Genomic DNA, 60,948 nt, shown 5'->3' on the forward strand with positions numbered 1-60,948 from the left:
CAAAGTGTTTTCAGGACTATAGCTCTATAATAGAGCTTGAAGTCAGGGATAGTGATGCCTCTGGAAGTTCCTTTATTGTACAGGGTTGTTTTGTCTATTCTGGGTCTTTTGCTTTTCCATATAAAGTTGATTATTGTTCTTTCAAGGTCTGTGAATAATTGTGCTGGGATTTTGATGGGGATTGCATCGAAACTGTAGATAGCTTTTGGTAAGACTGCCATTTTTACTACGTTTAATCCTATCTATCTAAGAGCATGGGAGATCTTTCCATTTTTTTTGGTATCTTCTTTAATTTCTTTCTTTAAAGACTCCAAGTTCTTGATAAACCTGTAGTCTTATTCTCCCAGGGAAGATGGTAGTGAGATTCCCTTCAGAATCTTTTTCATGGGGCAGTGTGATGGTCAGTCTTGGTCATCTTATTCCCTGGATCTGGAATCAACTACGAGGCAAACCTCTGGGTACACTTGTGAGTGACTGTCTTAATTAGGTTAATGGAAGTGGAAAGACACCCTTTAAATGTGAGTGGCGCATTCTGGTGGCAGCTTAGATAGGAGGAGGTTAAAGGGAAAGCTTTGTTTTTTTTTTTTTTGCTTGCTTTCCTTTGTGTCTTCTTACTGGAAAGTTTAGCTATCCTATCTGTGAGTTTGTCTATCCTGTGGCTGCCTCTTCTATTGTTGCTGATGGTGCTATCCTTCACTGGAATCAGAATACAGCTTCTTCGGCCTTACATCATGATCTGAAAACCAGTGACTCACTATGAACACTCGAATCCTTAAGCACTAGATTTGGATTCTGGAGGCATTCAGCTTCATGGCCTGACCAGCTCCCTTTCTCATCTTCTGCAGTGAGAACTACCATTGCCATCGTAGGAGTACCCTGACCACATGGCATAAGCCAATCTAATAGCCCCCCTTTTAATACATATTGTTTCTAACAGTTTTATTCCTCCTGAGAACCCTGAGAAATAGTCCCTAATTCCAGCCAGAAAGTTGTCTGGACATAATTAGTTCCTTCCCAAAGGCGCTACTTCTAATACCATCACATTGGGAGTAAGGAGTTCCACATATGGATGGCAGAGCACAAACACCAATGTCTTCCAAATATTTGAACATTTCTAAAATCAAGAGGGAATGCAGAAACTTAATTTTGTTTGTTTTTAACCCTTTAAGCGTCTATGTTTATTTCAATGTTGGTGAAAAGTCGGAGGGCTGTTTTTACACATTAAAATATTGAAAATCCTGAAGACCAATTTTACATTTTGGCCAGTATTCAGATACTAAAAGATTCTGTTTTTAATTTATTTTGAAGTGATATTATCTCACTGACCCTCGATAAGTTCTGAAATTTTATTCCTGGCTGTGATTTATTTGGAAAATGTTTATTTGAAAGGGAAATGTAGCATATCTGAGGTGGTTCAGTCTCTATCTAAGATTCACATGCCATTTCTATAGCATGGGATGTTTGCTAGGAACAGCTGCCTAGCAACAGATTACGGTTGTCAATGAGCATCCCACCCCTTCCATTCAGATGACTAGTGGAACACCAGAATTACTACATGACTAAAAAAAATGGTTGTACCATCTTAATGGTCTATTTCTCTCTCTGCCTTCTAAATAGAAGAAAACACTGGGGGTGGTCTAGAGAAAGGGAGGCATTCACTGGCAGGCAAGAATATTCTGGTTTTATGGAACAAGAATTAAACTTCTGTTATCTTTGTTTTTTGTTTGTTTGTTTTTGTTTCTCTAGAGAGTGTTTGTGTGTGCAGCCCTGGTGATACTGGAACTTGCTCTGTAGACCAGGCTGACTTAGAACTCAGAGATCCACCTACCTCTGCCTCCCAAGTGCTGGGATCAAAAGTGTGCACCATCACCTGGTGAAATCTACTACTTTGCATGCTGATTTAAACAATCTAATTATAAAAATCGAAACCCTGTAGAAACAATGAGTTGATGGTGGAGGACTACTTTACTAAGCTATCAGTTTGACCCAGGCCAAGTTCCATTAAGGTTGCCTTCTAGGAAAGATCATAGGTAATCTAGTAAGGGGCTGTTTAGGAATGTTTGGTTGGAAAATATATGGTATGGACACATGTTGATAGGGGATTTAAAAATGCAACCCAAAGGTAGAAAACTCAAAGCATATGTGAAACAGGAATACTGCTCTGGGCAAATGAAACTTATGAAATAGAAGAAAGCTGCATTGCAAAACAGCTGGAAAGATTTGAATGTAGAGGTGGTGAAGGGAGGAATAGAAGCACATTCACGAGCTCCTATTCCTGCACTAGTGCTTCAGTACCTCCTCTGCACCGCCTCCCATTCCTCTGCATACTTACCTTTGAGCTGCCCAAGATCCTCACGCTCCAGTAGGTCTATCACAAACACCTGGAAGGCTTGTATCTACAAGTAGAGTGTGCATTTCACATTCTCTGAATGATGGGACACTGTCCATGGAGGAGGGGTGGAGTGAGAATGATAAGTAAGCCAGAAGCATGGGCTGGAAACTGTTTACTCTGAAGAGGGCTCATAGGCTGACTCATTGGGCTGCACAGTGCGGTTTCAGACAGCCCAGTGAGCTGGGAGGATCTTTTTAACTAGCTCTCAGGCCTAGTACCTCTGTTGCTTATTGTTCTTGCTCTTTTGGTGTCTTGCTAAAGGTGATCTATGTGTTCTACTTGTCCCCCTCATTTTTCTTCTTTTAGACCCAGCACTTGTGTGGTAAGCAAAGAACGGTGAGTATTTCCCTATTAGATCAATTTATTCTGTTAGGAAATGTACTGAGGGCAAGGGACTCAAATTGCCCAGAGAAAGGAGTTTCTCCATTAGCATAGAATAGACTCCTTTCCTTTCATCTATATGGTTTGTGGGGCATGCAAAAAAGATATGCACCTCATAGGCATTAATAAGGGCTCTTCATAATAAGAAAAAGTTGTTGGAAAGGGCATTGTATTGGTGTCTATAAGGACTTTATTTGGATTAGCACATATATGGAATTTCAGTTGCACATAACAAATTACCGTAGCTATTATAGCATCATGTACATTTAACCCAAATAGTCTGCTGCTTTCAAAGTCATTGGGGGGCTAAAAGAACGGGACTTAGGCATGGGAATGATTACTAGGACAGCTAAAAAGCTAAAAGAACTGCCACAGCAGGATAACCACTACTTCTGCCACCGTCGGGAAGCAGAATGTTACTCTCCTGACAGCTAGCTGTGTGCAGGACCAAATAATCTAAGCCTAAACCCTGAGATTAGGAGTCTTCCATGACAGCTTTTGGCTTGAGGAGGAAGCATACTGCCTCAGCTGTGATATGGAGAAGCGGGAGCTGCCATTCTATCTGCCGTTTCAGAACCATAGCAGCAAGATTGAAGGCTCTCCTTCCTCCCCACTTGACTGCATTTTGAAGGTAATTTTCACATGAGGACACCTGATTAGTGGAAGCCAAATTACATACACTCTCTTGTTTCAGAGAAGTAATAGAGCCTTTTTGGCTTTCTAGCCTCTGTCACAAGGAAGGCACATTGTAAATGATTAGGAGAGATGTTTATCAAGCCAATTACAGAGTTTGCAACCAGTCATTATTCCCTGTCCAGAAAGTGGCTGGCATCTGTGACCCTGACACACTATGACCAGTCTTTCGTGATGCAAACAGGTCCAATTAGATAAAAGCTTCAATTTTGAAGCAAAGCAACATAATATCACTGGACTGAGAGACATTATGTTTAATAAAACCTGCACTGATGGAAATGATAAAGGCACTCAAAAATATAACAAGCCTAGATCTATAGAGTGAGGGAATATTTCTGAGAAACTAAAATTTGAAAATACAAATTCTGAGAAAAAGTGCAATAACAAGTTGTGAAACCCATTGGATGTGATTTTTAAGCAGAAAAATATGCATGCCATATTGCATATGTTATGTTTATCTGTGGTGGAGACAGAGGGATGAGATTGAAAATGAATGATAACAAAGAAAACAAAATAACCGAGTGTGGTGGTGCAGTTCTGTAATCACAGTACTTTAGAAGTGGAGGCAGGAGAATTGTGGTTTGAAGCAAGCCTGGGTTATGTAGTGAGATTCCCTCTCTCCCTTCCTCCCCCCTCTCTCTCTCACACACACAAATCAAAAAAGAAAGAAAAGAAAAGAAAAATAAGATAAAATAAAGAGACTAACCTATACTGATTGATGAGAAAAGTGTGCCAAAATCTTTGCAATATGAATACCCCAAGACTTGATTTTACAACAGTCAACTGAAATATAAAAAGTTACTGAGGGTAGAGATTCTGCACAGTGAAAGAATCAGTGGACATAATGAAAAGGCAACCTGTGGAAAGGAGGAAATATTTTTGTTTGTTTGCTTTTTGAGACTGGGTTTTTCTGTGTAGCTCTTGTAGACCAGGCTGGCCTTGAACTCACAGAGATCTGCCTGCCTCTGCCTCCTGAGTGCTGGGGGGATTAAAGGTGTGTGCCACCACCGCCTGGCCTAAAGTATTTTAAACCATGTATCAGATGAAAGGTTATTATACAAAAATATAAGAAACACATACAACTCAATAGTAAAACAATAAAATGACCAGATAATTGGCTTCAAAATTAGGCAAAGAGTTTACTTTCATAGACATTTTCCAAAAGAAGACATAAATGACCAACATGTATTTGAAGGAGAAGCAAGAAAAGGAGAATCAGCAAAAGCAACATTTGAAAGTGCCATGATGAAACATAATACTGTATATTATAATTAAAAATAAATTAAGGTGGTCAATACCATTGATCATCAGGGGAATGAGAATCAAATCCACACTGAAATATCACATTGCTCCTAATAAGATGGCCATTATCAGGGATATGAAAATTGTTAAGACTCTGGTATGTTACTGGTATAAATGATATAGCATCTATGGAAAATGGCAGAGAAATTTCTCAAAAAATTAATGTATTTTTTTATTGCTCACTATTTCCTTAGCACCTCCCTCCCCTTTGTAGTCAGTCCCCTTTCTAAGTTTCATAGCCTATATACACCTAAGACCCACAACACACATATAAACATGAGTCTGGGTCACTGGATTAATATAATACTTTCCGGATCTATCCGTTTTCCTGAAAATTTCATTTTTCTTTACAGTTGAGAGGGCAGAAGAGTGCCAAAAAGGACAGGCGGGAGACAGAAGGGGTGGAAGAAAATCAACAGAATGAGTTTTGACCTAATACTTTTCATGATAAGTTAAAAAATTAATTAAAGAAGGAGCTACACCCTCTGACCTTGTAAATGTTATTAATCATCCATCATGAAGCATGTTTTCGTAGTAACTTCATGCATTTCAATACCTTCCAAAACTACTGAAGGCCTGGGAACATGCAGTAATAAAATACATGTTCACCATGCATGAGACCCTGGATTTAATCCTAAGCACCAGAGTCAGACAGACCGACAGACAGACGGACAGGCAGGCGGGCAGACAGATGGCCAGAGGGACAGACAAATGGCCAGAGAGACAGACATATGGACGTACAGGGACACACACACACACACACACACACACACACACACACACACACACACATACACACACACACACACACATACACAGAGTGGCATACAACTATAACCCTCGCATTGTGGAGGCTGGGCAGGCAGATCATGAATTGGCAATTGCATGGAAAAATACTGTGAAGTGTGATAACATGGATGAAATGAGGACATTATGGTAAGGACAGTAATCTAATTATAAGACGGATGCAACATGATTCCACTTATGTGTGGACTGTAAAATAATCAAATCAAAGTGAAGAGTAGACGGGAGTTAGCAAGGACTAGGATGGAGGCAGAAATTCAAAGTTGCTATTCAGGGTGGGTACAGGTTCACAGGGACACAGGAATATGTTTTTAGAGATCTGCTGTGTAGCTCTGTGCCTTTAATTACCAATACTATAATGTACATTTAAAAACTGTTACCACAGTAGGTCTCACATTAAATGCTCTTACCACAAAAGAAACGTAACTGCTGATGGCAGGCACTTAGCGAGAATACTTCTAAACAGAGTAGGGATAATTAACTTACTATGTAAATTAGATTTACAATAAAAAAGAACAATAACTAACTCCCTAAATTTTAAAACGAATACAATAGTTAGCACATATAAGCATAAATGGTTTACAAAGCTTAAAGCATGTCACACAAGGCTAAAAATTTGATCAAGTCTCTCCAAGTGGAAACTCTAGTAACATGGAAATACTCTAGTAACTTTCATAGCTAATTTTTTTTTCTGAGACCAGGTTTTTCAGTGTAGCCCTAGTTGTCCTGGAACTCACTTTGTAGGCTGGCCTTGAACTCACAGAGATCCTTCTGCCTCTGCCTCCGGAGTGCTGGGATCAAAGGCATGTGCCACTACTTCCTGGCTTATACCCTCAATTTCGACACAAAATCACATGGTATCAAAATTATATTAGAGACTGGAACAAGTTGTGCAGATGAAAATCTTATCAAATAGCAAAAAAATATACAATGCAAAATCATTGAAAGAGTTTTAAAATTTCACAAGCAGGGAAAGCAAACTAGTAGCAAAATTGTTAGTCAGAAGCAGAAACGGTGGCTGTAGGCATTTGTTTTCAGCCCACATACAAACTCAAGAGAGGTTGATGAAAGATGGAAAAAGCAAAGAGACAAAATAACACTACCTACCTTCAAATGAAATTGTACTAAAATACTTTTAAAAACTACAAGAAGATTTGGTTTTGGATTTTCAAGCATCACAAGGAAACAATTCTCTCAGACTCTATTTGATTAATAAAATCATTGCAAACTGGCCTCGAAGGCACTAAATATACCGAAAAAGTGTTTATTGATCAGAAACATTTCATTTTATATAATTGAAAATTTTCATACATTTCCCAATGGCTACAGCTAAAATATCTTCTTTTGCAATTGCTCTGTATCTCCTTCAATCTGAGGCTCTTACAATGAAACAGTCGCTGAGCAGGATGGCAGACATTCCTTCCTTGCTTACACATTCAAAATGTCCACACAAGATCAGGCTGACCCCGCGATTTCCGTGAAATGTTTTTACTTTGCTAAGATCAAAGTTCTCATATCTGCCCTTCCCATTGTCAAATAGCTTTTTTTTTGCCCACAACAAGGCCCAGTAGAGTTTCCAACAGTGTCTTCCACCACAGAGATGATGCTTTGAATTCACAAAGACTGTCACAGCATGTAAAAGACCTGCTCAAATTCAAGTCAGAAAAAATTCCATCACAGAGGAGGGAAAGTGGGCACAAAGTCTCACCCATAACCAAGACGCTATTTGCGATTACTACCTGCTGGGAGAGGGAAAAATCAGCTTTCTTCATGGAGTGACACTGGGTATATCAACCACACTCCAGGGAATGACTTACATTCAGTACAAGTTGACCAAGACAAAATGGACTCCATATTTTTTGTGTGCTTTTTTGTTGTTGTTGGTATGGTTTGTTGGGTTTTGTTCTGTTTTCTTTTTTGAGAGAGAGGGAAAGAACATGAATATGCATAGGTAGGGGGGTAAGGAGGATCTGGAAAGAGTTGGGGGAAAAGAGAGGATATGATCAAATATATTGTATGAAAAAATTTTAAATGTAACAAAAAATTGGACAGCTAGAAAAATGAAATGAAATGGAATTAAAATGGACAAAAAAGAGTGACGTATTATTTTAAACAGGATTTTCATCCAAGCTCTTTCTAAGTTGCCATAGAATTTTCTTGCTTGGTCTGTGGAAAGCAATCTTGTTGAAGACATAGCAACAACAAAACATAACTATATCTTCCTTGTTTTGGACCCAAGATGCACGTGGTTGTTGCTCTGCGTGAAATGTGGAATTTTTATAACTCCTCTGTGTTTTCAGTAACTATTGCTTCACAGCAAAAAAAAAAAAGAGTTACCCAGATCACTGTTTATAGTCTGAGGGTGGCCATTACTCTTTATGCTGATATGACTTGGAGACCTTTTTTTGCAACTTTTGCTTTCATTTTCACTATGAAAAAAATGATTGTAGAGACCATCAGAACAATCTACTGTGTACCAATAACTCAGTTTCGATGTTAAGAAGGCATGACCTACTTTATTTAATTTCTTTAATTACTATACCCTCCCCATCAGTTGTTTTTAGTCAATTCATAGAGATTATACATCCTATTAACAGTTGTCTTGAAAACATGCAGATTCTTTTAAAATGAAATCATCACATTATTATACCTAAAGTATTAACATGTATAAGACAATGTCTGAAGCTCGCTATTGTATAAATGTTTTCATAGGGAGTTTTTTGTAATTATGATCTGTAAAAAGCCCAAATGTGGCACAGTCATGTCTCAAATCTATCAGGAGTTTTTGCTATTCATCTTTTTTCTTCGGCATCCTTTTTTTTTTCAAGACAGGGTTTCTCTATGTAACAGTCCTGGCTGTCCTGGAATTCTCTCTGTAGACCAGGCCTCGAACTCACAGAGATCCAGCTGCTTCTGCCTCCCAAACACTGGGATTAAAGGCGTGCACCACCATTGCCGACTTTTTTGAGATTTTTGAATCGATTATTTTTGACAACTTCAAAGAAATTATTTTTATTTTATGTGTGTGTGTCCTACATATGTACATGGAGGACAGAAGAGGACATTGGGTCACCTGGAGCTAGAGTCATAAGGAGTTGTGAGCTGACTGGGGTTCTGGACAATAGAGGTGGTTCCTTTGGAAGTGCCGAAAACACTCTTAACAGTGAGCCATCTCTGCTGCAGGTATATAATGCATTCTGACTATTCTCACCCTCATACTTTTTCATCTTCCTCCTACTCCTGTCATCCCCAAGGCCCTCTCCTACATTAAATTTGCTTTGTTTTGTTTACAGATTTAACTAATCTCAGTAGGAGCTCTCTGTAAGGGAGCAATCTTCAGGCTACAAGTAAGTGGGGAGAGAGAGCTATGATGGACATTTTCTGCACAGACTCTCAACATCCTTACACAGACCAGAGGCTTTTGCGATCTCTCTGGACTTCACCCTCAGGGGAAGGTGTTGTCATTTTACCATGGGTCTGGTCTGAAGCTCTGGTCCTTGCCATTTACTGTGGACTTCACACACTCAGGACTTCTACTGTTCCCCCAAGGATCCCATGATCCCCTTCCCGATCCACAGTTGACAGACTGAGTCTTGTGAAAGTTCTGTGTATTAACTCCAGCTGCTATGAATTAGTGATTGCAATGTCTGTGTTATGAACAGATGTATTTTTACTGCCCCTTTTCTTGTCTTCTGGTTCTTACATTCTTTCCCCTCCCTTTTCTGCAATGTTCCATATATCTTAGAGGGGTTAAATGTCCTATTTAGGTATGAACACCCAACTGTCACTTATTCTTAGCACCTTAAGAGGCTATGTCTTCGTTAAGGTTTCTGTGGCTGTGAAGAGATACAATGACCATGGCAATTCCAATAAAGAAAACATTTAATTTAAGTGGTGTGCTTAGTTTCAGAGGTTCAGTCCATTATCACCATGGTGGGGCATGGTGGCATGCAGGCAGATGTGCTGGAGTAGTAGCTGAGAGTCCTACATCTTGCAGGCAACAGGGAGTAGACTGAGACACTGGACAGTATCCTGAGCATAGGAAACCTCAAAGCCCACCACATAGTGAGACACCTCCTCCAACAAGGCCATTACCACTCCAAAAAGCCATACCTCCTAATAGTGTCACAGCCTATGAGATTATGGGGCCAATTACATTCAAACTACCACAGGCTATAAGTCTGTATTCACTGACATTCACTGCAAAGAGGCGTGTCTTCTAATTAAGGCTTAGAGTAGCATTTGTCTATGGATTAAAAACATAAATGTTCAGAAGGTAGTTTGGTGCTATGTCAGTTCAGCTGGACAACAGTAGTAAGTGCCCACCCTATGATCAGGACCTATGATACTCACAGTCATGCTTGGGACACAGTTCAGTACCAGGTGTACATTCCTCCTGCTGTGTGGAGTTCAAATCCAATCCAAGAGTGGCTGGTTACCTTCACAACAGTGTTGAGAGAAGCCTTTTCCTTGCCAGCTGCTTTGGTTTTTCCCCATCAGTCACCTGGGCTCTGCCGCATTGTAGTCCCCAAATAACACACAAGACGCTGTATTAATTATGAAGCTGTTGACCATTTGTTTGTTTCTTGCTGGCTAGCTCTGACTTAAGTATTTACTCCATAATTGTTAATCTAAGTATTTCTCTTACTGGAGAAAGGGTCCGGACTTCTTACCCCTATGGCGATTACGTCTTGAATCCCTGTGTTTCTCCTTCCCAGAGTCCTCCTGGACTCCTAGTCCCAACTATCTTGCTTCCCTATTGGCCAACAGTGCTTTATTGACATATACACAGGACTTCCCCATCACAACAGTCATGGCACTGCTATACCTCTGGCACATGTTGTCTAACAGGTTGGCATTTGTGATGATTTGAATGAAAATTGTCTGTCATAGGCTTAGGTATTTGAACACTTGGTGATACTGGTTGGGGAGGTTATGGAACTTTTAGCAGGTAGAGAGAGCCTTGCTGGAGAATGTACACCGCTGGGGGAACAGCGTTAAGACCTCATAGCCTTACCCGACTTCTTATTTGCTCCTGTGTTTGCTCTCTCTGCTTTGTGTTTGTGGTTAAATATGTACTCTCTCAGCTTTATACATCATCCACCTACTGCCATACCTCTCAGCATATGGACTTTCCCTATGGAAGTGTAAGCCCAAATAACTCTTTCTACTTATAAGTTGCCCTAGTCATGGTATTTTATTACAGCAGCAAAAGATAACTATTGCAGCATTGTAGTTCACAGTGTTTACAGGTGATTAAGACTGTTGATGGCTTTTCTTTCCCAGAAGACCGACCGCATAGTACCTTCCACCAGTATGAAAACTAGCCATCAGGGAAGAAGATTTCAAGTCAATGTCAGGTGATTTCTCTATAACTTGCAACCAAGGTATATGGTATTTTCAGCAGCTGATTCTGATGCGTAACCAAGACCAGTGGCAAGAGCCTGCATTGCTTGTTTTTTTGGGGGGGCGTTCTGGGGATTCTCTGACCAAGAACTCATAAAGATGTATCTCAGGCTGGTACAGGGATTTTTTAAAATATACAATGGCTTCTAAGAGTATCATTACTCAGCCATGTAGGATATTCCCCTTATAACTCTGTTTTATAAGTTGCATTTCTTAATTGGCTAACAGAGTATTGGGTTCATGTTCTGTTGTTTTTCAACTTGACACAGCTAGAGTTATCTGGGAAGAGGAACTTCAATTTAGAAAACACCTCCATCAGATTGTCTGTAGGCAAGTCTGGGAATGTTTTCATCATTAGTGATTGACGTGTGTGTGGGGTCCAGCTCACTGTGGATGGTACCACCACTCAGCAGGTGATCTTGGGGTATATAGGAAAGGAAATTGAGCAAGCCAGTAAACAGCATCCCGTCCTGACCTCTGTTCCAGTTCCTGTTTCTAGGTTCTTGCCTTGAATTCCTGAGACTTCATTCAGTGATAGACTGTGATAGAGTTTTAAGATGATATAAACCCAGTCCTTTCCAAGTTGCTTTTGGTCACGATATTTTATCACAGAAATAGAAACCCAAGGATGGCATTATTGTTTTATTTTTCTTTTGGACTATCTACTTCTTGGTTTGAAGTCACTAACTATTATTGTATTAAGGCCAATTTTTACTTCTACATCATATTACAGTTAAAAAACCAAGTATGCACAACAAGGAAAGCATACTCTTGAAAGCTGCAAGAGAGAAACATCAAGTCACATGTAAATGCAAGTTGATCAGAATAACAGCATTGTTTTCAACAGACACTCTAAAATCTAAGAGGACATGGAGCAATATATTCCAAGCCCTGAAAGATAACTTCTAACACAAATTATTATGTTCATCAAAGATATCCTTAACAATTGAAGAAAACCATGCTATGATAAACACAAACCAAAGGAATTAGTGACTACTAAGCTACTGAAAATGTGATAATAACCAGTTAAAAATAATACTCTCCCCACTCCAATATCTTTTGAGAAATAAAGGAATGCGGGTAGTAAGGTGCATACTAGAATATTAATACTAACAGCAGATGTAGAAAGAAAGCTGAATAGGGCCAGCTATCAGTACTAGAATGATAGAGCACAAAGAGGTAAAAAATAAACAGTAGAAGGAACAATAAAGAAGGAAGGAGATAAGGCAGCTCAAGCTAAGAATAAGTGAGAAAAGAAAAGAGAAAAATGAATGCAAGCAGGCAACCTAAAACAAATTTAGCACCAAGAGGCTGATACTGGGAAGATTATAGCCCTAGGCCCACCTGTTGAGAACCTGTTGGGAGTGGAGAAGGTGCACACAGGACAACTTTGATTCACAAATTTAGTATCTGCTAAAATCAGGTATTAAGGGAGATATGAAAGTGAAGAAAAAAGAAGCAGAATAACTGGGTATAGTGTTACATGCCTGTAATTCTAGTATTTGTGGAGTGGAAGCATAGGCTCAGAAATTCATGGTTATCCTTGGATACACATGAAGCCTGAAGCCGTTGTTAGCTGCATCTCAAAAGCCAAGTGGAACAAAAAAAATGAATAAAGATATATGTAAACTTGAATGGCTTTGTCTGGTTTGATCTGTCGGAACTAAACAGCCTCTATTTATTTCACATAGGGAGAAACCCAAGTGCTAATCAGTTCATCAGTGGTTCATGACCTTAAAAAAATGTCAGCTGAAGATGCAGGGATCCACAGCCAAGCACTGGGCCAACTCTGGGAGTCCAGTTGAATCAAAGAAAGAAAATCAATCAAAGAAGGAAAATAAAATGAGAGTACAAGTAAAAAAAAACTTAATTAGAAGTAGCTGGGCAAAGATGGAAGATGAACTAACAGTAGAACCTTGCAGTATTGTGGCAAAGTCCTTCCTTAAGAGGGCCTTGCTTCCCATTCATTTCTGAGGCCCTGAGTCTATAAACTGACTCCACTCTAGATATTGTTTGAAGAGCCTTGTTCTCTATTGGTAAGGTCAATAGAGACCTCACTCAGGATGGGTTACCTCACTCAGGATGGTTTCTTCCAGTGCTCAATGGATCCCTAAACTCATCTTGTTATTTTGTCAAACACAGAATGCATAATTGGGATAAATATTCTTAGAAGCTGACAGAGTCCCCACATTAGTTCACTGACCTACCAAGTGAGGGGTGTTATGGTTGGAAAGGTCAAATAGAAGCCACAAGACCTGCCTCTACCAGGAATAGCAAACACCAACATTGTATCCCTGGAGTGGCAGGGATGCTGGAGAGGATGGGGAGTAAGGGAACACTCCTCCACTGCTGGTGGGAGTGCAAACTTGTACAGTTACTTTGGAAATCAGTATGGTGATTTCTCAGAAAACTGGAATCAGTCTACCTCAAGACCCAGAGAAACCACTTTTGGGCATACACCCAAAGGATACTCAGTCATAAGGACACTTGCTCAACTATGTTCATAGCAGCATTGTTAGTAGTAGCCATAACCTGGAAACAACCTAGATGCCCCTGAACTGCAGAATGGATAATGAAAATGTGGTATATTTACACAATGGAGTATTACTCAGCTATAAAAAATAATGACATAAAAAAGTAGCTGGGCATTGGTGGCGCACGCCTTTAATCCCAGCTCTTGGGAGGCAGAGGCAGGCGTATCTCTGTGAGTTCGAGGCCAGCCTGGTCTTCAGAGCGAGTTCCAGCACAGCCTCCAAAACGATACGGAGAAACCCTGTCTCGAAAAACAAAAACAAAGAAATAAACAAAAAGTAGCTGGGCATGCTGGCACATGCCTTTAATTCCAGCACTTTGGAGACAGAGTCAGGTAGATCTCTGTGAGTTTGAGTCCAGCCTAATCTACATAGTTAGCTCGAGGGTAGTCAGGCTATATCTCAACCTGTCCACTCCCCACAAGCCCAACATTAAATTAAAAGTAAACAGATATGGCACCTGTGGCAGTGAGTGGAAAGTGGTGGAGAGTCTTCACGCCATCTTGCTTTTTCTTTTTCTGGTGATTTGGGTTGCTGTCTACAAGAGAGCAGGACATTCATGTATATTGTCCTGCTTTTTGAATGCCAGAATCACTGAATTTGTAAGGTTTATTCTTTCAGCAGACATTCCCCCCCACCATACTTGTCTCCATGCTGCTTCTAAAGGTCTTCCTCAATGCTCCCGTCATTTTTACTAAACTTTTAAAATTCGTTTTACATACCAGCCACAGTTTCCCCCTCCTTCTTCTCTTCAGGCTGCCTCCCTCCACCCCATTTCCTGTTTATCCCCCCCCCTTCACTCCTCCATTCAGAAAGGGACAGGTCTCCCATGGGAGTCAACAAAGCATGTCAAATCACATTGAGGCAGGATTACCCCGACCCCCCACCCCATCGAAGCTGGGTGAGGCATCCCACCAAACGGAATATGTTCCAAAAAGCCAGCTCATGCACCAGGGACAGATCTTGATCTCACTGCTAGGGGCCCCACAAACATACCAAGCTTCATGACTGTCATCCACATGTAGAGGGCCTAGGTCTGTCCCATGCAGGCTCCCTAGCTGTGGGTCCAGAGTCTGTGAGCTTGAAGGGACCAGCCCACTGTGCCCCCTGTTTAGCAGCCATAACAGGCTAACTCACTGTTCTACTCACTAGGAGGTCAGATACCCTCCTTATGGCAAGGAACCAATCAGAAGTTAGCTTGCAGGCCTGTGCTTTACATATAAGTTCACACAGTGACGTGCAGAGCATAGTAGTCATCCTGGGAGGACCTATAGGCCATAACAACCAATTGACCAATCAACACAGGACAGGTCATCCAAGTCCAGAAGCACACCAATCCTGAGACTATTGCCTACCCCCTAGACACTCCCCTTATGCTACCCAATATATCCACCCCCTCCCATCATGATTTCCCAGGGTTTTTCTCCAGCCATATGCTGCAGTGAATGGATGAACGGTTAGCTCATTATCACCAATAAAAGACTCTTTGCTTTTGCATGGAAATGGGTCTCTTGGCAATTTGGGGGTTTCAGAATTTGGGCACAACAAGCTCAGGTTGGCTGTCTCTGTGAGTTTCCCTATCATGATCTTGACCCACCTGGTTTGTACAATCCTTCCTCCATCTCTTCAGCTGGGATCCCAGAGCTTGGCCCAGTGCTTGGCTGTGAATCTCTGCCTCTCCGCAGCTGACATTTTTTGAGGTCGTGGACCACTGGTGAAGTGATCAGCATTTGTGTTTTTTCTCTAAGTGCAGGGCTATCTGCTTTCATTCACAAGTGAGGGTCTTCTCACTTCTACCCATCAGCTGTAGAGTGACATAGTCCTCATATGCCACCAGACCATTTGCTTGTTTTAACTCCACCAATAGTACAGTTTATGTGTGCTTAGAACTTACAAGAAGCAGCTGACAAGAAGGGATCAGATACTTATGAAATTATTTGGGGCAAAGGCCTGTAGGTGATCAAGAGGAAGAATTAAGCAGAGGGAACCTTTGCACTAGAATTTTCATGCCTGTGAGGAACAAGCATGAAAGGAAGTAGGACTGGCTTAGATGCTTCCTGGTCTTTAACACAGTTCAAAGACAATTTGAGCCAGAAAATTGGTGTCCCACAAGAGCAAAGAAATGGAATCAATTTAGATGATAAATGGTTAATGAAAATGTGGCACATCAACACAGTGGAATTTAATTTGTACACAAAGAACAATGAAATCATGAAGTGTATTAAGTAAGGTAATTCAGTCCAGAAAGACAAACACTGAACACTTTTTCTCATATGTGGATCCTAGCTTCGAACTTTTGAATATGTGCATTTATGCGGGAGTGGGTGTGTATAGAGCTCAGGGAAGTAGAAGGGCTCACAGGATGAGAAAAAATGAATGTGCTATACAAGTGGAAGGGAGAAAATTGTGGGGAGGAAGGTTTACTTGAGGAATGGGATAAAGGAGGGGAGAGAAGAAGGTGGGGGGAAAACTCAACCAAAAGTATTTGCTACTACAGTAGCTCACCCACCTAGAGTTACGTGGGAAGATCCTATTGCTGAAGATGTTACATGTCTTGGTCACAGAATATGGAGAACTCAAGCTAGAACCAGGCTAGTAGTCCTTTCTGCTGGCCAGCTCTTATCATACTAGAATATGCTATATTGGTTGCTGGAAGCAAATTCTCATTAATTTTACTCAGTTGTGGACCCTGTGTGTGACAATACTCTACAATACAGGCAAGATGACTACACTGGTATAATAGTGGGAAGTCTGATATTGGGGGTAACCAAACACTTTCTAATTGGATTTGAGGCCCTTTCCACAGGAGGGAATTCACATCTGGTGTTATAAATCCAGTCAAAAGCCCATGGCTGGGAAGGTCTTAAGCCCTAGTGGAGAAGCTGCTGTTGCTGCTTTACTAAATGAAAATGATATGCCTGTCAAATTGCCTTCTAAGTAATTCTGTTTATATCCATAGAGTATTCTGTTTATATCCATAGAGTAGTGCTGCTAACATTCTTGTTTGTTTCTCCAAACAGTGGTCAGTGGTAAATGTGGAGACTTAAAGAAACCACTCAAAATGTTGAGAATAAGGGACAGTTGGATGCTCAACAATAAATAGGATGTCTATGCTACCCCCTTTAAGGCTCAGGGAATATAGCAAAAGAGATGATGGAAAGAATGTGAGAGCCAGAGGAATGAAATAGTGATTTTCAGGCATGCCACGGCTTTGCACTCTATTCTTGAGCACACAGCAGCTGTCATTGCTTGCACAAGATCTACATAATAGAGGGCCATAAAACCCTGCTTCAGGAAGATTTACAGGAAATTAACAGTAGATGCCTGGGAGGAAAGACAGTTTCTTCAGTGGTGTAGCCATGGTAGGGTGTCTGTGCTCCTGTAAACACTCACCCATTCTCCTGTAAGCAGCTTTAATGAAACTCCCTGGGTCACACACACACACACATAAAAGAAATGAAAATATAAGTCAGGTTAGTTGGGAAGTGGAAGGGGATTAGCAAGAGCAGGATGGGGACAAGAATGGGTAATGTATGTATGCTTGGAATATGATCAAAATATATTATGTACAGGTATGCAATTTTTATAATGGAACTCATGAATAAGCTTTATGTGACTAACAAATTTTATTATTATTATTTTATTAATTAAATTTATTCATTTATTTTACATTCCAACTGCAGTTTCCCCTCCTTTCCTCCTATTGTATCCCCTACCTCCCCCTAAATTCCCCAATCCACTACTCCTATGCTTCTGTTTAGAAAGGGGCAGGCCTCCCATGGGTATCATCAAAGCATGGTATATCAAGTTGAGGTACGACCAAGCTCATCCCCATGTATTAAAGCTGGGCAAGGAGACCCAGAATGAGGAATCGGTTCCCACGAGTCAGTAAAGGAGTCAGAGACAGTCACTGCTCCCACTGTTAAGAGTCCTACAAGAGGACCAAGCTACACAACTGTAACATGCAAAGTGCTTAGGTCAGTCCCATGCAGGCTCCCTGGTTGTTGGTTCAGTCTCTGTGAGTGACAATGAGCCCAGTTTAGTGGATTTTGTGTGTTTTCTTGTGATGTCCTTCATCTATCTGGGTCTTATAATCCTTCCTCCCTCTCTCTCTTTTTTTTCGAGACAGAGTTTCTCTGTATTGTTTTGGAGGCTGTTGGTCCAGCCCGGCCTCGAACTCACAGAGATCCGCCTGCCTCTTCCTCCTGAGTGCTGGGATTAAAGGCATGCGCCACCAACGCCCGGCTCTTCCTCCCTCTCTTTAGCGGATTCCCCAAGTTCCGCCTAAGATTTCACAGTGGGTCTCTGCATCTGTTTCCATCAGTTGCTGGCTAAGCCTCTCTGATGACAATTGGGCTAGGCACCAATCTATGAGTATAGCAGAATATCATTAGGCATCACTACATTGTCATTTTCCTCCCAGTTGTGTTTGGTTCTATTCTAGGTGTCTAGACAATCCAGCCTCTGGGTCCTGGCACTCCAGACAGTGTCAGGAGTGGGCTCACTTTTGTGGGATGGGTCTCAGGTTGGACAGTCATTGGTTGGCCACTCCTACAATCTCTGTGCCACTCTTACTTCCTCCGTTTCCCACAAACAGGACAGACTGTAGGTCAAAGGTTGTTTGGGTGGGCCAGCGTCCCAATCCATCTACTTGAAGTCCTGCTTCTTTACAGGAGATGGCCAGTTCAGGTTAACATCTACCATTGCTAGAAGTCTTAGCTGGGGTCACCCTTGTAGATTCCTGGGAGTTTCCCTTGCACCAGCTTTCTACTTGACCCCCAAATGCACCTTTCCAATAATCTCTTTCATTTTCCTTATCCATTCTTCAGTTGAGGGGCATCTATGTTGTTTCTAGGTTCTGGCTATTACAAATAAAGCTACTATGAACATAGTGGAACAAGTGTCCTTGTGGTATGATTGAGCTTCCTTTGGGTACACACCTAAAAGTGGTAAGCTTGGTCTTGAAATAGATAGGTTTCCAATTTTCTGAGAAACTGCCATATTGATTTCCAGAGCGGCTGTATGAGTTTGCACTCCCACCAGCAGTGGAGGAGTGTTCCCCTTACTCCACATCGTCTCCAGCATAAGTTGTCATTGGTGTTTTTGATCTTAGCCATTTTTACAAGTGTAACATAGAATCTCAGAGTCATTTTGATTTGCATTTCCCCGATGGCTAAGAATGTTGAACATTTCTTTAAGTGTTTCTCAACCATTTGAGATTTCCCTTGTTGAGAATTATCTGTTTAGATCTGCACCCCATTTTAATTGGATTATTTTGTTTGTTGATATCTAGTTTATTGAGTTCTTTATATATTTTGGAGATCAGCCCTCTGTCAGATGTGGGGTTGGTGAAGATCTTTTCCCATTATGTAGGCTGCCATTTTGTCCTATTGACTGTGTTCTTTGCCTGACAGAAGCTTTTCAGTTTTATGAAGTTCCATTCATTAATTGTCAATCTTATTTCTTGTCCTGCTGGTGTTATGTTCAGGGAGTGGTCTTCTGTGCCAACGCATCCAATGCCATTTCCCACTTTCTCTTCTATCATGTTAGTAACACATTTTAAAAACAGTCAAACTGTGCTGTCCTTCTCATACCTATCCTTGGTCCCACCAGGGTATTAGAGGCTCCGCAAACTGTCAGCCTGGTCTCAATATGCATGTTCCTTGCTTTTTCAGTCTCATAAACATGGAAGGAAAAACTTTTGCCCCAATTTTTAGCATTAAGATATTAAATCTTAGACAGTTCAGCCTTCAGATCAAATCTGCTCTTTGACAGTGTCTGCAGGACCAGAGATGTGAGATAAGTAATCTATGAGCTTTGCAATTTATTAGGCCATTTCTGAGTTTCAGGTGCCCCTCTTGCCTTCAAACTCAAATATCTTGAGTGTTTCAATGGACGGAGCATCTCAAATTTAGGTTAACCTCAACTTAACTCTTGAACTACCACTAAGAAAAGCCAATTTTGAGATGTGTTTGGCAAATTTTCCTACATAGTGCTGACACTATGTAGGGGTTCAGCTGCAAGCAGTTCTTAGAGTTGTAGGTTTGGGACTATTGTAGGACGCATGCTGGGCAAATGGAAAACTAGATTTCCTCTCATGTTCACTTCTCTCCATTATCCAATTTATGACAGCATCGCGGCTGTACCCAAATGTTTACTGTACAAAAGGTGTACTAAATTGTTTGTTGTCTCTGATCTGGTTCTGTTGAACTCTATAGTACCTGTGATGTTGGCATTTGGAGGCATACTCTTGGCTGTGAAGATGAGGTCATGAGTGGGCCTTTATCTAGTATGTCTGTTTTTTAGAAGAGATACATAGACACATAGGGAGAAGAATGCCATATGACAACAGAGGCAGAGGTAAAGATGATGTGTCTACCAACCCTGAATGCCTGGACTTCTCAAAACACCAGAACCTAAGGGAAATGCATGGAAGAAGTTTTTCCTTGCCTTCAGAGAGATTATAATATACCACTTGTGGTTCTCAACCTATGAGTCTTTTACCCCTTTTGGGGGGGGTCACATATCAGATATCCTGCATATCAGATATTTATATTACAATTCATAACAGTAGCAAGATTACAGTTATGAAACTAATGTTATGGTTGGTGGTGACTACAATACGAGGAACTGTACTAAAGGGTCGAGGCATCACGAAGGTTGACAACCACTGGTTTACCATCATCTTGCTTTTTCTAGTCTCCAGAACTGAGTATAAATTTCTGTTGCTTAAAGGCATCATGTTTGGAGCATTTTTCCCACAGATGACCTAAGAAACTAAGAGATTCTCTCTTTTTTATGTATATATGTGCATGCATGTTCAGGTGTGGGTGTATATATGTGCACATACATGTGAGAACAGAAGTGCATGATACTTATATAAAGGGTCACCTTATAGGTATAACTTGATTTCTCCTGGAGGTACCTCCTAAGATTAGTCAGATAATAATGATAAATAAGTAAGACATACACGTCAATTGATATCTATATAGCTGTCTCTGTGGAAACGATGAGGGATTTTCCAACTATTTTTCCACTCAAGAAATGGCCATAGGTTATCATTAGTGCAGAGGACTTTATGGACAAACTCAAATTGAAACAAATAACAGACAATACACCTTCAAACAAGTTCTATGTGGTTTCTGAATAATCATACAGGAATGTTTGTGGACTGATTCCATTAATAGCTCTGTTTCTGAGATGACAATTTCTCTGTTATCTCCCCAATTTCTCCTGTGACACCAGTGTCAATGGGAATTGTTTATGTTGGAGCTTGAGGTAGCTTTGGTTCTTATATGATTTGAACTCCAGAATGAATACATGGCTCCTTTTATGGGTTTTTACTACCCAGTTGACTCCTCCAGAAGAATTAATTGTGTAGTGGCAGTTTTTCCTTTTTATATAACATATGATAAAGATGGACAACACTGTTAAGTTAGAGAAAACAAAAGACCTAGGGGGTTCTTAAATCATGAATACTTTAAGCACAAGTTAATCTTTTTTATATAACCAATTTGTAGTTTATTAAAACCGAGATAACAACGCTACAAATACAGTAACAAAGGAAAGGAAAAGCATGTAAGGATATAGGGATGACAATGAACATAGCTCTGGCTTCTGTCAGAACAAATGAGCACAGTGTGGTGTAACCCAACATCTGCAAATAGTGTGCTGCGCCCCAACAGCTGCAAACAGCTGAAATGCCTCAACAGCTACAGTGTGGTACACACCAACAGCTGCCAACAGCTGAAGTACCCCCAACAACCCCAAACCACTGAATGTTACCAGAGCAGAATGTTTCAGGGGAATAATAGTAGAGGACAAGGCTGGAGGGGAGAGAGAACTAGATCAAAGACTGTTTTTCATGAGTTTGAAGTCTCCTTGAACTCTGGAAGGGGTGGGTATACAGCCCTGGCTGGCTTAGAACTCACTATGTAGACTATGCTGGTCTTAAACTCACAGGGATGCACCCACCTCTGCCTCCTGAGTGCTAGGGTTAAAAATGTGCGTCGCCACATTAGGCATTATTCATTTCTTAAGTTCCTTTTCATCAGTGGTTTTCAGAATGCATATGGAGTCCTCAAGGGCATCTGACTCATAGCCAGTGCTTGCTAAGATGTGGTCCTCGTCTACAGTCTTATTATTATAAATATCTCACGTCTTACTCAAAATACCTGAAATACCTACACAGATCACATACTCAGATCTAAAGGAGGCTTGGGGAACTGGTACTCATCACTAGACAGCTCAAAAGACCAAAACATCCTGAGAGATGATGGCAACTAGCTCCCCCACAGTTGTATAAAGAAGCTTTTAAAGTTAAAAAATTATTATTACCAGTGCATGTATAAGTACAGGCACACTGTGTACATGTTGAGGTAGGAGGACAAATCTCCGGAGATATGGGGATGAAACTCAGGTCACTGGGTTTACAGAGCAAGAACCTCCACCTTCCAAGCCATCTGGCCAGCCTTGAATATGGGTATCTTGACTCCCTTTTAGTTTATTATAATCCACTGGGACAGAAGGCAGCTGGCCACATTGAATCTGCCTTCATGAAGCAGTGAACATGAAGTGGGAATAGGCTTTACATCCTCAAGCCTAGCCTCTAGTAACCTACTCCCGCCAGTAAGACTCCATCTCCTAAAGGTGCCACAAGTTTCCCAAAGAGCACCATCAGCTGACTCCCAGCTATTCTAACATGTGAGCCTTCAGGGGATGTTCAAGCCACAGTGAACCCCAAATACTCCTTTAAGAGAGAATTCGAGCCAAAATGGATTGTTGTAAACGGTTACTTTGAGAAGCTACAGGCGCAGCATTACCTTTAGTAAGGAAATTACTGTCTTTTTTTTCTCAGAGCTGAATGGAACCCAGGGCCTTGCACTTGCTAGGCACAAGTTAATCTTAATGTAGGTGTTTTGAGTTCATACCCTAGAATTCATCTCAGTGACCCACTCTATGGGTTCTTGGACTTTTTGAACAACCCCCTGTGGGACTTCTCATAAACAATGCCTATTGAGAGAAAATTTTAATGTATAAGGCCTAGACCTGGAATTTATTGGAGAAACCCAGATATTTGTGCCTTTCAAATTCATCTGGTAACTCCTGTGTAGTCTTGGGAAATAATTATGTAGTGGGGACCCTGCATTCCTGTTTCCTTAGTTTGCAATTTGTAAGGATGGAATAATCAGATTTCTGGATATTCTTGCCTCAGAATGAAAGCAACTTCCTTTTCTTCTTAGATGTAATGTCTCTTATGTGGAGTTAATAACAGGCAGATACGTTTTATTCTAATCACATGCTTTAGTACCTAGTTCTTGAAGGGGAGAGACACCGGTCTCTAAATATAGCAGGTAAGTTTATATGTACCTTTAAAGGGTGAACTGTACCACTGAACTGAGACTGGATTCAAATGAGAATCAGCCAAACTGGTCTTTTGTCCACTGATGTATTCCTCTTTGGCAATTGGTCATAGTTATTAGCTGTTTCCAAAGCTTAGCATGCCAAGCAGTGAGTTTCGTGATGCTATTTTTATCTGTACTTTGTATTTGTTGTTCCCTCACTCCCACCATCCCTCTGCTACCCTCCTGCGGGCCCTTCCTCCCCACAGTGGCCTCCCTTCTGCTTTTGTCACGGGTATTCGGCTAGTCTTCCCTTGAGTCTTCTCTTTCTGATTTCACTGTCCCATTTCCACTTTATGACAGACACCCATTCCTCCATTTATTAGTATATTTAAAATCTAGATCTGCAAATGAGAGAACACTATGTAGTACTTGTCTTTCTGAGACTGTCACTTTCCTTAATGTAATAATTTCGAGTGCCACTCCCTTTCCTGCAATGATTTCATTTTTCCCCATGACTGAATAAAATGCCATTGTGTGCGTGAATCACATATCCCTTATGCACTCATCTGTTGGTAGACATCTAGACCGGTTCCATTTCCTATCCATTGTGAGCAGTGCAGCTGTAAGCAAGGATAGCGCTTGCTCACATTGACACTAGGTCTTCCTCACCTAGTCCACTCAAAAATTAAAGCATCTGGGCTTCTAGGTAATTCATAATCTAGTCAAGCTGACATTCAAAATAACCATCACAGTTACCAAAATTTTAGTTTTATAGATGACTTCTAGAAGTCAATTAAAACAAACATTTTCTGCTGGTTTGTTTTTCATTGTTGTTGTTTGTTAGTTTTGAGACAGGGTTTTACTATGTAGCCTTGGATGACCTGGGACTCACTTTGTAGACCAGGCTGGCCTCAGACTCACAGAGATCCACCTGCCTCTGTCTCCTGAGTACTGCGATTAAAAGTGTGTGCCACAACTACCGGCAATAGTAAACGTTTTGTTTGACTTTTAAATATATTCAGTTTTGATAATTGAAAAGCCATGCTGTCCATATTTCACTTAATGGTCTGCCAGTTTAAGTGTGGTTTTGGAGATGTTATTGTCATCCCTGGTTCCATCCTAATTGAGTGGAGCACGCTTGTGATGACAAACAAAAGCGTCCAAGTGATTCTCATAAAAACCTCTCTCATGGTTTACCGTTACCTTCTGATTGACCCATCCCTATATGTCCCTTATGTGTTCTCTGACCTCCTTCTACATATCCCTCTATCAACTGTTTGAGCCGAAACGCCCAACAAATTTCCTCTTGCCTCTTGTTATGTCAGTCCAGTCCTTATCTCACCTCCATTAGCCATTTGAAAAACTTAGGACATCATCCCTGACATGGGCAACTTCCCTGGGATCAAGTAAATTTTAAGGTTCTCTATGATAAATGTTAATCCTCCTTCAGGGTAGGTATGTGGCTGAGAAGAGCAAGTTTCTGTGGGTTCCTCAAGCTTCCTGTCCCCCTTTCTCCTGAAAGTAATCCCCCTTGCTTGCTTTGATTTGAAGTTCTTGTTGGTCAACGTGCCTTTTTAGTGGAACTTGTATGCAGATAGACAAACCATAAAGACAGGGTTTGTCTCTTGTCTTGGCACTTTCTGAGTTCCTTGCCACTTCAGATAGATTCCTTCCATTGATTTCTTAGAATGGAGTCACTGGTGAGTCACTGTGACTCTCTTCCCACAACTTCCCGTCCATTTGTTAGAACTACTACCTTTTGACCTTTAGAAGGGAAATCGATTGGCCTGCCACTTCTAGCAGTACACAAAAACAAGCCTCCCACTTTTTTCAATACATGCACACCCTCTCTACCTGATGAAAAAGAACATGCTGTCACAGATGAAAATAATATGATTTCCTTCTGCTGTTAATTCTCCACTAGGAATAACAACAGTTTTATCCAATAGAACATAGTTCCAGAATCGTCTGCCTTAAATTCTTCCAGTATAGTAGATTTACCTCCATGCCTCATTTCTTGGCAGTAGTTTTTCTGGCACGTTTAGACCTCCTCAAATTTGTACTGACAACAGGAACATGTCTTTCCAATGCTATGAGGGTTCCTGCCTGGTATATTTGTCAACTCAGAGATTGCTTAACTCTAATCAGCTACCATTGTTTCCACTCGGTCATCACCTAAGATTAGTTTGTAGCAATGCAATTCTCACATTTTAAAAAGTTAGAGTCACAGAGGCTTCTGTGATTTTGGAAAGAGTAGCTCCTCAATCCACTCCACTAAACCCCAGTTCTTCAGAGGCAGGCTGAGTATCATGCTCACCTGTGGCATAATTTCATAAGCCCAGACCCCTGTTTCATCTTTCCAGCAGGATCATTTAATTGTTGGTAGATGAAATGTCTCTCCATGGTTACTGAGAAAATAACATTTTATAATTCTGTTACCAATGGAGTTATTATAAAGGATTATAGGAATAACATCAACAAAATACGAAATTATATGAAGATGAGTATGCCGCAGTTTAAGGTTTCTCCTTTTTTTTTTCGAGACAGAGTTTCTCTGTAGCTTTGGAGGCTGTTCTGGAACTCACTCTGTAGACCAGGCTGGCCTCGAACCCTCAGAGATCTGCCTGCCTCTGCCTCCCGAGTGCTGGGATTAAAGGCGTGCGCCACCACCACTCAACTAAGGTTTGGTTTCTACTCTTAAACGTGTGTGGCAGTTATTGATCCAAAACTTTCTGACATAATATTATGTGGGGGAATATGGTATGCCCTTTTTGGATATTTGCTTCTTGGCCTAAGATGCAGTGGGGGTGGTCTTTAATAGTTGTTGACACACTTGCTTTATGACAAAATTTGGTCAGAAGCAGTCAAGCTGTGAGGATAAATTTTTTACTATTCTGGCCCAAGAATGTTTGAAGACTTACAGGGAGAGAGGTTTTTAAAATTTATTTTAAAATTTAAAATTAAATTATAGCTGGGCGTTGGTGGCGCATGCCTTTAATCCCAGCACTCGGGAGGCAGAGGTAGGCGGATCTCTGTGAGTTCAAGGCCAGGCTGGACCGACAGCCTCCAAAACAGAGAAACCCTGTCTCGTAAAACCAAAAAAAATTTTTTTAATTTAAATTAGACTCAAGGTTGCTTCACATGTCAATTCCAGGTCCCTCTCCATTTCCCTCCTCTCCTCCCTTTCCCTCCCACCATCCCCCCCCAATATTCCCTCATTTCCCCAAGGAGGGTGAGGCCCTCCATGGGGTGTGTCCATAGTCTGTCATTTCATCCAGGGCAGGGCCTAGACCCTCCCCTAAGAGTTCAGGGTGAGAGTGCACCTCACATTGTTGGATGGAAGTCCAAATCCGTGTGCATACTCGGGATGAGTACTGATCTGCTGCCCAAGGCTCATTAGATTACCTAGGCCTCCTCACTGACACCCACATTCAGGGGGTCTTGATCAGTTCCATGCTGGATTCCCAGGCATCAGCCTGGGATTCAAGAGCTAACCCTTGTCAGGTCAGCTGTTTCTGGGTGTTAAACCAGCTCAGTCTTCACAGGGAGAGAGTTTTTATCTGGTGGACACCATCTTTCCTCAGAAAAGTAGATAAACCCATTCCTAGTCAATGTTACCCACTAATAACACCAAACCACAACCTTCCTTAACGTCATGACCTGTCTCTCTGCCCATGTTGCTAAAGAAATCCAGGATTCACTATACTTCCTACCCCTCAGCCAATCTACATAAAAACAGTCCTCCTTGTAAATGGCAACCTTGCTATGTAGAGCCTAGTCATTATTAGCCTTTATGGAAATGATCTGGATAGCCTCTACCACCTTCATACTTGAAGGCAAAAGATGTCAAGAGTGCATGCCACCTCTAGATAATTCCATTGTTTCCCTGAAGAGTAACTGTTCAACCCCTTGTCATGTTGTGCAAGGGACTCTGTGATCTGGATCTAGCTTATGGCTTCAGACTTCTGTTTTTCCTTTTCACTTGCAATTTTTCTGTACTAACAGTTTCTTAGAACAAACTCATTGAGGTCTCTTGCAGCTCTGAGATTTGACATGTGTTTCTGTCTGCCTGAAATAAGTTTCTTTAAATACCTTGCATGTCTGCCTCACAAATGTAAACTTTTTATGGTCATATGTCAAATACTAGTTATCCATAGAGCCTTCTTCATAGCCCATCCTGAGTAATTCTTTCCTTCTTCCCTTCTTAAGACTTATGCTGTATGTGCTATGCCCTGTAGAACAATTGGATTCATGAGTTAGCTACCCATTTATTTTGCCCTGGATAGTCATGACAGTGAATTGCACACTCTGTAAATTGGACTCTTGAAAATGAAGGAAACCCATATGCTGTGGGCGTGGAAAAAATGAATAATAGAAAGCCCCAGTCACTACCTCAGACACACTCCTTTACTCCCAGCCTTTGGTATGAAAGTTTCCCTCTATTTTGATTATTCAATAAACAATTGATTAGAAGCCAAAATCTTCAATAATAAGTAGAACCAGGGGACATGATATAGTCATAGTGTGAACCTTGAAATGAGATCCTTTTCCATTGTGGCCCACCATACAAACTGTATGGGGATATTTGACAGGATCCAGACAAGGAATGAATTTCATAAGGGACAGACTTCTTACTTTTAAACTCTTCTGTCCATATTTATTATGCTCATAGACATTATTTAAATAGATGTAACATTAATTTGAGTCTCTCGAATTTACAATTTAATTTTCTTTGAGTAGTAGAAGTCACTTTAAACATGCAACATCTCCTGGGACCACACAGGCCACTCTGATCATGGAGGCAAGTAGGTTAACTGAAGATGTTCATCTTTCCCTCCATTACTCCAAGTCTAATTCCTCAGTCTCATTCCCCATCCCCAGGGAACTAAGCAGATCCTAGTGTAACCCCCTGAGTATCCTGAGCCAACCCCCATACCAAAGTCTCAGGTCTCAATACCCAGAAACACATTTTACTCAGAACCCCCAGTAGGCACACCTCTGAGGACCCTAGAAAAATTTCCTAATACAAAGCCACCACAGTCTCCTAAGAACCAGAGAGGAAACAGAAACCAAAGAACCCATCCAGATACCTAGACTCCAGCATAAAAGCATAATCAATAACAGCTTGGACAATATGTTTCCACTACAGCCCAGCAACCCTACCATAGCAGGCCCTAGATATTTCAAAACAGCTGAAGCACAAGAAAAGAATCTTAAAACATCATTTATGAATATGATAGAGGTCACTATAAAGGAAACGAATAAATCCTTTAAAGAAATCTGTAAAAATGCAAAGAAAGAGTGGAAGGAAAGGAATAAAACCTTTCAAGACAGCAATGTCTTGAATCAATAGAATGAAAAGAAAATCCAAACTGAGGGAAAACTAGAAATAAAAAAATTAGGAATTCAAACAGGAAACTTAGAAGCATGCTTCACCATCAGAATATTACAGATGGAAGATAATCTCAGGCATTGAAGATACAACAGAAGAAATGGATACCTTTGTCAACGAAAATGCTAAATCTAAAGAAAAAAACAGTCCCGGCACAAAATATTCAGGGAATGTGGGATATTATGAAAAGAAAAATCTAAGAATATTAGGAATAGAGGAAGGAGAGGAAACACAAGTTAAAGGCACAGAAACTATTTTGAACAAAATAATAGGAGATTTCCATAACCTGAAGAAGGAGATGCCTATCAAAGTACAAGAAGCACACAGAACATCCGACTGGAAAAGAAAAAAGACCTCTCAACATATAACAAAACACTAAATGTATAGAACCGCAACAACAAAAAAGAATGTTAAAATCTGCAAGGCACAAAGAATAAGTAACATATAAAGGCAGACCTACTAGAATTACACCTGACTTATCAATGGAGATTCTCAAAGTCAGAAGAACCTGGGCAGATGTGCTACAGACTCTAAGAGACCACAGATGCCAGCCTAGACTACTACACCCAGCGAAAGTTTTCATTGCCATAGATGGATAAAATAAGACATTCCATGACAGCACTGAATTTAAGCAATATCTATATACAAACCCAGTCCTAGAGAAGGCCACACAAGGAACACTCCAACCTATAGAGGTTAACCACACCCAGGAAAACACAGTGAATAAATAATCCCAGACCAGCATAATCAAAAGAGGAGAAACACACATACCCACCACCACCACCACCACCACCACCGTAATAGGAATCAACAGTCACTGGACATTTACATCTCTCAGCTCTAATGGTCTCCATTCCACAATAAAATGCCATAGACTAACAGATTGGATATGAAAATAAGATCCATCCCTCTGCTACATCCAAGAAATACACCTCAACATCAAGGAGAGACATCACCTTAGGCTAAAGGATTGGAAAAAGATATTCCAAACAAATGGACCTAAGAAGCAAGCTGGCATAGCCATTTTAATATCTGACAAAACACACTTCAAACAAAAACTAATAAGAGGAGCTATATACACATCAAAGAAAAAAATTCCACCAAGAGGACACTGCTGTTCTTAACACCTATGCCCCAAATACAGGGGACCCAGGTTCATAAAAGGCACAACTACTACATCTGAAATCACACATTGATCCTTTCACACTGATAGTGGGAAACCTCAGTACCCCACTCTCACCAATAAGCATGCCATCCAGACAAAAACTAAACAGAAATGCTGGAGCTAACTGAAATTATAAACCAAATATACCTAACAGATATATACAGCATTTCACCCAAACACAAAAGACTATATCTTCCCTGCACCTCATGGAAATTTCTCCAAAATTGACTACATACTTGTAAACAAAGCAAATTCTCAACAGATGCAAGAAAATTTAAATAACTTCCTTCGTCCTATCAGACAACCACATATTAAAACTGAATATCAACAACAACAGAGTGAGGCATTGGTGGCACACGCCATTAATCCCAGCACTTGGGAGGCAGAGGTAGGAGGATCTTTATGAGTTCAAGGCCAGTCTGGTCTACAGAGCTAGTTCCAGGACAGGCTCCAAAACAATACAGAGAAACCCTGTCTCAAAAAAACAAAAAAAATCCCCAAAACCAAAAAATAAACAAAGAGTTGGTTCTTTGAGAAAATCAGCAAAATAGACAAACCTCTGTCCAAACTAACCAAAAGACAGAGAGCATGCTAATTAACAAAATCAGAAATGAAAAAGGGGACATAACAACGGACTCTGAGGAAATCCAGAGAATCATCAGGGCATACTTTGAAAATCTGTACTCCACAAAATTCAAAAATTTAAAGGAAATGGACAATTTCCTGGATAGATATCACTTGCCAAAACTAAATCAAGAGCAGATAAACAATCTAAACAGACCTATAGCCCCTAATGAAATAGAAGCAGTCATCAAAAGTCTCCCAAACAAAAAAAGCTCAGGCCCAGATGGCTTCAGTGCAGAATTCTACCAGAAATTCAAAGAAGAGCTAATTCCAATAGTCCTCAAATTATTACACACAATAGAAGCAGGAGGCTCACTGCCAAACTCTTTCTATGAGGCTACAATTACCTTGATACCCAAGCCACACAAAGACACAACTAAGAAAGAGAACTATAGACCAATTTCCCTCATGAACATCGATGCAAAAATATTCAATAAAATAGTCGAAAACCGGATTCAAGAACACATCAGAAAAATCATCCATCGTGATCAAGTAGGCTTCATCCTAGGAATGCAGGGATGGTTCAACATTAGAAAATCTATCAATGTAATCCACCATATAAACAAACTGCGAAAGAAAAACCACATAATCATCTCACTAGATGCTGAAAAAGCCTTTAACCAAATCCAGCACCCCTTCATGATAAAGGCCCTAGAGAGATCAGGGATAACAGGAACATACCTGAATATAATAAAAGCAATATACAGTAAACCAACAGCCAACATCAAACTAAATGGAGAGAAATTCGAAGCAATTCTCTAAAATCAGGAACAAGACAAGGCTATTCACTCTCTCCATATCTCTTCAATATTGTACTTGAAGTTCTATCTACAGCAATAAGACAACAAAAGGAGATAATGGGGATACAAATAGGAAAGGAAGAAGTCAAACTTTCACTATTTGCAGATGATATGATAGTTTACATAAGTGACCCGAAAACTCCGCAAGGGAACTCGTAGAGTTGATAAACACCTTCAGCAATGTGGCAGGATACAAGGTAAACTCAAAAAAATCAGTGGCCCTATTATATACAGATGATGAAGTGACTGAGAAAGAAATCAGAGAAACATCACCCTTTACAATAGCCATAAACAGCATCAAATATCTGGGTATAATGTTAACCAAGGACGTGAAAGACCTGTATATCGAGAACTTTGAGTCTTTAAAGAAAGAAATCAAAGAGGATACCAGAAAATGGAAAGATCTCCCATGCTCTTGGATTGGTAGGATCAATATAATAAAAATGGCAATCTTGCCAAAAGCAGTCTACAGATTCAATTCAATCCCTATCAAAATTCCATCACAATTCTTCAAGGACCTGGAAAGAACAATAATCAACTTTATATGGAAAAACAAAAGGCCCAGGATAGCCAAAACAACCCTATACAATAAAGGAACTTCAGGAAGCATCACCATTCCTGACTTCAAGCTCTATTATAGAGCTATAGTCCTGAAAACAGCTTGGTATTGGCACAAAAATAGGCATGTGGACCAATGGAACTGAATTGAAAACCCTGATTTTATCCCACACACGTATGAACACTTGATTTTTGACAAAGAAGCTAAAACTATACAATGGAAAAAAGAAAGCATCTTCAACAAATGGTGCTGGCATAACTGGGTACTGGTATGCAGAAGACTGCAGATAGATCCATGTTTATCGCCTTGTACAAAACTTAAGTCCAAATGGATTAAAGATCTCAACATAAATCCAGCTACACTGAAACTTTTAGAAGAGAAAGTTGCAGATACTCTTCAACGAGTTGGTACAGGAGACCACTTCCTAAACATAACACCAGTGGCACAAACACTGAGATCGACAATTAACTAATGGGCCCTCCTGAAACTAAAAAGCTACTGTAAGGCAAAGGACACAGTCAACAAGACAAAAAAGCAGGCCACAGAATGGGAAAAGATATTCACTAACCCTACATCTGACAGAGGGCTAATCAACAAAATTTACAAAGAACTCAAGAAGCAAGTCTCCAAAACACCAAAGGATCCAATTAAAAGGTGGGGTACAGAGCTAAATAGAGAATTCTCAATAGAGGAGGCTAAAATGACCAAGAGACACTTAAGAAGGTGCTCAACATCCTTAGCCATCAGGGAAATGCAAATCAAAACAACTCTGAGATACCATCTCACTCCTGTCAGAATGGCTAGAATCAAAAACACCAATGACAATTTATGCTGGAGGGGATGTGGAGAGAGAGGAACACTCCTCCACTGCTGGTGGGAGTGTCAACTCGTAAAGCCACTTTGGAAATCAGTATGGAGATTCCTCAGGAAAATGGGAATCAATCTACCACAAGACCCAGCAATTCCACTCTTAGGCATATATCCAAATGAGGCAAATTCATACAACAAGGGCATCTGCTCCACTATGTTCATAGCAGCATTATTTGTAATAGCCAGAACCTGGAAGCAACCTAGATGCCCCTCAACTGAAGACTGGATAGAGAAACTGTGGTACATTTACACAATGGAGTATTACTCAGCAGAAAAAAACAATGGAATCTTGGAATTCGAAGGTAAATGGATAGCACTGGAAGAAACCATCCTGAGTGAGGTAACCCAGTCACAAAAAGACAAACATGGTATGTACTCACTCATATATGGATTTTAGACATGGATCAGGATAGTGCCAGTCTGCACTTCCACTGATAGAGAGTCTGGGAAACAGGAAAGAACCTAAAAGATATGCATAGTACCCAAGAGAAGAGGAATGAGGCAAGATCCTCTGAACAGATAGGGAACATGGCGAAGGTTGGGGGGGAGTGGGAGCTGGGAATAAGAGGGGGGAGGGTAGAATAGGGGGAAGAGGGAATCATAGGTTAGAAGACAGATCAGGCACCAGTGTGACCTCTAGTGATCTGAAGGGATGACACCAATTGGCAAGCTAAGCAATAGTGGAGAGACCACCTCGAGTTCCCATACCTGATAATGAACTTGATGTCTATAACCATCCTGGGGCCTTCATCCAGTGACTGATGGAAGCAGAGGCAAACACCCACAATTAATCACTGAACTGAACCCAAGGAACCCAGTGACAGAGAAAGAGGAGCGATGAGCAAACTGGCAAAGAATGGGCTGGCAAAACCAGCAGAGACAGCTGATCTGAACAGGGGAGAACTCTTGGACCCCAGACCGACAGCGGGAAGGCCAGCATGGGACTGATCCGGACCCCCCCCCCCCCCGAATGCGAGTGTCAGTGAGAAGGCCTGGGCAACCTATGGGGCCCTGAGCAGTGGATCAGTGTTTATCCCTGGAATACAAACAGACATTGTGTGTCCATAGCACAAAGAGGGATGCTCTCTCAGCCTGGACTCTTAGAGGAGTGCCTGGACCCTGCCCTGAGTGAAATGACAGACTCTAGATATCCCCTATGTGGAAGGAATTGGCAATAGGGTGGGAGGCTGGGGGGGATGGAGGAGGGGAGGGAGAGGGAACTGGGATTGACATGGAAAACAAGCTATTAAAAAAATAAGAAAAAAAAACAACAGAAACACAGAAAGCATAAAAACTCATGGAAACTGAACAACTCTCTACTAAATGAAACAAGCCTTAAGACAGGAATTAAGAAAGAAATTAAAGACTTTGTAGAACTGAATGAAAATGAATACACAACCCTCTATAAACTTATGGGACACAACGAAGGCAGTTCTAAGAGGTAAGTAGCACTATGTGCCTACATTTAAAAAACTGGAGAGTAAAAAACCTAGTAACTTAACAGTATACCTTAAAGCTCTAGAACAAGAAGTAACCATACCCAAAAGGAGTAGATGGCAAGAAATAATCAAACTCAGGGCTGAAACTGAAAAGATAAAAACAAAAATCGATACAAAGAATCAAAGAAACAGAGTTGGTTCTTTAAAAAAATCAATAAAGTTGACAAACCCTTATCCAAATTAACTAAAAGGAAGAGAGAGAATATCCAAATTAACAAAATTAGAAATGAAAGGGGGCATAACAACCGTCATTGAGGAAATCCTGAGAATCATAAGGACATACTTTAAAAACTGTGCACCCCTAAATTATAATATCTAAAAGAAATGGATAATTTTCTCAATAGAAAACACTTACCAAAGTTAAATCAAGATCACATAAGCAATTTAAACAGACCTATATCCCCTAGTGGAATAGAAGCAGTCATAAAAAAAGCCCAGGGTCAGATGGCTTTAGCACAGAATTCTACCAGACTTTCAAAGAATTGCTAATGCCAATAATCCTAACAAATTTCCACAAAATGGAAACAAAAGGAACATTGCCCAATTCCTTTTATGAGGCCACATTTATCCTCATAGCCAAACCATATAATGGCCCCCAAAAACGAGATTTACTGACCAATTCCCTTATGAACATAGATGCAAAAATTCCCAATAAAACACTTGCAATTTGAAACCAAGGATACATCAAGAGAATCATCTAATGATCAACTAGGCCTCATCCTAGAGATGCAGGGATGGTTCAAAATGCATAAATCTATAACTGTATTGAATGCAAGGATGTAATTACATCACTAGTCCCAAGACAAATGATAAAGGGTGTTTATTGTGCAACAATTACACAGAAAAATACGAAGAACCGCTGGAGCATTTCCCTGCTCTTCCTACCTGATCCACTGACCCTCCAGAAAGAGCGTGCAAAGGAAAGCCACACCTCAAACTCCTCTCTTTCTGCTTCCATCTGCCATGTTACAAGTTCACTGACAAGACGCCTACAATGTGTTCCACAATATAAACAGATTGAAAGTAAAAAAAAAACACATGATCACTTCACTAGATACAGAAAAGACACTTGACAAAGTCCAACACCACTTCATGATAATAGTCCTGGAGGGATTAGGGACACAAGAGACATACCTCACCATAGTAAATACAATAGAGAACAAGCCCATAGCCAACATCATCTAAAATGGAGATAAACTCAACGCAATTCCACTAAAATCAGGAACAAGACAAGGTTGTCCACTCTCCCCATACCTGTTCAATTCAGTACTTGAAATATTAGCTAGAGTAATAAGACAACAAAAGGAGATCAAGGGGATACAATTCAGAAAGATGGAAGTGAAAGTAACTTTATTTGCAGATGACATAATAGCATATATAAATGCCCCCTAACAATTCCACCAGGAAATTCCTACATCTGATTAACACTTTCAGCACAGTAGCTGGTTACAAAATTAACTCACAAAATAAATAGCCCTCCTATATACAAATGACAAACAGTTTGAGAAATAAATCAGGGCAACAATACCTTTCACAATAGCCTCAAATAATATAAATACTCTGGGCTATCACTAACTGTACTGGCTGGTTTTGTGTGTCAGTTTGAGACAAAAGCTAGAGTCATCAGAGGAAGCAGCCTCAGTTGAGGAATTGCCTCGATGAGATCCAGAGGTAAGGCATTCTCTCACTTTGTGATCAACAGGGAAGGGCCCAGCCTGTGGTGGTTAGTGCCATCCCTGGGCTGTTGGTCTTAGGTTCTATAAGAAGGTGGGCTGAGCAAGCCAGTAAGCAGCACCCCTCTGCGGCTTCTGCATCAGCTCCTGTTTGAGTTCCTCTCCTGACTCCTTCAGTGATGAACAGCAATGCTGAAGTGTAAGTCAAATAAATCCCTTTCTTCCCAACTTGCTTTTTGGTCATGATATTTCATCATAGCAATAAAAATCCTAACTAAGACACTAACCAAACAAGGGAAAGACTTGCATGATAAAAACTTGAAGTCTTTGAATAAACTGAAGAAAATATGAGAAGATGGAAATGTCTTCAATGCTCATGGATCTGTAGGAGTAACATAAAAATGACAATCATAACAAAGCCAATCTACAGATTCAATACAATCTCCATCAAAATTCCAACAGAGTTCTTCACAGATCTTGAAATGACAATTTTCGGCTTCATATGGAAACACACAAAAAATTCAGGATAGCTGAAACAATCCTGAATGATAAAAGAAGCTTTAGAAGTCTCACCATCCCTGATTTCACATTGTACTACGGAGCTATAGAAATAAAAACCACATGGTATTGGCATAGAAACAGACACACTGATCAATGGAATCCAATTGAAGAACCAGATATAAATCCACACGTCTATGGACACCTGAGTTTTGATAAAGAGGGCAGAAATTCATACTGAAAAAATGACTGCTTTTTCAACAAATGGTACTGGCCATACTGGATGGCTGTATGTAAAAGAATTAAAATAGACCCATACTTATAACCCTGCATAAAACTCAAGTTCAAATAGATCAAAGACTTTAACATAAAACCAGATACACTGAACCTGATAGTACAAAAAGTGGGGAATAACCGTGAAATCATTGGCATAGGAAAGGGCTTTATGAACACATCATTGTAAGCACAGGCACTAAGATCAATCATTAATAAATGGGACCTCATGAAACTAAGAAGATTCTGAATGGCAAAGGACACTGTCATTCAGACAAGTGGCAATCTACAGAATGAAAATGGTTTTTTTTAGATCAGCTCCACACTGGCTAGAAGACTAATATCCAAAATATATAAAGAACTAAAAAAAACCTAAATATCAAGAAAACAAATATCCCAATTTTAAAAATCGGTACAGATTTAATAAACCAAGAATTCTCAATAGAGGAAACTCAAATGGCCAAAAAGTACTTAAAGAAATTTTCAATGGTCTTTAGGGAAATGCAAATCAATACTACTTTGAGATTCCATTTTACATCTCTTAGAATGGCTAAGATCAAGAAATCATGCTGGGGAAGATGTGGAGTAAGGGGAACACTCCTCCATTGCTGGTAGAAGTGAAAACTTGTACAGTCACTCTATAAATCATTGTGATGGTCCCCCAGGAAGATGGGAATGGATTTACCCCCAGATCCAGCTATATCACTCTTGGGCATATACCAGAAAGATGCTTCATCATACCACAGGGACACTCACTGTTTTATTTATAATAGCCAGAAACTGGAAAAAACCTGGATGTCCCTCAACAGAAGAATGGATAACGAAATTTGCAGGCAAATAGATGAACTAGAAAAATCATCCTGAGCGAGGTATCACAAACCCAGAAAGACAAATATGGTATATATTTCCTTACATGTGGCTATTAACTTCTAAGTCAATGGTAACCAAACTATAGTGTGTAGAACCACAGAGGGTAGTTATAAAGCAAGACACTATATGGTACAGATATATCTCCTTTACAAATGGAAATAGAATACATAGTTGTGGATGGATTTGTGGGGGGCTGGACAGGAGGATCTAGTGGGGTTGAGGAAGGGAATATGATGGAGAGAGATAGATCAAATTAAGGGACATTTGAGGGGTAGTATGAAAACCTAATGCAGTAGAAACTCCCTACATGTTTATACATATATAAACATGATCTAAAGTAAACCACCAAATAGTGGAGGAGACAGAGGTCTCCCTGGCCATCTCTTCTCCCCAAATGAAGCATTTTGTCCCAGGTTTTGGTTACATCTAAACCGAGTTGTTGGCCAAAGAGGACAAATGGGAATCCCCAAACAACCCAGGCTGCTGCCAAGACTATAGGTTGCTCTCTACAAATTGACAGCAAGGCCCTATTGCTGAAGACAACATCAACACAACTCAATGAACATGGACATGTCAAGCTGGTCTACACATATAGCTTTCATTCCTATGTTCCAGCATCTTTGATATAGTAATGTATTCTACATCATATCAAGAGAGAAATGTAAACTCCAAGCCAGTCACAAACCCTTTATCTACAATGGTGTCCTGCCTTCAAGATAAACTAGGACAATTGTAGCACAAAGCTTATGGGAGTAACGAATCAATATCTGATTTGATTTAAGGTATGCTTCACAAACTGAAAACACACACCTGACAGTGCCTGGGTGACTAAAAATCTGAGTCTAAAAGTACATAGACCTAGGATAAAATCAAATAATACTGATCTAAAGTGATAGTGATAAAATGATCCTAATGATTATCTGCTTTACTCACAGATCAACCATCATCAGAGAAGCTTCTTCCTTCAGCAGGTGAGAATACAGAGACCCACAGCCAGACATTAGCAGAAAATTCTTGGTACACTCAGCACTAGATGGGATGCCTCTATCAAAGCCCTTCCCTCCAAGCTCAGGGAGTCCAGGGGAAGAGGAGGATGAAATAGTGTAGAGACAATGGGAATGGAGGATACCGGGAGAGCAAAACCGTCTGGATCAACATGAGCTAAGCACATATGAACTCACAGAGACTGAAGCAGCATACACAAGCCCTGAACAGGTCTGCACCAGGTCCTCTATGTTTATTTTATGGCTTCCAGTTTAGTGTTTTTATGGGACTCTTGAGTGTGTGAACTGATTCTTGTACCTTCTCTTGGGGCTCTTTCCCTTCTGGTTATCTAGTCCAAACTATTACTTTAATGTAATAGTTCGTGTTTTATCTTATATTTTATTATTGTCTTTTAGAAGACTTTTATTTTCTAATGAGATACAGAAAGGAAGTGGATCCAGACAGAAGGATGGTTCGGGAGGAACTGGGAGGAGCAGAAGGAGGGGAAACCATAATCAGAATATATTTTGTGAAAAAGAATCTATTTCCATTAAAAGGAAAAATAAAACATGAGATATCTTATAAAACTACTTACAAGTCCTCTAAGAATGCTTCTTGATTCACACTGAAGTTACATATGAATAAGTCCATTTAAAGTGAAAATCTTGTAAGTAAAATACATTAAATAAGCTGGATTTAGTGGGGGCACATGCCTGCAATCCTAGCAATCAAGAGGCCAAAGCAGAAACATCATGAGTTTGAGGCGAGCCTAGGTTACATAGAGTGTTTCAGGCTTCTCTAAGGTAAGAGAAGAAACACCAACCCCACTCTAAACCGAAACAAAACACAAACAAAAAACAAAATCCTTAAATCCAAATAACTACTGCACACCACAGGTTAGCAGCACCACACATTGTTGGGTCTTTGGGGCCTCCCCTAATGATTGCAAGATTGATTAGGCATTACAAGAGAGCCTCACACTATAAGTAGCTAACCTGAAAAATATCAAACATCAAAATATACAGTACTGCTATTGATGAACTACTGTTTTGCACCATCAGAAAATTAAACTATTAAAATCAGGGGCCATCTGTACTAGTAAAAGTAAGATTAGTATTAATGGCTTCTACTAATACTGAGTTTTGTGGTATAAAGGAAATATGAGAGTATGGCTGAATTTTTTTAATTTATAATTTTTCCTCTTTTTAAATTTAAATTAGAAACAAGCTTGTTTTACATGTCAATCCCAGTTCCTCTCTCTGTCCCCTCCTCCCTGCTCCCCACCAAACCTCTATCCCATCCCCTTTCTGCTCCCCAGGGAGGGTGACGCCTTCCATGGGGAATTTTCAAAGTCTGTCATATCATTTGGAGCAGGGCCTAGACCCTCCCCGTGTGTCTAGGCTGAGAGAGTATCCCTCTATGTGGATTGGGCTCCCAAAGTCCATTCTTATACTAGGGAGAAATACTGATCCACTACTAGCGACCCCATAGATTAACCAGACTTCCAAATTGACATCCTCGTTCAGGGGTCTGTAACAGCTCTATGCTGGTTTCCCAGCCATCAGTCTGGGGTCCACGAGCTACCCCTTGTTCAGGTCAGCTGTTTCTGTGGGTTTCTCCAGTATGGTCTTGATCCATTTGCTCATTACTCCTTCCTCTCTGCAACTGGATTCCAGGAATTCAGCTCAGTGTTTAGCTGTGGTTATCTGCTTCTGCTTCCATTAGTTACTGGATGAAGGCTCTAGGATGGCATATGAGGTAGTCATCAATCTCATTATTGGAGAAGCGTACTCAAGGTAGCCTCTCCACTATTGCTTAGATTCTTAGTTGGGGCCATCCTTGTATATCTCTAGACATTTCCCGAGAACCAGGATTTCTCTTTAAACCTGTAATGGCTCCCTCTATTATGGTATCTCTTTTCTTGCTCTCCTCTATTCTTCCCCTGACTCTGATCTTCCTGCTCCCTCCTGTCTTCTTCTCCCCTCCTCTTTCCTCTAACTCCCTCTCTCCTCCTCCCATGTTCCAAATTAGCTCAGGAGATCTTGTCCCTTTCCCCTTCTCCTGGCAACCGGCAACCATGTTATGTCTGTCTCTCTTAGGGTCCTCTTTGTTTCCTAGTATTGCTGGATTTTAATTAGGTTAACTACTGTTTGAAGGCAAGGTTTAAATGATTCCACCAGATCCAAAACAAGTGATAAATAGGTACTTATTAGGGAAGTGCTTACACAAACAATATTAAATAACCACAATGACCCTCTTGCTCCAGAAGCTGCAGTCTCTGACTTTCCAGTGCTCTCACTGCAACCCAAGAGAGCAAGCCAGCCCCTCCTCTACCATATAAGAGGTCAGGTTTGCTCACCTGAAGCCACGCCCATAGGGTGTGGCCACCACCACAAGTTCACTGGTAAAGCAAGATGCCACTACAACTGTTCAATTTAAGTGGTCCCAATGTTAGTCAGTGATGCACATTTGTAAGGTATCAGGTGGCATTAAACATTCTTTCAGTAAAATAGCTTGTATAGTGCTTCAATATTCTGTTTGATACATAGCTTATTTGTATTCCAAGTAAATATTGGATCATGCCATGAATAACAAGATGAAATGTCTGTGAGTACATTGTCTTTAAAAAACAAAGGTGTGGGGACAGCCAGAGATAGCTCACCAGGTATAGCAACCTGTTGCAAAGCTGATGACTGACTTGGATTCTTGGGACTCACATGAAACGAGAAAAGGGACTCTCAAAAACTGTGCTCTGAACTCCACACATTTGTGCACCTTGATGTCTGTACACATCTACATGAACTGAATTGATAGATGTAATTAAAAAGAAAAATAGATACAATTATGTGCACTTTCATTTTATATGAGTGGTAAAAGAAAAAACAGGGTTTTAAATCTATCACATTCTAGAAAGAGTTAAGTCTTGACAACTCAAGGATTTTTCTCTGCATGCAGATGATACCTCCAGAATGGTGATTTTTTTCTCCATTCAAAGTCATATTAAGTTCAGAATATATGCCCAATCTAGAGGCTGAGATAAGACAGAGATAAATGCGTCTGCAGACTTAAAGGAAGGTGAAATTCCATTATTTGTAACAAACTGGATGTGACCTGCTGTCATTATATTAAGTGGAACAGAAAAACAGGTACTGCGTGTCCTTATATGTGGGAATTAAAATGTTGACATTAATGAAGAATGGTGATTATCAGAGTTTGGGGATGACAGATAAAGGGAGGCTGAATTTTTTCTCTCACAGTACTGGATGTTGAATCCAGGGCCTTTCAAACACTAAGCAAGTCCTCTACACTGGGCCTAGGAAGCTGAATTTGATCAGTACATGCTGTATATATCTGATAAAATAGTACATTGCATCTCATTTGTTTGTAAAATTAACATATAGCAATAAAATAAAACTTCAGTGGAACTAAAGACTTTGAAAACCCTGCCAAAAACACTGATTTTTTAAAAATACCTTCTCTAAGATGCCCTTGAGTTCTGTCCAAATTATGTTTCATATAGTTTGCCCTTTTATTGATAATTAATATTCCATGGCATAAATTACCACTATTTGTCTAATCAATCATCTATTAAAGGACATTTTGGTTCTTTTCAGTTCACATTCCAAGGCTTAAATCTCACCAATTGTATTTATTCATTCTTGTTTTTCTAATTTTTTATATAATAATTTTTTAAATTTAACTTTTTATACATGTTATTTTCAGTTTCTTCTCTCTCCCCTCCTCCCCTGGCCCCTCCATTCCTCCCAACCCCCCATCCCACTCCATCTCTCCTCCGCTCCCCAGGGAGGGTAAGACCTTCCATGAGGGATTTTCAGAGTCTGTCATATAATCCCGGGCAGGGCCTAAGTCCTCACCCATGTGTCCAGGCTGAGAGAGCATCCCTCCATGTGGAATGGGCTCCCAGAGTCCATTTGTATGCCAGGAATAAATACTGATCTACTCTCCAAGGTCCCATAAATTGCCAAGGCCTCTTCTCTGACACCGAGGTTGGGGTGTGTATGTCTGGATCAGTCCCATGCTCGTCTCTCAGTCATCAGTCTGGGGTCCATGCATTCCCCCTTGTTTAGGTCAGCTGCCTCTGTGGGTTTCTCTAGCCTGGTCTTGATTCCTTTGCTCTTCACTGCTCTTTGCAACTGGGTTCCAGGAGATCAGATTGGTTTTTAGCTCTGGGTGTCTGCCTCTGCTTCCATCAGTCACTGGATGAAGTTGACTGTCTTATGTTTTGTTTCTCTGTATTTTCCCTGCCTTTTTGTGAGTTACTTGAACATTTTTTAAGAACTGGATTTCATTTAATCATTGTGTTTTTCAAGTGTATTTCTTTTCATTTTTTTATTGGTCTGGCAGCAGAAGGGGATGTCATTTTGCTACTACTCGGTGTAGAACAAAGTATTAATTGGTTCCTGTATCAGTTACTGCTCTGTTGCTGTGATAAAACAGACTAAAAGTAATTTATGGATGAACGGGTTTAGTTGGCTTACAGGTTATAGCCCATCATCTAAGGAAGCCAACACAGTAACTTGGAGGCAGGAACTAAAGTAGAGCCAAACACTGAAGCAGACATCACGGAGGAATGTAGTTTACTTACTGGCTTGCTCCCCATGGCTTACTCTGCTTCCTTACACACACCAGGTCCCGTTGGACCCTCCTACATCAACTAGCAATCAAGACAAATTCATCAGTTAATCTGATGAAGCAATTTCTCAGCTAAGAGTCTCTTTTCCTAGGTATGCATAGATTTGTGTCAAATTAACAAAAACTACCCAGCACAGTTCCCCTTTCAGCTTCCATTGACACCTGGGGGAAGAGTCTCATCTTTAGCACTTGGCAAGCGAGAGTTTAAGTTTCTTCCCATATCTTTGCCAATACAATCTTAGGTGAGAGAGACAGAAGTCCCTTGCTATGTCCTCATGACCTCCATCAACACCATGGTGTGGGGTGTGCTTTTAACTAACTATAGTGGTGAGAAGAGGAGGGATCCTCTTATCTCCTTGTAACCATGGGTGCATCCTACCAAAGGGGAATTGTTATTATCACTTGCAAATTGCCTTTCCTGATACCATTATGATAGAGGGTTTGGGTTCTTTGTTACAAGTAGGCATAAGCAAGAGTCTACAGTTTTTCACATCTAGTTTTTTAATAATTACATTTTTCCTTTACCTTTTGTTCCTTCAAGTGCTCCCACATACTCCTCTACAGTCTCCTTCAAATTCATGACCTCTTTTTTCATTATCACTTAACTTTTGTTGGCTTAGACAGTGGGATATTTTGTTTTCTGTACTGTTTGCATGGAGTAGACTGACAGCTTGTTAAAAATGAATGTCATGAAAAGTTGCTCCATTTCCTGTTCCTTTGTCTAGAGAGTATGGGCTTTTCTTCTATCTATGCTTATGGATATTTCCAGTCTATCAGCTTCTCCACAACCCAGCCTGGGATATATGAGAAGGGAGGAAGCTGTGAGGGAACTTGTTGATGTTTCATTTGGGGTTTCTGTGGTCTATAACTAACTTGTCTTATTCTGCTGCTTACCTTTCGAAGTTTTCCTATGTTTTTGGTATATACAATGTTCAGTGTTTACAATTCTACTTGGAGGGAGAGAGTTTAAAAGTAAATGTAATACATTTCTGGGGAGCAGAAGTTTCTCTTGTTTTGTCTTTAAAAATCATTTTGTCATGGAAAATTTAATATATAAAATAGAGAAATTAATAGAATAAACCTACATGTCAGCTACAACAGTTCTTGAAATTTTGTTACTCTTGATTCATGTATCTCTCACATACTTTTACTGTTATTAAAAATTAAAATCCTAGATATATTATTTTAATCAGTGTAAGTATGCATCTCTAAAAAGAAAATGTTTTTATATAATTATGTTACCACTGTCATAATTTACTAACAGTAACCCTTTAGTGTCATGAAGTAGCAGTTTATACTGAAAGTCTCTTGGTTGTCTCAAGAAATGGGTTTTTGTTGCTTTTATTTTTAAGATAGGTTGATGCTAAACTCACTATGTAACCTAAGCTGTCCTCAAATCTCATAGTCCTCCTGCCTCAATCTCCTGAATGCTGGAATTGTAGGTAGGAGCCACCACATCAGCTTAGGAAGTGAGTTAAAAGTTGATTTTTTTCAAAATAGTATCCAAGCAAAATATTATATTTGGTTTTTAAGTTTCTTTAAAATTCTGTAACTTTAGCATGATTTACCTCATTCCTTTAAAATGTAATTTATCATTGAATAAAACAGATAAATATATTGTAAAAATTCCACATTTTGGATTTGGCTGATTGTTTAATTGAACTTGTCTTAATTTTTATATTCACCATAAACCATGAGTTATTGGTGCAAGATAATTGATTGGATTTAGTTTCCATTTTCTTTTTACTTTTGGCATTGATACCTAATAGGAGGTGCTGTGTGCTTCCTACTGTATTGTGCCAGGAGGCACATAACATACATTTGCTTCATCCACTGTGGTAATTAAACCTTGAGCAATGTTTCAAGTTGGAAAGTTTCCCACATCATTTTACTTATTTAAAAAATTCATTTATGAGCATTGTTCTAGACTGATGGTTCTCAACTGGAGAGGATCCCATCCCCCAAGGGACATTTAACAATATTCAGAGACATTTTACTCTTAACCACTGTATAAAGGTTTATTTCTGGGCCAGCAAAATTGTTCAGTGGGTAGAGCATTTACTGCCAATCCCAGCAACTTGAATTTGATCCTTGGAACCCACCTGGTAGAAAGAAAGGACTGACTCCTATAGATCATGCATAGACATCCACACTATTTTCATGGTACATGCTTCTACCCCCATGAAATAAATCATTTTTAAATGTAAAAAAAGTTTAAAAATGTGTTTTGCTCTCCAACTTACATGTATTTTTATTTCCATCATAATTTTGGCAACCAGTTCCTTAATAATGGTATTTCCCCCTGCAGTCTGTGCTATTGCATATTGTTACAATGAATGTCCTTGTTCATTTGTCATTTTGGACTTTAGCTAGTGTATTTTTTAGTTTGATTCTTAAAAGTGGGACTGTTGGATTACATAACGAACACGTAATTTTTGCTACACATACTAAATTTCTCTCTGTTGAGGTTATGTAATGTTGTTTGCCTTGCTCTTGGAGGGCTTAGACAGATGAAATGGTGATTAAGATTTGATCTGCTAGCCTACCCAAGCTTTCAACCCTGGGAGAAGTGATAAGGACCAACAAACACAAGAGCCAGATTCCACAATTTGGTGAGTAAAATTTCAGAAGCCATTTCATAGCTTAGGTCCATGGTAAATCTAGATTCCACACGGCCAACATCCAGCACTTCACACAGATTTGTCGATTCCAGTGTGTGCTTTTTTTTTTAGAGACAGGATCTCATGTAGTCCAGGTGGTCTCAAACTCTCCAAGAATCACCCTGAACTTCTATGTGCCTGTTTTATGCTATGTTGGGGATCAAACCCAGGATTGCATGCTAGGCAAGCACCATACCAATGGAGTTTCATCCCACCACTCCCCAGTATTTTCTTAAGATGCAAAGTTAAGATAGGTGGTTGTACCTGCATGCAGAAGGATTACTAGATAATATGCGATTCAGTAGGCAGAGAATCAAAAGTGCAAGCCAAATGAGCCAGTAGAACTAAATTCAGAGCTTTTGAAGATGAATAGAAGCTACCAACAGACAATCTGGTAGTAATATGTGGCAAAAAATGAGGAAATGGCTTGTTAGGACATGATGCAGTGTAATCTTTATCTTTGTGGCAACTCCCATAGCCGTGCATTTGTTTTCTCTTTTGAGTCCCCCTTTTCACTTAGAGAAGGGAATAGGCTATTGGAATTCCATGTGTGCAAGATATCTGGAGCCAGATAGATGTGTGCTAAAAGGAATCCTTCAGTCCCTGCATTTTCTATCCTATCCTTTCCCAGAACTCCAGGCTCATTGGTGTTTTCTGCATGCCTGTGGTGGAGCCAGATAACCCTGATTTCTAGTTCCCTGGTTACTAGTAAGGCTGTTGTGGGGGAGGGAAGGGAAGGGTACATAGGTTCACTCTGCTATGATGGGAAGCAGGAGCTGCTAAGCTGACTCTTAGTCATCATAAATGAGCCCATAGACTGGCTAGTCCTGAGCTTAGAGAAATTTAATATGGTCCAAATGGGCTGGGTAGAGCTCAGTTCCCAGACTTAGGGTTTTGTGTGTGGTTTTTGCTATTTTCTTTTTCTTTAGCTTATAGAAGACTTACCAGCCACTGGTGAGAAATGAAAGGCATGGAAAAAATAGGAATCAAACATCTGATTATTGAAGTTGGATTCTGAATGAGAAGAAGCATAGAATCTAGAGAATAAACATAAGCAAATTCAAGGTATTTTATTCGCGAAGAATGATTTCATGATGGGGGACCAAATCCAGCCTACTGTATGGATGCTAAATAATAATACCACTGAGCTACATCACCAGAACTTTAAATATTTTTGTGCTTTAGTCCTCCCATGAATAGTGAGAATAACACAATAATATTAGTACTTATATCATCAGTGTGTTATAAAGTTAAATAACATAGTGAATGACTTATAAAACGGTACTTGACATATCATTAGATATGTTTGTTACTATTGTTATTAGATTGTAATTATTGTATGAAAGCCATAAATCATACCATGTCATTTCTTTAAAACCCACAAATAATTCTCAATGCAATTGCAATATGGCTCCAGATGATCAAGGCCCTCCTTATACCTCTCATTTGTGTCTTATACCACTATTTTCTTCTTAGTACAAGTCTCAAGCTGTTCTTGCCTTATTTTCATTTCCTGAAATGAAGGCTCTCTCCCCTCTTCCCCTCCCTCCCTGTCTGTTTCCCTCTCTTCTGTCCCTTCTTCCTTCCTCCCCTCTCTCTTTTCTCACCTCTCTGTCTGTGTCTCTGTCTCTCTCTGTGTCTCTGTCTCTGTCTCTCTCTCTCTCTCTCTTGTTTCAGGTCCTTTGTCCTTGCTCTATACTCCTACAACCACTAAAAAATAAAATATAAAATAACTTTCTCAAAAATGAGATACTAAAATCAAGAACCCACAAGTATGCCGGAGAGATATCTCAGTGCTTAAAAGCACTTACTGTTTTTGTACACACTATGTAGTCCAAACTGGCCTCAAACTCACAGAAATTTGCCTGACTCTTCTGGAATTAAAGGTATGCACCACCACTGCCCAGTCTTAAGAGGAACTGAAGCTTATGCTTGGACCTTTAGAACACTCACCTTTTGGAGATCTCTTATGACCCATTTGCTGAGCTTGGTGGTTACCTAGAACTCCAGTTCTAGCCCTCTTCTGACCTCCACAGGCATCAGGTACACATGGGTGCTAAGACATACATACAGGCAAAATATTCATATAAAACAATAAAATCAACATATCTAAAATATTTTTTATTTAAATTAGAAACAAGCTTGCTTCACATGTTGATCCCAGATCCGTATCCCTCCCCTATTCCCCCATCCCCCCACCCAATCCCCACTCTGATCCCCAGGGAGGGTGAGGCCCTCCATGGGGGATCTCCAGAATCTGTCACTAAAATAATTTTTTTAAAAGCTTGAGAAATGTGTTTATACAATAATCTCAAATATATGGTAAAGTATAACATATAGCAGCGATAAATGGATAGTATATATTAGAATCAAACAGACAAAAAGCTTAAGAGTTAAGAGTCCCAAACTATATTACAGCTATTATGTTTGAATCCTAGATCTAAACTAATCTGTGTGTGAGTGTGGGCATCATTCTATCTTTCTTTGCCTTGCTTTCCTTGATTGTAAAATGAAAAGTATAACAGCATTTTTTCTTAAAATTATAGCAAGGGTTAAACAAGTTTAATAGGATAGTGTACTTCCAGGGTCATTTAAGTGTTATTTAAGGTGATTAATAAGAATTTAAAGCCATATAGTGGTGGTGCATGCCTTTAATCCTAGCACTTGGTAGGCAGAGGCAGGTGGATCTCTGAGTTCAAGGTCAGCCTGGTCTACAGAGTGAGTTACAGGACAGTCAGGGTTACACAGAGAAACCCTGTCTCAGGGAAACAAAACAAAACAAGAATTTAAAAGATGCTGGGCTTTGTGGTGTATGACTTTAATCTCAGCACTAGGGAGACAGAGGCAGGAAGATTCCTGTGAATTGGAGAAACTGCCCAGAGAAATCCTGTCTCATTAAAACAAAGGAAAACAAAACAAAACGAACAAAAAGAATTTACAAGAAAACTAGGCAAAGAATGTTACCAAGAAATTCACAAGAAAAGGTAAAACAGCCAACAGACTTGAAAATACAGAGGACTTCACTTATGATAAAACTTCATCTTTTGCGTTCCAGAAATATTTAACTATACAAAAGACCAAAGTAGATATTGAGACTAGATGAATGAGCAATTTACATTCATTGAGTTAGATTATGTGAATCTGTATGCATGTATAATATTTAATAATATACCCATGGAGTGTTATTTAATAATTTATGTGGTGATGGTATTATAAAGAAAAATAAAACAGGGATGAGATACTATTTTATATAATGGCCAAGGAAGGACTCTGAGTTAAGGTGACGTTTAAGGACATCTAAACAGTGAACTGAAGAAAGAAAGAGAGAAAATCATGATGATTTCCTTTTTATATTAAAATAGTTACATATATTTATTTATCTACATGTGCATGGCTTGCATGTGGAAGACACAGGACAACATGTGAAAATGGTTCTCTTCTTTCATTATGTGGGTCTCAGGAATTGAACTCAGGCTGTCAGGTTTGGTGGCAAGCACAAAAGTGCTAGCTCAAGCCATGAGAATCTCTGAGACCAAAAGAAACAAGGGCTTAGGCTTGGAAGCAGTAGTATGTATCATCTGTTTGATGCAAGGCCAAGCTGATAGGTAAAGAAGTCTAAGTAACCAATGAGAGATTTGGTAGGCCCTAAAAGGCCAGAATAAGGACCCGAGACTAGACTAGGAGTGACATAGACCACCTATGGTCACTTAACACATAATTTGGACCCAAATAATAATAATTTCCAAGGATTACATCAATTCTAGGATACTATTATTTTTTATTTATTTTATTTGCGCTTTTGTTTTTTATGTTTATTTTATGTGTTTTGGCTGTGTACCATGTGTAGCTGTTGCCTGCTGAGGCCAGAGAAGTAGTCAGATCCTCCTGGAACTACAGTTATAGATGTGAGTTGCCACATGGGTCCTGGAATTGAACCCAGATCCTTTGGAAGAGATTCTAGTGTTTTAACTGCGGAAACATCTTCTCTTCAGCCTGTGAATCTAGGGCATTATTGGCTGTGAGACATACCAGTATTTTATGTACCCACAACAAAGAAACCAAAATAATGCTGAACATGTTCATAAAGTATCATTCAAAGACTCCAGCAATATTTGAACATGAAGAGCTATGTGCTTCTTAGGGTTGATAAATTAAAATACTCTTCTTCATGAAAGGATACACCAGGAAGTGGTCAGATTTTTGGTCTTTCTACTGTGATTGGCTACAAGATGGTTTCTACTACAGTCACTAACTCCTCATTTCCAGGAGGAAGAAAGGAGAAGTGAGAAGATGCCTTTTAGTCTTCCATATTAATTTAGATTGTCCTGTAAAGTCTCTCATAAAAAAACTCATTGTAATTTTATTGGGATTTCATTGTATGTGTACAGCCAATTTAGAGAAAACACCTGTGTAGGCATAGTCTCATTTACATTTCATAAAAGGATATATGCATAAAATGCTTATATTTGCATAGAAATTTTCTCACAAATTTCAGGGAAATGGAATTGAGTATAATTGGTGAGGAAGAGAGGGACTTTCATTTTTCACACCATGCCCTCCCTTCTATACATTTCTAAGAAACCCATATGTATATGTATATATATATATGGTGATATTTACAGACATACACATATATATGTAACTTTTATTATAAGAAATATAATATAAACCAGTGACTTTCAAAATGGAGTGTGCTTTGCCCAGGAGTATGGGAAACTAAAGAGAATCAATTTTTACATCCTCCAATTTCATATGTAGTGTTTTAAGATTGATCTGCCAGAGAACATAGTTGTGATAGAGGAATCAGCTGGTTCTCTTTTTCCCATCTCCAGTTTCACATGTTTCTTTTTGCACTTACAAAAGAAAATCGCCTTTTACCATCCTGAGTCTCACCCGCATGCAGTGTGAAATCCTCAGGGTGCCAGAGAGACAATTCTGAACACCACATCTATAGCGAACAAACAAATTGCTCTGACAGTGCATGGGAATCGAATCTTTTCTAACCTCAGATGGTTCCTAATTGTTTGTTTCCAATAAAATTGAAGAAACTCCCAGTGGAGTCCTCAGTTGATAAATCAAAAGAAGGAGTTTTGAAGCTAAACCATTGTGTGATACTTTCAAAAGGATGCAACAGCTTGAATGATGATGTCTCTAAAAGAAAATGCCTCTCCCCATTTAGTATATGAGAGGTTTCTCTATGTTAACATTTAGCCAAACACAGATTAGGAGGAACAGGATGCTTAACCCTGTCTCATTCGAGCAATGAACAATGTTAGTCCATTGGAACAACCCCTACCAAGTTGCTCTAAGTGGAAAAATATATGTTCTTGGGTCAAAAATTTGTTGGAAGAATACAGTAGACTTAAGAACGCCAGGAGAAAAGGGTGAAGATACAACTGGCAACTGTGATAGAAATCTATTGTGAGTTTTTAAAGAGAATGATGATGGTCCTCAGCTCAGTAATGTATTTAGGTTTCAACAGATTTGTGTAATGTACTGACGTAACAGTTTTATTTCTGAAGGTTAACACTTGTCAGAAATTACGTTTTTGCAGCCAAATGACATTTACGATGCAGAATTTTAGATGTCAACCAAAAACTGTGTGAAAGAGACCACGTTTTTCAAAATATTTTTAGAGAGCATTTTGATATAAACCAAGTTTTACATAAACATAGAAAAATGACTAGGAATTGTCACTTACTCTTTTGCCACCTTGTGGTGAGAACAGTATTTGACTCCTAGGCGCACGAACTGTGAGACAGAGCTGTCTGCCTGGAGGTCTCCTGTCAGTGTTTCCCAGGTCTTTGTGAGGCCGAGATGGTAACATCTGTTCAGGTCTCACTCCAGATTATACAAGCTCTGTACATCTAAATATTATGGTGGCTCCCACCACCGATGATTAAAACAAAAGCACAGTACAGTGAGGAAATAAATGTAAGAAAGTAACAAGTATGTTGTACATTTTCCAATAGGGGACTCTTTTTTATAAAAAGTACTCAGCTAGATTTTGGTATACTTATTTATTTAATGATTCCTATTTGGGGCTTCTTTCCTACTAGCTGTCCTAAAGACACTTCCTTAGTGTGTGTGTTCCTTTTAGGGAAGCCCAATCTGATTCTAATCCCGGGGTGTCTTTGGCTCAGTGCTGGGTCTCCAGTTCTTAGTACAATGCCTGGCTGTGAACGGGTATTGAATAACCATCTGTGGGGTGAATGGTGGCAGAGACATACACTTTCAGAACTTGCTGGTCTGGGTGGTGTCCAGGTGCCTCTGTGCGTTTTACAGGAAGTCGATTAGTTAGGCAACCAGGTTACATAGCTATTATTCAGTGGCAACTCTGCTAAGTATGGGGATCCTCAGGTTTTTTGTTGGTTGGAGCCTGTGAAAATAGGATGAAGGTACTCCTTGCCCTCTGCCCCCATGCTGCATGAGCTTAGTCTCTTCAGCAGCAGGGCAGCAGCAGCATTCCCTTAGTAGCCGTATTGCATTTCTTCTGTTGCAGACAACAAAGGGCAGGCATTTGTTGGAAGAATGATTCAAGGAACTGAAAACACAGCTGACTTAAGAAAGGCTGGCACTAAGGTAGCCTTAGGCTAGATAGGAACCAGACAGCCTCCCTAAGGGCTGGAGATTCCTGATTAATCCCGGAGGAGTCTGTCTTTGCTTCCTCTATGAAGTGACTCAGGTAGGGGCCCATTTCCAGGGGAGACCAGCGACACTTTGCTGTGCCTTGCAGGCAGGCACAGTCCCTAAAGCAGGCCTGCTGCCACACGGAGGCATCCTGCTCTTCTTAGATGACTCTCCCTTTGACCCCACAGGCCTTTGTCTGCACCCCCTGGAAGCAGCAGTTGCAGTTGCTTCTGACACCCCCTGCTTTGCCCAAGACCCGAGCCTCTTGTTCTGGGCACCTTTTTTTCTGGGATCCCGGATGCTGGGTTCCATGCAGCAGCCCCCACCCGAGACTGGTGTCCAGCCTTTCTCTTCACTGGCAGCTCCACAGATATTCCTTCTATTTCGACCTGCTGCTCACCCCAGACTCTGCTAAACCCTAAGAGCCTCTCAGACTTTGTAGTTTGGGTTTCTTTCAGCCTAGGGGAGGTGCCACCTGTAGGGATGGCCTTGAAGTGTCTGGTTTCTTTTGCTGGCCTTGCAGTGATGGTTTCTGCCCACAGGCTGCTCAGCGAGGGCTGTACCTGTGGTCCAGCTGTCAAACAGTCATCCTGCCCAGGGCCTTTGGGGGAGGAGGAGGGGGCGAGCAGCAGACCAGGAAGTTTAGGGCACTGATATGATAGTCAATGAGACTTGCCGCTTCAGGTGGAGCGGCCTTGGGAGCACCGTTGTCCCTCTAGATTTGGGGTCCAGGCTTACCCCTCAATGGAGTTGGAGGCTTGTTGGTTCTGGGAGGGCAGGAGTTGGACCCGAAGTGGAGACTGGGACATGCTTTGGGCAGGTTCAGCTGCTGGAATGATAGATGTCGGGGCTTCTGCCTTTATTCTTCACGACCACCCTGTGAAGGGATATTTCACAGCCTCAAAAACATTTCTGGGCAAGACCACGAAACTGCCCCCGGGCCCCACACGCTAGGGGAAGCCGGCATCCTTGAGGGCGGTATGAGAGGGGAGGAGACGGCCAAGGGGGTCAGAGCAGCGATTGGAGCTGAGAGCTGGAAGCGCCTTAAAGAGACTGCGCGGTTCCCGCCCCATTTCCCGCCAGCCTCAATGAATTAGAGCTGTGTTTCCCAAACTTGCCTGATCACTAGCAGCCTCTCCAGCCCTAGTTAGAGATCGAGGTTCCGGAGTACCTCCCTTCCAGAGTCTGATTCAGTAGGCCTGCGGGTGGAGCTGAGGAATCTGTAATTTTAACACGCTCCCCACGTGATTGTCGTGAACAAGCAAGTTTGGGAAATATTGAATTAAAGGAAACGGGGCCTGGCTGCCGAAGCGGCCTCCGCTAGGGGGCTTCGGCTGGAGCATTCCCGGGGGCGTCGCCTGCTTCCGCTGCCGCCTCCTTCAGTGAAAGTCCCTTTCGGGTCCAGCTGCCACAGTCACCGCGCTCCCTCAGGCCAGACCGGGGACACCCCAGGTCTGCGTGGCCCCCGCGCCACCACGCCCAGTGGCCGCCCGAGCCCCACGAGCAGGGGGAGGAGCCGCAGCCAGTGGAGGCGGAGGAGGCTGGAGGAGGCGGAGACGGCGGAGACGGCGGAGAAGGCATAGAGGAAGGTGGAGGCGGAGAAGGTGGAGGGGAAGGTGGAGGCGGCTGGGAAGGTGGACGCCACCGAGAAGGTGGAGACAGCGGGGAAGGTGGACGCCACGGAGAAAGTGGAGACCGCGGAGGATCCGGGCCGCGGGGCTGAGCTCAAGCTGGAGCCAGAGCCCAAGCCGGAGCCCGAGCCGGAGCCCGAGCCGGAGCCAGAGCCCGAGCCCGAGCCGGAGCCGGAGCCGGAGCCCGAGCCGGAGCCCGAGCCCGAACCGGAGCCGGAGCTGAAGCCGAAGCCCGAGCCGGAGCCCGAGCCCGAGCCCTTACAGGAGGCAGAGCAGGAACCTAAGGGGGAGCCCGAGCAGGAGCCAAAGGATGAGAACCCAGCGCAGAGCGGCGGTGGCGGCAGCGGCGACGAGGTTCCTCCCCTCACCCTTCCCTCCGATCCGCCGCGGGCCCCCGATCCCTCTCAGCGTCGCAGTCGTGCCCCGCGCCGCCGACCCCGGCCCCGGCCCCAGACTAGACTCCGTACCCCTCCGCAGCCTAGGCCACGGCCCCCGCCCCGGTCCCGGCCCCGGCGCGGTCCTGGGGGCGGGTGCCTGGATGTGGATTTTGCTGTGGGGCCACCAGGTTGTTCCCACGTGAACAGTTTTAAGGTGGGAGAGAACTGGAGGCAGGAATTGCGGGTTATCTACCAGTGCTTCGTGTGGTGTGGAACCCCAGAGACCAGGAAAAGCAAGGCAAAGTCGTGCGTCTGCCATGTGTGTGGCACCCATTTAAACAGACTCCACTCTTGCCTTTCCTGCGTCTTCTTTGGCTGCTTCACAGAGAAACACATCCATGAGCACGCTGAGACAAAACAGCACAACTTAGCGGTAGATCTTTATTATGGAGGTATATACTGCTTCATGTGTAAAGACTATGTGTATGACAAAGACATTGAGCAAATTGCCAAAGAAGAGCAAGGGGAAGCCTTGAAATTACAAGCCTCCACCTCGACAGAGGTTTCTCAGCAGCAGTGTTCAGTGCTGGGTCTTGGTGAGAAATATCCCACCTGGGAAATGACCAAACCTGAGTTGGAACTGCTGGGGCACAACCCACGGAGAAGAAGAATCGCCTCCAGCTTTACCATCGGTTTGCGAGGACTAATTAATCTTGGCAACACGTGTTTTATGAACTGCATTGTCCAGGCCCTGACCCACACTCCAATACTGAGAGATTTCTTTCTCTCTGACAGGCACCGCTGTGAAATGCCCAGCCCTGAGTTATGTCTGGTCTGTGAGATGTCTTCGCTCTTTCGGGAGCTATATTCTGGAAACCCATCTCCTCATGTTCCCTATAAGTTACTACACCTGGTGTGGATACACGCTCGTCACTTAGCAGGGTACCGGCAACAGGATGCCCACGAGTTCCTCATTGCTGCCCTAGATGTCCTGCACAGGCACTGTAAAGGTGACGATGTTGGCAAGGTGGCCAGCAATCCCAACCACTGTAACTGCATCATAGACCAAATCTTCACAGGTGGCCTGCAGTCAGATGTCACCTGCCAAGCCTGCCATGGTGTCTCCACCACCATAGACCCATGCTGGGACATCAGTCTGGACTTACCCGGCTCTTGTACATCCTTCTGGCCTATGAGTCCAGGGAGGGAGAGCAGCATGAATGGGGAAAGCCACATACCAGGCATTACTACCCTCACAGACTGCTTGAGAAGGTTTACAAGGCCAGAGCACTTGGGAAGCAGTGCTAAAATCAAGTGTGGTAGTTGCCAAAGCTACCAAGAATCTACCAAACAGCTCACTATGAAGAAGTTACCAGTTGTTGCCTGTTTTCATTTCAAACGGTTTGAACACTCAGCCAAACAGAGGCGCAAGATCACTACATACATTTCCTTTCCCCTGGAGCTGGATATGACACCGTTTATGGCGTCAAGTAAGGAGACCCGAATGAATGGACAGTTGCAGCTGCCAGCCAACAGTGGGAACAACGAGAATAAGTATGCTTTGTTTGCGGTGGTTAATCACCAAGGGACCTTGGAGAGTGGCCACTACACCAGCTTCATTCGGCACCACAGGGACCAGTGGTTCAAGTGTGATGATGCCGTCATCACCAAGGCCAGTATTAAAGATGTGCTGGACAGTGAAGGGTATTTACTGTTCTATCACAAACAGGTCCTGGAACCTGAGTCAGAAAAGGGGAAAGAAACGAATACACAAGCTTACTGAAACAACGCACAGGCCTACCTGTAATGGAAGATGATGACACTCGTACTACAACGGGCATCGAGATTTAATTGATCTACTAGACTGAGGCCGATGGGCCTCATAGAGTAAGAATTTAACAGTACCCAGTGTCCAAAAGGTCCCTATTGGAAGAGAAATAGGGAGGGCAAAGAGGCACTAGTCTAAGCAGTCATGTGAAAGAAATTAAGTGGCAGGAATGTTTTGGGTGGGAAAGGCAGAGCAGGGAAATTGTGACACTGGTTCATCTCCTATATTCCTCCAAAAGATTGTGTGGGAAGGTGTAGGGGGGAGGGGGGTGGTGTTGGGGGGGGTTGTGTGCCCTTGTAACCGTAAAACATCTTTCTCCATGGGTGTTTCAGCTTCAATTGACCAATCATGTAACAGTTACATGTTTGTGGGAGGAAAAGGAAACGTGAATTAAAGTGTAGCCCATTGTGTACATGGGCTGAAAGCAGAACAGGGGAGGAGGCTCATTGACAGACACCTTTGCCAGTTTCTTTGTATTCGTGATTTCTGTGCTACTAAATGCAGTATTAAAAACAGCCCCCACGGGCTGGTGAAAGGAGAAGACGTAAGGGGCTTGTGGAAGGGGAGCAGGTGCCCCAGCAGTAGAGAAGGCTAGAAATGCTGTAAGATCAGCAGTTAACAAGAACAGGCCTCAGTTGACGGTGGAGTGTGTGTTTTATTTTAAAAAGCTGTATGATATACTTGAGCAAATCAGTGAATCTCTTTGCGATTGTTTTCTCATCTGTAACATGCAGGTAATTCCTACTTAAAAGGTTGTTGTTAAAGATTAAATGATATAAAATGTGTCAAAGTAAAAGGCTTGGAACTTTGTAGGGACTCAGTAAACATTTGTTGGATCTGAATCTGAAACTTATTTGAACTGGGCCAGACCGCATTAGAGGCTAATGCCAATTCCACCTTAATACCCGTGAACAGAAATGACATAACATGTCACATGCAGTCATATATACAATCTTAACTCTTTCTCCAAGGCAGCGGACTCCATGTTGTGTATAGGGCATCATATTCAGTGTCACACTTCAGATTGGTGGTTGGGGGGAAAACACAACTATCACACGTTTTGTCCATTTGAAAGACAATGACATCATTTTAAAGATTCAAAATTCCAGTGTGGGATTCTGGGGAAGGTATGCTACCAGGCATCCATACAATGGTGTTTGCTGACCCGCCCGCCTGCCCTCTGCTTCAGAAAGCATTGTGAGTATAGTTTCGATATTTACCTCCAAAACCCCACCGGTCCATCAGCTTAGAGATGCTGGTAGAATGGTCTGCTACGCTGGACAGAACAGCCTGCAGAGTTAAGCTGAGACAGATGGAAAGATTTGGAATGGGCCAGCATGTCTCTGATAAAAGACAGGGTTCCCTACAGCTTCCCAGTTCTACTTAGTGACCAACTCATTTGGAAATAGAGACTTTTGTGGCTGTTGGTATATGCCACCGAGCTCAGAGGTTTTGTTTATTTTGATGTCAGGGGTTGAACTCAGGGCCTTGCGTATGCTAGGCAAGCATTCTGCTACTGAGCTACATCCGCTACTCCCTCTGTGAGAGCTTTTAAAGGCATGAGGTCCATTTTTTTTTTGGATCCTGGGTTCCATCTCTAGCCCCTGGCACAGTTCCTGCCACATAATGAGCAGGCACATAAAACATTTACTGAGTGGATGCCTGGATGGATGCCTGGATGGATGCCTGGATGGATGGATGGATGGATGGATGGATGGATGGATGGATGGATGGATGGATGGATGGAAGGAAGGAACAAACATATTCCTTCCTTTAACTACCCAAATGTCTTCAGAACCACAGTCTCCAGAAGAAAATATTTTGCTGTTCCATTGGGTGTTTTGGAAGAAGGGGGAGATATGTAGCCCCGGGTGCCTCTTCGTAAGTTATTTGGCTACCTTTGGGCATGGGATCGGTAACACTGTTTAGGAAGACACGGCTATGTCCCCATTCCTCAGGTGTGCCATGGGAAAATTCAGTCAGACAAGTGCCAGCAGATTTTGACTGCATGCACAGAAATTGTCCTTTAATGTTTCCAGTGGTTTATTTGGAAACAAATTCAAACTCCCAGAAAAGGTTAAAAATAACAAACATTCTTTTGCCCTCTACCCATATTTGCCTATTAATATGTTGCTTCATTTGCTTTATCATCCCATATGTGCACACCTGTGTGTGTGTGTACATGTATACATGAACTCAGTGTGGATAAAGTACACACATCAGGGCCCTTTGTGCAGAAATACTTCGACAGGCATTTTCTAAGAATAAACATGCTCCATACACCACCACAGTGTAGCTTTAGAAAAATGAACACTGTGCTGTTTATCATTTCTAAGTCAAGTTTCTCCCTTGACCAGCAAATGCCGTTTTATAGCATTTCTCCTATTATAGGATCTGGTCTAGGGTAAAGTATTATGTTTGTCAAGTATCTTTAGTCTCTTTCAATCAGGAACATTTCCATGGCCCTGCTTTGTCTCATGACATTCACATTCTTTAATAGAACATCGCCCATTTTGAGTTTTTCTGATACAGAAGCTGTCATGTACGTGTCCTGCATTCAGGAATCGTTGTGAGAGGAACTAACTGATGGATGACCAGTGAAACTGACCTTGTTCCTATTGGTGGAAGGCACAGACCACCAGAGTATCTATGGCTGGTACTTCTGACTGAACCTCACATCTGTATCTCAAAATAAAACACCTTGTCCTTCAGAATAGGGCAACTGTCCCAGCACAAAACCTAGTCCTATGTCCCTACTCATTACCAGCCCCCAAACTGAGTCATGGGATATGATGGTAGCAGGACATGATTTTAAATCATGACACCGTGAGACCCAGAACATCTTCTACTCAGCAGGTACGTAGTAACCTGGAGTCTAAGATTCAGGCATGACCATGTCTGGCTAATGACCAGGCATCTTCACAACTGAGGATGCCAAGAGGATTAGAAGGTAAGACTAAGGCATATTCACCAATGTTTTCATGTTGAGCACAGAAGGACTTGTAGTATGGATGGGGGAGGGGAGGGGTAACTATATCTTAAGCAGCTGTATGGACAGAGTACACAACAGCAAGTCCTAGAATGAAGAACAATGTTCTGAAAGGTGGTGAAAGATAAACTGACTTTGACTCACTGAACTATGAGACACAACTGGGCTATTTTATTTGAACTGGTGGTGGTTCTAGGTGAACACATAGGAGCAAAAGCCAGTGAAATTAAAGTTCATTCTAACTCCATACATCTTCACAAGTTGCAAAAAAGGAAATTGGTTTACATGTATATTTATGATTGGGGAATAAAAAGGCACAGGTAAAATATGGCTTCTTGTAGCTGAGGCCCTCAGTAACCCAGAGCTGATGTAGTCCTACATTAGCATCCATTACACGTTCTTTCTATACTTTCTTGGCCTAAATCTGGTTGGAGTTCTAGAGTTCTGTCACTGCCTAGACTAGCCAGGTATTGGAACTGATTCTGGCCCGTGGGTCACATTGGTAAATGCTTCACTGTACTTTTCCCAGTGCTGATACAGGATGCCACCAACCAAAAGCTCTTCCCAATCAGAAAGCAGAGTGGCATCCATACACCTATACCACAGGTCATCACTGCTATAGAACCAGTGCTGGGAATTCTTTGCTCCAATGTACGTTCCACACCTAGAAGTCAAAGCTCAGATCCTCTGATAATATGTAGCCCAGGACTCGTGGTAGTATGTTATTTCACAGTTAACATCCCCTGCAAATTGTACTAAGAAACTTTTATATTGAAATGTATTAAATAGACAGCATATACATATCATTTAGAACTCGATGAATTTCTACAAAATGAACACATCACTATAAACAGCATCCAGATTAAGAAACAACATACCTGTGACCCAGAGGCACCACCCCTAACATTGCTCAGTGTGGCTCAGCCTTGCCTGTCTTTGTACTTCCTATGGAGGTCATTGGTCAGGATGCACTGTTTTATGAAGGGCTTTTATTTGTTCAGCATAATTTTATGAAATTAGGATTCCAGGTTATTTTGTCATGAAAAAACAATAACTGGGAAATTCATCATTTTCACCCATTAAACTTAATATAAGAATCCAAATTCTTCCCTGTGATTTCTGACACTCCAAGGAACCCAAGTCGTTGTGAAATTGGACCTCATGGATATCTATAATCTTACTCAGGTACAAATCAGTGGATAGAAAATAGCTTTCAGCAGAAGCCTGGTTAAAATACCCAGAAATGCTAGTCTTGGGCAACATTACAGAGTTTTTCCTAGTAATTCAGTAGGATACTGTGCTCTAGTAAGTTCCCCAACTAACAAATGTCAGAGTCATAAGAAAGATGTGTTAACAAATTTATTGATGGCTCATATGGCGTTTGAGATCTAGTAGATGGGGAATGGGGTCTCAAGAATATGCATTTCTGTCACATTCCCAGGGAATGCCCAAGTTGACTCTTGGAGCATATTTTGGGAGCCCCTGATAGTGCCTATTTGTTTTTTACTCAGTGGTACTTGGGATTTAAGGATTCTACAAAGATGCTTTGCGAGCACCTTAGGAAGCAGGTGGTGGGAGGGAGGGGATTTAGTTGGGAAGAAACAGACATCTCAATGCCATTTCAACCACAGCAGCTACTTTTTTTTATATTTCAGGAGCTCCTAGGAATATCTGAAGAAAGGACTCTGCTATTAAAATATTTAAAAGTTGCAAATCACTGTGCTAAGAAATTTTAGACCCCTGGGCAATGACATACTTGAAATATATGGGTAGTATTTCTGGAACATAATGCAACATCTGACAGAGACTAGGCCTCTTTCACGCCTGTCATCTAGATGCTTCTGAGGGGGGCTTCTTTGTCCCTTAAAGAAGACGGTTTTTATATGGATGAAATTGATAAGGAAAAAGTGTAATTATAAAGGTGCAAAATCGTGTATGTAAAATAGGGCTTCTGGCAACACTAAGACGATATGAATAGCGCCTCCCCCAGTACAAAAACATATTAACATGAAATGAACTATAACGAAAATTTAAATTTATGTAAAATGTCTAGAGAAACAAAAAGAAGCCAGAAGCACTGCAACTATTCAGTATGGTTTTTGTTCCTGGCATCAGATCGT

General features: G+C 41.2%; 1 protein-coding gene and 1 long non-coding RNA gene across 2 annotated transcripts; one reads left to right on the plus strand and one right to left on the minus strand.

The window, feature by feature from the left end:
• Positions 1 to 39,755: 39,755 nt before the first annotated feature.
• LOC121135242 lies at positions 39,756 to 52,969 on the minus strand. Its single transcript, XR_005872444.1, has 3 exons — positions 51,075 to 52,969; positions 47,327 to 47,429; positions 39,756 to 39,801 (listed from the first exon to the last, which is right to left on the minus strand). It is a non-coding gene; the product is annotated as an uncharacterized LOC121135242 (long non-coding RNA).
• Positions 52,970 to 53,586: 617 nt separating this feature from the next.
• Usp27x (ubiquitin specific peptidase 27 X-linked) lies at positions 53,587 to 56,100 on the plus strand (the record flags this gene model as incomplete). The annotated part of the gene is made up of 1 exon (XM_013124481.3): positions 53,587 to 56,100. A coding segment is annotated over one exon (2,208 nt), but the record flags the coding sequence as incomplete, so codon positions are not given.
• Between the last annotated feature and the right edge of the window lie 4,848 nt (positions 56,101 to 60,948).

This window comes from Mesocricetus auratus, unplaced genomic scaffold (assembly GCF_017639785.1).
Source record: "Mesocricetus auratus isolate SY011 unplaced genomic scaffold, BCM_Maur_2.0 Super-Scaffold_100033, whole genome shotgun sequence".
Taxonomy (NCBI): domain Eukaryota; kingdom Metazoa; phylum Chordata; class Mammalia; order Rodentia; family Cricetidae; genus Mesocricetus; species Mesocricetus auratus.